We start from the raw sequence: 72,089 nt of genomic DNA, 5'->3' as shown, positions 1-72,089 counted from the left end.
AGTGAAAAGAAAGAAATGTTTAGTTACTTTGCCACCAGATGGCTTTAATTTGAAAAAAGAGGCGTGGCTAAAATTCCGGAGGTCGGAGGAAAGCAAGTCTCATGTGGGAACTTTACTTCCCACTGATTAGCAGAGGTTAAAGCACGTTAAATTGAGTTCTCTTTGAGTGTTGAAAGGGGTCATCTCGGAATGGAACAAAGTACAGGGAGTAGTTGTTTTGTAGTGGTTTAGTATTTTAAGTTTTTATGTAGAGTATTCAGTTGGGATTTTTAGTTAAAGCACTGGACACTTTGTTCTATTCAGCGATAGGTCTTTTGGGGGGAAATTAATATTAAAATGAAATTTCTATAATCTCTTTTTGGTTAAATAACGTGTAAGGATGCCTAAATTATGTAAAGATTTAATTGGATAATTTGAATGTTTCTTTATTATTGATTGTATTTATATTGGGGGTTTATACTCTTATAATCATTATTTATGTAGTCTCAAGCCCTTCAGGCATTTTGTTGTTAAATAAACCTCTATACTATCAAGCCTTAAATGTATAATTTATCTAAATCTACAATTTTACGGCTTAAGCCTTCCACTGCCATATCTTTATATTTCTGCTAGGTTAATAGAGCGACTTCAGTTGCAAGCCTTGTGTCCTAATGAAGGGCAATATTTCTTAGTGAATAATTGTAAAGGATGTACAATAAGAAGCTGGTCATATACGATATATTCTTTGACTCGTATTTGCCTAAAACCATACGAAGTAAGATTCATGCATACTTCAAGAACCTCTCGATATTATCCTCCAATGCATGCTGTATACCATTAGATTATACTTCGCCCCATGAGAGTGGAGCGACGCCGCACATAAGTGATAGAAGTGTAGAAAGCGAGTGAACGGAGCGAAACAGTATACGCTGCTGCAAATGGCTGGTAAATGTAGTCGCATTGTCCCTTTCATGCACTCACACTTCCCCTCTCCGCGTTCATTGGCCGAGTCACTACTTGCACGAAAACATGTTTTAATTCGCTTGCTCCAGAGACTCCTGGACAGAGGATAACTTAAAATAGGAACTAGCTCTCAATCACATGAGTAATAAATACCAAAAGATCACATGTGCCACATGTGCACTTTTTCTGAGGAGATTGACTAGAGGATTTGATATGCAGCTTTCGTGCTTAGCGAAATCTTCTTTACAAATCTCTAGTGGGCGCATAGCTATGACGTCAATGTCCTCCTCTTTTCATCGAAGCAAAAATAGAGTTCACAGTGTTTAATATTCGGAGTGGGTACATATCGGTCATCACAAGATAAAATGAATCAGCACTCTGATAGAGCACATTTCCCCTAGGGGGCGGAATGAGAATTTTTAAAATATTTGTGCTAAGAAATAACATAATTCATTTTTTAAAAATGTGATGTAAAAAATGTTGTAATTGACTGAAACAGGGCCTCATGTAAGGTCAAACTTGCGATTGGAGTCTGTTAGAAGCTCCATAAACTGAAAGTTTCTAACATATAAATGTACGTAGTAACGTGATATATAAGTCGCATTTTTAGGAAGAATAAACGAGGCGAATACGGAGGTGAAAGATAACAGTCTTTATATCTTTATATTGTAAGTCAATTAACCAAGTTACTACAGTAACATAATCGAACATGATACTGTAACTCTCATGTATACAACGACAAATTCCCCTGTGCGAGACGATCGTGCGGAGACTACACAAATAGCGAAATTAACGTTTAGTTTGCCAAAGGTCTGTCTTTCTTAATTGTAAATTACATCAGGGGTGCTATCCCCCCCCCAAGGCAGTGGACGCACCCCCCCAAAGTCGTTCATCGAAATCCCCCCCCCCAAACGAATTGTTCATCACAACCCCCTTCCCATAAACAGATATACTTTGGATAAGCACATAGTAATTGATTTTTGTTTGAATGTCGATAATTTGATTTTTTTAAAATTTTTCGGAAATTCGTAAGCTTTTCACAACGAAAACTGACAGTATTTTACAATTATCCAGTCAGTCGTAGCACAGGAACACATACAAGCGAAACAAATCGTGCCTGAAATGAAATCATCCAACACTGACTACAATAAAACACCAGACATTGTTTACAACTGGACGAGATGCCAACAATCGAAAGGGGCATGACATTCGAAACCTTTCATTTCAGTTGAAATTAAAAGAAAAAAAAAGAACAGCTCACTTTCATATTTGCTACAGGAAATAGTGTTCTTGTGGATGTTAAATCATGAAGTACATGCTGAACATCTGATAACCATAACTAAAAATAAATAACAAGTCAATCAAATGAAACGATCCCCCATTTTTGCGTGAAGATATGGTAACTAAACTATAAAATTATGTTCCCCCCAAAATTCCCATGACGCAAGCACGTCATGATTCTCCCTGTGGGTACCCATGAATTACAGAATTATAGTTTGAAACATAATTTGTTTTCGAATTGGTAAAATCTTCAGAATTTATTTCAAATTAAAGCAAGCAAATATAAGTAAAGAATAAGTACATGCACTGGCGGTTACAGGATTCGTGAACAAGGGGTACGATAAGCAAAACAGCGCGCCTACCTATACTAAATTTTTTCAAGCAATTTTATATGTAGTATCTGTATGACGATTTTTTTTGTTTAATAATACAGTATAATTAACGTAAGAACTTTTTGGAATATACAGCACTAGTAAAAAGGATCCCATATTATACAGGCATATATGCTTCTAACGAAACTATACTAATGTCCAAAATTAAAGTAACAAACGGAAATTATTTCCCGTGTGTCTCTTTGACCACATAATACGATCAGGTGATAGTAATACTTATGATGTCATAGACAACTGGTTTGAAATAGAAAATAATCTAACCTTCATGTGCCAGGATTCAGGGGTGCCCATCCCCCCAAGGCCAATGGTATATCCCCCCAAAATCACGTCATGCGTTTCCCCCAAATCATATCATTCGCGCCCTTAAACCATATCGTAATCCCCACAAAATATTTACTTACGACAGCGTGTCTACCGAAAGTAACTTTCTTCTTAGCTTTACCCAACATTATAATTGATCTGCCCCTCCTCCCTAAACAGGGGTGCCATCACTCAAAACCACCCCTAAAATCGTTCATCATAATCGAGAATATCGCGTGGATCCCACTGTAGGTTCAGTCCCGATCAGCCTTAGAGTGCATAAAGTGGACTTGAAACACCAAATCAATCAATCGAGAATATCGCTTGTCTTGTAATGCAGCTTCAGTATAAAAACTTCAGGGGTGTAAGGGGTGACCTTCCACGTAGTACACCCAAATGTCAACCTCACTTCCACGTTAGTGCACCCTGGATTGAAGACTAACGAGGCTCTGGCGACTGGCCCCATGGCCAGTATAATTTTGTTTGTATTGTCCTGTTTTTTGTCCTTGTGTGTGCTGAGTGCCCCTTTACAGCCTCAGCTTTTAACAGAAGTCAGAATATTTTAATTTTTTTTAGTTATGCAACGTTAGAGTTGCTATTTGTAATGGTAAGGGGCTGGCCCCCGTATAATGTGACGGGAGGAAAATGGCCTAAGTGCTGACGCTCCCAAAATTTTAAATTCAATTCAATTCAATATAAAAACTTCATATTCATCTCATTAAAGCGCCAAACACACATCGTAGCAGCAAATTATTGCGAGCGAAGCAAGCAAGAAAATTTTTACATCCATTTCTTTGCAGGCTTTGAAGAATATTAATTTAATGGGGTGTCAATAATTTCTTAAGATCCCGAGATATTTAATCTATTCCTTTTCCAGCTATTCCTTTGGCACATTCGGGGTCGAAGACGCTAAATACAGTCTCCAAAATGTAATGTACGAACTCTCCCTCCAGTACAGAAATCCCTTGACAATCTAAGATTCAACACTTTATCAAGAGCTCCCCCTTTAAATTTCATACTCAATTCTACCACCAAAATTTCCATGTCAATTTTAGACTTACTTTTAATATTCAAGAGTAGATATTGCCTCCTACAAAAAATATAATTTTCAGTCTCCACACCAGAATTTCCACAACAGTCTAAGACAATTGTAAAACAGAAGAATTGGATATCACCTTCAATGTAATGCTCAATCCCCTTCTAACTACAGTACTCGCCATAATCTAAGACCTAGAGTTGGATACTGTCCCCTCCAAATATTAATTCAGAATCCCCTCAGAACCCACGAGTCAATTAAGGCCTAATATATAGGGGTTCGATACCCCCCCCCCCCCCTTCGATAATGTCCTAAACACTTTCATTTCTTCATCTAATGGATTAAATATGGTGCATTTAAGGTGTAAAATTTTTACATATATTTTGGAAAAGACATAAATGTTGAATTTTATATTATTTGATGGGAAAAAATCCCCCCAAAAAATCTCCATGGCGCAAACTGCACCATAAAACCCCGCTGTGGACACCCCTGCCAGGATTTATCAACAAAAAAATCACGATAGCAACAGGTTAAACTTGCAAATTTATCAACCAAAAAAATCACACGAGAAAAGGATTTCTGTTTGTTGCTTTAATTTTGGACACTAGTGTATTAACATTTAATAATTAAATAATATAATTAATGCCTCTATATTGTTAATTTCTTTTGTATTTGTTATAATAGTACATGATACGAGGTATTACATACAATTTTTTTTTTTCAATATGTGCTCCGAAAGACGAAAGTTAACATATGATCGATCATTGATTTCTGTCCTCGTTTCCAAAATATTACCATCCACCTTGCACTCTAAGCAGACGAAATCTACCTTTCTCTTGTGACGCTGGTGCCGTAAGGTTTATTAAATTTTCCTCTATTTGTACTGAAATGTTTGTGCATGTTAAAAATACCAAGGTTAACAGTTGAGTTTACAAATGAAACCTACGAGGGCCGAACGATCTGAATCTATGGATGCAATGCAAAATATTAATATTTCTGCACAAGTTTTGTTCAACAAACAACAACAATAATTCCTCGAGTCGTGGTAGTTCTTATTTTTGATTTCACCAAAGTCAACTTCGAGAAACTTCTCTCTACGCTGGCTGTCGAAATTTGTATGCACAAACATGATCTAATGATTGACTTTACTGTTGAGTAAAAAACAGCTGTCGCTGCAGATCTGAAACACTTGGTCCTAGCTTCAGAAAACTGCGCAGAAATCAGACATTTAAATGCTAAATTTCAAGTCAAGGTCTCGATTTTTCTCACATAACACATATTATCACGGATCATTTGTGTCTGGTTAAACAAAACACAAAATGCATATACAATATCATTTATTAAACCTTAAGTTATTGAGAGACAAGCAACACACGTAACCTGTTGCCCCTGAGAAGAAAATTTAAAGAAATGCATAATATTTTTTTGCAAACATCTTACCCCATTAGCTACCGTGTTAACCCTGAAAATTAAGATTTTTGGTCCTAAGTATACATACCAACATAAAAAAAACAATTAAAAGCCAGAAAGCAGAAATCGGGAATTTCAGAGTTCCGAACAGTATAATTACATGTCTAACCCTAATATTTGGTTTTCTTTGGCGAACGATAAACGAGAATTTGTTTGTTGCTTTTAGAATCATTAAGACGACCGGAAGTATGAGAAATGGGTGAAACTATAGAATTAGGTACGACTTATTCACCCAAACTTGCCAAAAACGTACGATATGGTTAAGTTTTTTTCTTAGGGGCGAAATGTTACATGTTCTCATTGTCTCTCAGTAACTTAACTTCACGGACGATAGGTTGGTTAAATAACTCAAGTTTCGTTTTGTTTTTGTTAGCCGTACCTAATACTATACGTAGTTTTACCAAGAAATGTCCAATTCTTGAGGCAATATTTTTTTGCGATTTCAAAAGAAAAAGCCAGGAGAGAAGCCAAGACAAAAACAACACTAAACCTGACCTAACTAATGTTATCCAAAATTCAAGTGTCAAAGTCTCTAGTTTCGAAACTCGAATTGCACATTTTTTTTTCACTGTGATACTGTTCGGGAAAAGTGTACAAAAATGATTCGCTAGAAGTAGGCCGTTTTTCAATGATTTCAATAACATCTGATTTCGAACGTTTCAGAAAATTATTCATTAAAGTGGACTGACGCAAGGTAGCCTTTTCCCGTTCTCTCTGCCTTATCCTATTTTCTGCCCCTTCATGTCGGCCCGGGCGTCCGTGAAACAACAGGGGGTACGGCCATACCATTGTACCCCCCTGGAGTCGCCGGTGAGTACATGAATTTAAAGTTGCTTGCATTCGACTTGCCTGAATCACTACGTTATACCCAACTTAATCACACGAACACAAATGCAGTTGCTGTCTATTCTGACGTAGTGAAAAGATCCTGATACAGTAAAGGGCGCGAACAAAGTTTGGGGCAGGGCAGAATTAACGTATGGGCAACTGGGGCAATTGCCCTAAGGCCCGCACCAAAAGGAAGCTGTGAAGGGCCTCCACCAAAAAATATTTTAACCAGCTGGCTATGCTTGTGAAAAATTACATAAGAAGTTGTATTTTAGAAATAAAAAAACTTCAATATTGTCGTATGTCTACACTCTTCTGGATCCAATTGTTGCACAGCTCTCAGTCGATCTGTTTGTAGATATCTGAAGCTCAGTATACTTTATACCATGGATTGATGTGGTGTGGAAGTAAGGCACACTTTATCCAAATAATCACTTCTCAGATACGATTAAGATAATAACATCGTTTTGGAACTGAGTTTTTCTAGGGGAAAAAACTGTGAAGATACTAGCGCTCTCTCTCGGTGCATAAGTGAACTACGGGACACCTAACTTTAAGCAGCGCTTTTGTGAACCGCGCTAATATAAGCTAACGGACAGCGGAATGAGTTGATTGTTTCCTTTCGGCTAAATAAACTATAAGAGCTAGTACCATGATGTGCCCACTCTTTGAATCGAGTAGGGAAAGCAGCGGCTAATGCATGTCCTGCAGCTGCTCATTTCTTCGATTTTGTACAACGGCTTTGTGTTCTTCAGAGCATCACCTCATTGGTGTATATGTTAAGACAAGCAGAAGGGAAATACTAAAAGAGAAAAATGGTTGGTAAGAATGAAACACCAACGTTTGGAGTAATTGATAGTCAATCTATGTTCCCAAGAGTTTAAGTGAGACTCGGTGGGCCTATAGAGCAGATGCCACAAAAGCCATAATTCAAGGTTACGAAAAATTTAAGGAAGCTCTTGTCGAAATAGGCAATGACAAAGAAGAGAAGGGTATTGTAAGAAGTGAAGCGAATGAGCTCTCACGGCAGATGTCATCCCTGGAAATAGCATTGTTAGCCGTCTTCTGGAATGAATTTGAGATTTGATGCTGCGAGCAAAGCACTCCAGGATCCAAGGTGAGGTCTTCAGTCTGCCATTGACATTTTGAGATCTTTAAAGAAGTTTGTAGAATCAAAAAGAAATTCTTTTTCTGAATATAAGGAGATATCCAGAAGAAGAAGTGGCACAGAAGAGTACAATAAAGAACACTGACGTCAGCGGGTGAGAAACGTCCGACTGAATCCTCTTGACTATCAAAATGAACCTCAAATCCACCTCTCGCCTAGTGAACATTTCAGAGTGGAAAGTTTTCTACCAGTGATTGATCAAATCACCTCATCACTCGCAGACAGGATTTTACCCTCTGAATCTGTTACAAAGAGGTTCAGTATTCTAAATGAACTTGCAGTAGCAACTCCATCACAAATTACATCTGCAGCTCGCGAGCATCTACGAGGAGGATCTGGAACCCTCGCTAGAGAATGAACTGATACAGTTTGCACACCTAGTAAGCAGTAGCAATGTCAAACATTAGGAAGACATCCCAATGGAACCGTTTATGTATAATATTGTATGTAAGGACCCGTTTCGCAGTACATTTCCCAATGTCGAAATTCTATTTAGAATTTATTTGGTCTTAATGGTAATAAACTGCAGCGAAGAAAGATCTTTCTCAAAAATGAAATTAATGAAAAACAGACTTCGTGCTTCCATGGGACAGGATCGCTTATCCAATCTTTGTTTATTAAACATTGAACATGAACTTCTTCGTGAATTGGACATCGATGATATAGTAGATGAATTTTCGGCGAAAAAGGCAAGAAAAGTGTGTGTATACTATAAGGCTTTGGGAATTTTCTTGACTAAAGTGTAGTTACTACAATTTCCACAATGAACCTGTCGGTAATTGTCCAGTAGATGGACCGTGCATATATAGTGACATGTTTACTCTTAATTGTAAATAATATTATTTATAATAAATTATGTACGTAAGTACAGTCTACTGAGTTCTCTGTTTCCGTCTGAACCCCCTTAGTATTTACCATATATTGTAGTTACGGTGTTCACTCTTCATAATACACTGTAGACATTTAGACGCAGAATTTTACTGCTGCTATAGCGCTACAATTTTCGTCCTGTAACTTTATTTTACTGCGCTATTCTCCCTGCAAACCTATCTGCGATATGTTCGATTGTGAATGGCTACTGATTCTAAAATCAGGTCTACCATTTCAACTGCTGAAAATTGGTGGTTAACATATTGAGCTAATAAAGTTCGTAGTAAAAAATAATAAAAACAAAATGGGGGGCCCCACCAAACGTTTTGCCCAGGGGTCTCCACAAACATTGATACGACCCTGTTTGGGAGTAAGGGTTCATGCTACAGATTGTCGCGTGCAATGCCCGTCTGAGAACCGTCTCTTTTCTTCACCCACCCCTCTCTTTCCCTACGTGCCATTGCTCTCTCCTTCCCTGTACCTTCGAGTTGGATAGTTGTTTACGTGCAGTGATAATCTCCCGCCTGTATTGTTATCTGACCTTGAGTTTTATCGTGGCAAAGTTGTTGGTCCGTCTGAGAGACGTATGATACCAGTTACGGAACTTTTTCTATATACTAAACCTTGCGTTCGCATTTTTGTGTTTTCTGTGACTATTTTGGGTAAATATGGTATATCATGCCACGTGATTCTCCTGAATTCTTTGATATTAGAAAAACATACACTTTATGTGAACCAAAACTTAAAAGGAGAACAAAATACCCTTGCCTAAAGCGTAACAGGTCAATTTGCCTGCCATGCGCCAGAAAAATCTGTCAGGATTGCTTTGTGGAAATACCAAATAATTAAAATTGTACCTGCATTTGTTAAAAACAGTTTTCTGTTCTTCGCAGATTCTTGTGATATATGTATGTATACATTCTACGTTAATGAAAATGATAATTTTCACTACGAGTTTGCATGAAAAGAAAATGGTTATTAATATTACTTCCTAATAGGAAAAATTGTGCGCTCCAAAAAAACAACAGCATTTGATCTCCAAAATGTTAGTTTATAAATTCATATAGCCTAGATTATATATATATATTAAAAAATGCTGCATTTTATATGAGTTGTCTTCGAATTTGTATTATATATTTCTTGTCCTCATTTCTTTTGAATTGCTTTTTCTTTCAAGTACTTCAAAATATACGTAAAAAGGATATGAAACAAATAAATTACTTAAAATCAACGAAAATAAAATTTTACATAATGAAATATATTAGGTGTCTGTCAGACACCATGATACCAGTTTAGTTACATTATGAGATGATACCAGTTAAGGGTTAAGTACCCTATTAACCAAATTTTCTGTTGCTAATTTTAATTTCTTCGCTATTTATGTAGTGCATCTTGCAAAGGAAGTGTGTATTTTGGTCCGTGTTTATGCTACGTATTTTTATTCTTCTGAAAGGTATTGTGGTAGTTCTCAAATACCTGTCGACATAGTGTTCTTTACTAATTAACTTGTAACAATATACTGTGTCAGGTACAAGATAACTAACTCGTCCATTACAGTTTTAATCCAAGGAATGTAACCAACAAATTATGAAAAACAATTTAAAGATAGCTTTAGTAAACATGGTGTCATAATGTAACATATAAAAATGTCATTCTTCCTTGCAGTTTAATACATTAACACACACACAATATATTTTGGTTACCAAAAATGTGAGGAGGGGAAGAAGGGCAGTTTACATTTTCGCTTAGCATTAAAAGGCCATAGTGCGTGGGCTAAAATTGGCAAAAAGTGTGTGTGGGGTGGGGGTGGGAGGGGGTCTGCGCCCCTGCTATAATGTTTAACAGTTTTTTTGAGAGCTAGAATTACGGTTAACCTGCTTGAATGAAACACAATGCAGATTTGCTTTTCGGATTCAGTGCATAAAGAATTAAAATTGAATAGGTCTTCTAATGCTCGCGGACTCTTCCTCTCAAACAAGCCAATGAAAAATACAGTTTCCTAGGCTGCTCTTACACCACTCTTTTAATAAAGAAATCAGATCAATTCCTTGTGACATGTTTCTCGCCAATTTTCAAGGACGCTCGGTAACAGGAGCTATTTTTGAAGTTCAAAGCTTGACTTGTCAACATGGACTGAAGAACATTGATTACATTTCCACTAACTTCCATACGGTTGGTTACCAGTCGTAACTACTACTGAGATCAGTGTTAGAAGTGCGCAATACTTGTTTGTATGACATATAATTGATTATAAAAGTATTTATGTAGTCATTATTTAATTTCAACTCTAAATGAAAGTGAGGATCTCTGAATATCCATGGTTTGTCTTTCCTATTCGGAATAATGTAAAAATACTTATTTATATTCGGTACATAAGCAGAAAAACCTTAAACCTTCATGTAGTCGCCGTGGAAGTTTAGAAACATCTTCCATGTTTGAGAACAATTAATAATTAATTCCATTGGCCTTTACCTGTTAACTCAGGTGTTCGTTTTGGTTTGGCTTTCTAACCTGGTGGAGTGGATGAATCGATATTCAGCTAAAAATAGTAACAATTCAAGAAGTATTGGAGATTTCAGAAGTGTTTGTCGAAGTAGCCTATCATCAAGGTTGCACATGTTCAGAGCTCAAACATCGTTACAGACAGAACGTAATGCTAAAGAATCGATATCTGTGCCTCAATTTGAAGACACTATGTACGTAATTTGTTGAAGACGGTAAGCGGCGGCGCCAGGATTAATCAACAAGGGGTGCTGAAAGAAATTTAAGGGGTGCGATGCTGAAAATAAGGAAAACTATGAAACACGCATGCAGCCTTTCAAAACTGGGGAGAAAGGTGCCAAAACGGGTGGGAGGGGGGGGGGGGCAAGGACAGTTTACTTTCCCGTAGTAGATAAGGTTTAGCATAGTGCGGGGACAAGAAAGCAAAAACCGGGGGCAACTTCACCCCAAATTCCCGCTACTGATTTACAAAAATTACTGACTGAAATTAAATTGTATGTGTGAAATATAATAACTTTAGATTGACATTCATTTTCCAGGGAGGCTGCGCCCCCCCTTGCCCTCCCCCTGGACGCCCATGATGATATGTATTAAGTCTTATACTCCAAGAAAGTGGTCATTCAGGTAAACATTCAGATACACGTTGCAGTCTTATTGAATTTATATGTAGTGAAATACAAACTGAAATTATCCTTGTCGTTAACCCTTGAGTGGTACACTTAAAAAAGTTACATTACTGGTACACTTGGGTCCTGGGCACCCGTATTATTAAAAATTGGAAATTTTGACCTTAACCATTTTCTTTATTGCTCAAAAGTGTTCAGGTTCAATATAGATGCTTTCATGAGTTGCTACAAAAGAGATCACAGAGTGGTAATTTGCAAGGGTGGCAGTAGTTGTTTGTTTTCCTGTCCTTTCAGCTGGGGCACAATGCGCAACTTTTACGTTTGGATTTTTGAGTAGTTACTACAACATCTGGTGGTTCTTCTTGATCTGCTTCTCCAAGAATACGCAGCACTATACCACGGATATCCCTCTGCAGAGTTGGCACCGATTTCCTATGTTCCAGCAATGGTGATATCAGATGATATCTCACTTTCACTGTCATTTTCACCCTGTACGTAATTAGCGTCATCTTCAGAATCTTCCCTATTCAGGCTGTCTGCTATTTCATCATCGGTTAAATGTCTTCCTCCCGCCATATTGTTTGGAACAGAACGAAATATAACAAATGATCAATAATCCCTCATCCAGAAAAAAAAAGTTACATGAATGGTAAGCTTGCGTCCTGGGGACCCACTCCCCTGTAATGCACAAGCTTCCAAGCACTTTACGGAAAAACCTTTTCAGCACAACACTCACCACTGCCAGTCAAAAGACTACTGGAGATATGAAAGTAATCAGACCTGCCATCTGTGAGTAAACACGTCAACAAAATTCCATTGGATCCTGAGGACTCATGTGTACCACTCATGGGTTAAAAATACAATTTTTGAACCTTTTCAATGTAACCAATGGAGGTACCAAATACATAGTACATTGTATACATTCCCTCTGCCAGTTCAGGACAAAACGTGTAGTGCACAGCAACTTCGTCTTCGTTAAAATCCCTTCTGCCGCACTATCCCCAACAACGAACTGTAAAATTTCTTCGTCAACATTGGGCCTCTTTCTAATGGGTTTTGAAAAAGCCTGAAATGGCACGTTTACTAGACATGTTACGTGGAACAAATACACAGAACGTATTAACAAGATAACTACCCTTCACGTTACAACTCGCGTTTCGTTAAATGAAGCGCTCGGGTGTAAAACATGGTAAGTGCCATTTTGTTGATTTCTGAGTTCATTATGAAAAAATATTATTAGAAGCTATATTGTAGATAAATTGTTTTCGTGTTGGGTTTACCAATTTCACAAGGCTTCACTGAGTTTAATGCAAATTGTATGACATGGCAATTTCACTCGAAAATTAAAGGATGGCACATTTTACTTTGTAACTCCAAAATAACCAAAATGTCACTTACCATGTTTTACACCCGAGCCCTTCAAATAATTTCCCGAGCACGACTTGATCAGTGACTTGGTGACACCTTGCGAGCAGCTGAAACTTTTGCTCCAGAGTGAGGAAGAACAAATAGGCGGAAAATAAACCGTTTAATAACAATGCAAAAGAAAAAGAAAGAAAAACATAACTTACATTAATCTGTAGGCAATTTTCTAAAACCACAAACAGACCACTTGAAGAAACAAAGGAAGAAAATATTCATAACAACAATGCTCACGAAAGAAAACAAACGTCCGCTTAACTTCATAGAGGCTGCCGCCACATACAATAATAACGGTTTTACTTTAGTACCTAACATTCGACGCTCGATATGACGACATGACATGTCTAAGGGTTAGTGTTTTCAGTTGAACGTAGGGGGTGCTGAAGGCGGTGCGGAAGAAAATTAAGGGGTGAGCAAACACCCACTCGCGCCTCCCCCCCCGGCACCGCCCCTGAGACGGTAGTAAATTTAATGTACATATTTCAGGATAGTTACTTTTTAACTACACTAAATGCAGAACGCCTTTCATTCTCTAATAATGCTCGAACCGCAGAATAATGTAGGGGATTAACTTCTGAACTTTTAATTTTCCAATTTGTGAACTGATTCAAAAAATGTTATTATAATAGACTAATAATAATAGAAGTAATCATGTTATAGTTGAGGTTTATATGCAAAAGTGGCAGTCCATATTTTGAAACAAATGTTTGCTCGTTAAGTGGTGGACTTTCGATCTTGTCCACTAAGTTCCTGGTTTCGAGTCCTAGCCTTGTCTCTGTGAGTGTCCCTTCATTCACTATCATTTTAATGGCATCTTATCCTTACTCATCCTCATCGTCGCGATTAGCTAAAATTTGAAGAAAAGCGATGCTAATTAACAAAAATACAATACTTATTTTTAGATATATTTTCAAGATCGCCATGCTTTAAATTAAATTTACCACGTTAACAGTACAGTTAAGTTCAAAGATGTGTACTTAACTCGTCTACCATCAATTAAACCAGTTTGTGTGGCGCATTATGAAGCTAATGAATTGAAAGAAAGCCGCCCACCAGGGTGGATAAAAGTCATGATTTTGCATTTAAAGAATCATTTTTGATGATTTTTAAAAATTTAAACCGGATTTTTTAAATTTAATTATTTAAATCGATTTTTTAAAAAAACACGCTTAACATGGCTTGTGTGCTTTTTGGCACCATACATATTTTTTATAGAAAGGCTTTTTCTAGTAAACCGCCCTGTAAAATATTTTAGTTTTATTAAAGCAAATAAAATATTATACAACCTTGGTGACAATGAAGTTCGACCAGAAAGGAATACGTGATTAAATGCACAGAGGCATAGGCGGTGGAATGGGTGACCCGCAGAAGTGACGCATGTGTGTAAGAGGAGGCGTGTGAGCAGGCAAGAATCGTGATCCCAGCATGTTGCACCCAAGGTCACGTAAAGAACGAAAACGGGGAACTATACGCGTGACATTGAACTTCGACCAGGCACCAGACCCATACGGAAATTCCAGAGAGTGGCGCATTCGACGGAAGCATGACCTCAATTACACGATAAGGGAGTCCGCCGTATATAAGCGCGTGCTGTGCACCGAGGAACCGCAGTCATCATCACCATGGCCAGAGGCAAACCTAGTGACAACACCGTGAGGAGAAGAGTGGTGGAGTTGCAACGGGATGGACTCAGTGAACGGGAAATAGGGCGCCAACTGAACTTACCCAAGTCAACCGCCCACTGCATCATCAAACACCACCAAAATACGGGTACTACAGAGCCAGGTCAGGCCCCCGGTCGAAAACACCTGCTGAGCGTGCGTGACCTACGGATATTTAGGCGCTATATCCAGACCAACAATCATGTTTCTGTGGCCGAATTACGACTGTGGACTCGAGAACGCTTTCACATTGAAGTGTCAACCAGAACCATTCGCCGTTACCTACAGCGATGCGGTTACCGAGTGTACAAGGCGAAACGTAAACCCTTCCTTTCCATGTTGAACAAAGGCAATCGACTACGGTGGGCACGAATGTACCGGGGATGGACATTTCGGCAGTGGAACAGAGTTTTGTGGACGGACGAATCCATTTTGAATGTTGTGTACGGGAAAATACGGAAAACAGTCATTTGTCGGAAGGAGGAACAGAATGAAGCAAAATGTTATGCACGTTGGGTACAGAAACCTGCGTCAGTGATGGTATGGGGATGCATGATGGCATCTGGGGTTGGCCCACTACACGTCCGTGAGGGCATTGTGAATGCACACGCCTATACACGCATACTGGAGCGGCATCTTCCCACGGTGCGAAGGCACCTGTTCCACAGGCGGCGTCTCATCTTTCAACACGACAATGCCAGGCCTCATACAGCGCGGCTGACAAGAGAATGGTTGACTCGCCATCACGTGCGAACTCTGCCATGGCCACCATCGAGTCCCGACCTCTCGCCCATTGAGAATGTGTGGCGTGTTCTTAAGCGACGTGTGCAACAGAGGGGACCCACGACAGTGGCTGCTCTTATCGCCTGCCTGCAGGAGGAATGGCACCGCATCGATGTGGAATACCTTGAACGACTCGTCCGCAGCATGCCCCGACGCATTGCCACAGTTATTCGCCGACGGGGCGGCGTCACACCATGGTAAACAGGATCCCCTCTAACAGTGGTCGAACTTCAATGTCACGTGTAGATGGACGAAAATGTTTTATTTTGTGTGGACACCATACATTGCTGCGTTGCAGCGGAAATTTATGTTTTCCTTTGTTCCATGTAGCCTGCTGAATAAAATATGTTCAGCATATGCATGTGTTCTCCTTCTTTCACAACGCACTCCTATATTTGTGACTGGTCGAACTTCATTGTCACTAAGGTTGTATGTAAATATATATTTTTCTGTTTCTCATTCTGTATATATGAACCTACTATGGAGATGTTTGTTGGGTGTTAATGAAACTATAATAATTTCAGTAACTTTTCTTCCAGTGAAAATAAAACATTTTGGATGTACTCTATAATTGTAACTTAAAATATTTGTATAGTCTTTGTAGCTGAATTTTGGCAATTTTTTAAATGATAGTTTACAAAATATCAGCTGCCGTGTTTAGTTATAGTTCAATGATGACATTATTTTCGGTTTTTCATGATTAGTATTTTGTATATTTTTCTAAACAAAATTTTTGCTATTTTTGCCCATAAAATTATTGAAATTTAAATCAAGAGAAATTTAAGTGTGTTTACAGTTCGCATATTACATTTCCTTTCGTATGAGCTTCACAGCATCAGAACATATATTTTGTTTCCTTTCTTCATCTTTCTTACTAATAAACACCATTAAATGATTACAAGGTTAATGTACTTTCACAAAAAGTTATTCTGATATCTACAAAATCATTATGTACATTATTCTATAAATTATTTATTTAAAGTGATTTAAGTCAGTGATTCTTTTCAAAAACAAAATGGAACATAGATAGGGAAGAGTGGTGTTATAGCAGTGTTTTTTGTTTTGTATTTTTAAGATGTTTTGTAGAGTAGTTAGTTGGGTAATTTTGGTTAATTCACAGCACTCTTTCCTCTAACTCCTCTGCCAACATTGACTATTAAAAACAGGTCTTAAGTTAAAGGGAAGACACTTTAGTTTAAATAAACAAACTGGAAGTCTTAGAGAGTTTGAATTAATAGAACAGAAGTTTCAATATGTAAAGAGGTAATTGTGTCATTTAGTTTCTACATATTTTAGTTTATGGAAAAACTCAGTTACTGATTATCAATTGGGGTTTATATTTTTTATTAATACTATATCTGTTGTCTAAAGCCCGTCATGCAAAATGTAAAATAAACCTCATATTAATGTACCTGTTATGTATTATGTATTAGTAAAACCAACAATTTTACGGTTTGAAAATTTTAAATCTTACATTACTAGTCTTTCACTGCCTTAATTGAGTTAAATTTCTCTGCTTGGTTATTACACCGACTTTAGTTGTAATCCTTGTGTCCTTCTTTGAAGAGGAATATTTCTAAAGTTAAATATCAATACTAAAGGTCATACAATAATAAGCTGGTCATACAATAATAAGCTGGTCATACACTGCAACTAGAAAACAGTCCCGCATAAGCTCAGTGAATATGAAACAAAAGTGAATGAAAATACTCATGAGAAAATTCTCGGCCGCATATACATTTGGATCCAAGCGATGAATCCCTCAATCGGATCCAGAGTGGCCCACATAAAAGTAGACCGGCGTGGTAATACCGGATACCGGCCGAAAGAAAGGTAGGAAAGTGTAGGAAAATGTGAACACTGACTTACCTGCATGTTACATGAGTTACTGAAAGTGGCCCCTGTTAACGTCGAGACACTTCTGCGCACGTCGCAGCATATTGGCTGACACAGCCTGTAGCTCTTCACGGGTGATGCTCGGGATGGTGTTGGTAATGTTTTGCTGCAGTTAAGCTAGGGCATGAGGGTTATTTGCATACACCTTCTGCTTTAAGCATCCCCAGAGATAAAAATCACAGGAGTAGAAATACGGGGAACGAGGGGGCCACAACCCCTTGCTCACTGTGCGCTCTTCTGTAAACAGTTCATGCACCAACTCCAGGGATTCGTTCGAAGTGTGGCATGTGGCTCCATCTTGTTGGAAGTAGGAGTATAGTCTTTCTTCTGGTGTCAGTTCGTCGTAAAACGTTTTCAAGAAGCCACGATAAACTACACTATTCTCTGTTGATTCAAAGAACACTGGACCCACTATATGTGTTCCTGAAACTGCACACCAAACACCAATTTTTAGTCATGGAGGGGTGTCTTAGTGCTCAGCGTGCAGGATATGTGGATTCTCAGCAGACCAGTACATCATACTCAACTAAGACTTTAATTATAGAAATAGAGATGACTGTGTACGACAATATACACATTCGTAGGCAGGAAGAGTAACAACAGCATTATTTCGTAGGTGGTTTTGTTCCTGGGTACCGTCCGCACATATGCTTCCACTATCACAATTTTCTGCTGCAATGAAAACACCATCTTCTCGACGCGACTTGTTTACCAGAACTGCTAGGCATTTGACAGATCCATGAGCAACTAACAATGTTTATGAACAATTAAATTAAAACATGAATGAGTATGTGTATTGCTTGTGCACAGATTTATATGTCTACTTACATAACAGAGAGTTACACATACAATTATTAGCCCGTCTCTGGTATTACCCGGTCTGGCTACTTTTATGTGGGCCACCTGTATTTGAACATTGTTTCCGAGATTTGGATTGAATTTTGAAATAGAACCTGGGATAACAAACTGCACACTCGATATTGGCTATGCTAGAGGTGACGTTATCAGCACCACGCTCCTGGCATCTTATGCAGGGACAGACTGTAAAAAATTACCATTTGAGATCGCCCGTCTCGGGGATCGAATCGTATGCCTGTGAGACGGAATCCCGGCCTATCTCGAAAGTGAAATTGCCGACCTTTGTGGCGAAGTGATTAACGCAGCAAGTTAAAATGCCAGGGGTCCCAGGTTCGAATCCTCGTCTAGACATTGGTGCTGTTTGTACATCAATTTCATCAAATCACAACTCATCCTCATCTTAGCGATTAACCAGAAGTGACAGAAAAACAATGCTAAATAATAAAAAATCAAATCCAATGTGACATTTTTAGTTCTTTGTGCGCAATGACGAACTGGCGCCAAAGTTACTATAGTATTGGAATGTAATGTGGTGAAACGACAATGTTGCAAAATGCAGATATTCAACACCAGACACAGGAACAGTCTCTAGGTAACGTTATCTAAATTAAAGTGATTGTCGCTATGTCTCACAAAACTACTAGGGGACTCAGAATTGTTCTGCTTTCGCAAAATTGCACTTTACATTTCCAGCTTCACGAGAATATTATTTAGAAGCGTCCAGTGGTCCTCGTAAGTTATCGTCGGTTTGCCATAAATAATATAAATGTCAGCTTCAATCATCAGTATCGATTCACGATATTGACATAATATATCGATTTTAGACTTCCGGTTTTCTCCATAGCTGTTTCCTGTTCCTTATCGCATATTATGTGTATCTTTAATCCATTTTTAATCTGAGTAATCTGTAGATACTCCACAAAATGTGAAAGCAGAAGTGTATCTTAAATGCTGATCAATAATAAGCAATAAAGACAATATCTGAAAGTGATGTACGATATGAAATATGTTCACAGATATGCATGCATGCATAATATTTTGATGTTAAATTAATTTCTCTGAATTTTTAAACTTGATATCTATTAAACAATATAAAACAAATGCTTGCTTATTAAGTGGTGGACTTTCGATCTAGTCACCGAAGTTCCCGGGTTCGGGTCCCTGCCTGGACAATGGTATTCTTTGTGAGTGTCCTTTCATCAATTTCACCATTTCATCACTCATCCCCATCGTCGCGATTAGCCAAAAGTGACAGAAAGATGACGTTAAGAAACAAAATTTATATTCATTTAGATTTTCTGTTACGTTCATGGAAATTTATGATAGGCCATTGTAAGTCTAGAGAAAATGGTAAGTTATAGTGAATTATATCAGGAAAGCCTTTGTGCATAGTTAGTTGCAGCCAAAGAATGTTAGGAAGAAATTGATTGTGTAGCCACCCATAGTGGAATGTTTAGTTTGGACAGTTGATGTAAAAATGATGGAAAATAGCTATTGGCAAAACAAGTAACGTTACTTGAAGTATATTTTCAACAAATCTTCTTTAAACAATAAAATATTTAAAACCAATATTGCAATTAAAGAGGCATGTAGTGCAAACCGTAAGAAATATGTACGAAGTTCCCTGAGGTAAAATCAGAATTTCATTTGGTTGAACAAGGAGAGTGAACACTTGCAGTGATTTTTCCAGTTTCACCGTTTTTTTTGTTTTTTTTTGATAGTGTAGTATTAAGAATACATATTATTGGTAAGTTGGTAGTGGTATCGTGGAATTTGAAATTATTCTTACACAAATATTGAGGTTGAAATAATCTTTCGGATACAGTGACTGAAAAGACGTAAGTGCTGGACGAGTTGTTGAAGAATTGTGTTAATTGAAAACAGGATAAACATTCTGTAAATATTTATGTATGGAATGCTTTACATTATTTGTAGATACCAGTAACACATTTTCTTGTGCTTAAGCGGTACTAATTTGTTCCAGATTACAGCGATGAACAAAATTCAAACATTATCATCACAAATGATGTTTTATATGTTACATAAGATTATGCTTCTGCAGTCAAACGGTTACACGTTGACGTTCTTGCAGAAGAAAGGAAAACGCCAATTTTTTTTAGATTGCAGTATGAGGATCTCGAAGCTTGTTCTAGAGAATTATCAAGAATTTTCAATTTAGAGAGAGAGAATTTAAGGGTAAATTTGATTCCCAAATAATGATAAGTATGACCGTTGTTAAATTTATACTAACATCGCCTCTACGTAAATTAGAAAGGCTTTAAATTTGCAAAATAACCCAATTCTTTATGGTTAAATATATTGCACGAACATTAAATCTAAAGTTGTAATTTTATTTTGCATAGAACCGGTTTGGGGACAATCAGATTTCAATTTCTTGCTTGCAATATATACTTTATTTTCTTTAATATATCAAATACACCCACACAAAATAACACAGGAAAGCGTACATAAATATTTATACATACATATCAAGAAGACAAGCCAAGAACTGTAATTCTAGTAAGACAATGTGTGTTGATATTTTTACTAGTGCAAATTGAAAGCTAGTTTCATTTTCAGATGAAATACAATAATCGATTGCTTTTTGCAATGGCAATAATGTAAACTTATTTCCTTGGATATGAATTTAATTTGAATTGGTATTTTCAGATGCCGATCGACATTGGTGTTACCCAGTAGTGCTGCTTAGATGTTTCATTCACCGTCCATGTACTGCTGAAGGTAAGTACCAGATATTTCATTTATGGAAATTCCAGTGAATGTTTTGTCTACATTTTTCTCATTGTGTTAATAAGTAGAAGATAACGCTTGGTTCAAACCATGCACACCGTGTAAAGCTCTTTTAGAAATTGACCATAATCAGTTCAAAATGTTTTTCGTGCATACTGACAGCAATGGATTCAATCGCGTCAAGTTAGGGATTAGCTGAATTTTTCGGCTTGAGGGTGAAAGGGTTGTGCTGGCTTGTTGTTGCTTTGTAAGTTGGATGAACCGAAGCTGCCTGCTACGTTGGATGAACCAAAGCTGTTTGGTACGTTGGTTGAACCAAAGCTGTTGGGTACGTTGGATGAACCGAAGTTACCCCCTGAGCGTCCGTAAGTAGGGGTGGCTGGGGTCGGGTAGTGTCCTGTTTGCTCATAGTTCACCTGCGCCTGGTATCCTCCCACCTGGTCAACGGTGTATGTCACCCTCTGGAGGCGACCGTCTGGCAACAAGGCGAAGTAGGTTCCTCTTGCATTGTCACCATCGCGGTTCTCGGTGTGGCCGAAGTTGGTTCCAGTCTGGTCATCGTTTACTTCATAAGAGAACTCGTAGCGAGCTGGCTCCTGCAATGAAATAAACTAACTGTAATATCATTGAGGTACAGAGAACTTCAAACTTGCTCGATTTAGCTTCCTAATTTACTAAGTTTCCATTCCTGTCTTAAATCATAGCCAAAGCTTTGATTAAGATATCTCGGAATTTCGACCATGTGAGTTCTGGAAATATTTCCGGAACACACTTGCTCCATATCGATAGGAAATCTGTTCTCCAGTCGAGAATAATCAATTTTAACTCGGCTTCGTATTGGACACAGTGGTCAAACACAACGTCATCGTCATTTGCTTCAAATTCTGTACCCTCCGCTGTCCCGTGCCTGTAACGTTGTTTTGAGTGCAAGGTACATCCTTCTCGAATGTGTCGATTTTAATTTCATCGGACACATTTTAAGCTTCCCAACTATGTATTATCGCCATGTTAGGAGACGATGACAGTATTTTATCAATTATTTTTTAGCTTTTTGAGAAGAGCGGGTCTTTTCCACTTTTACTGAGGAAGTTTTAATGCCTGCCTACCATGTTTGCATTGTGTATGTTCTGTGCAGGTCCCTTTACTTTACAACGTTAAACTTTTATACAACTTTAAGGTAAAGATTTTGAGATAAGGGTTTTTCCCCTCGTATACTTTGAAGGGTGCAAAAATGAACAAAGGTGTCGACACACCAGAAAACTTTAACTCATTCATATATTTTATTCGTAATATCTAGCAAGACATAATTTAATCTATAGCCTATTTTACATTATCCTGTAACTTTTCCTCAGATACAGAAACAATACACATTAATATGCCCAATATACAGTACAATATTATTGTATCTTCCTCGAAACTCTATGAAAATAGCCAGAAACTAAGATGGCTTTTATCATTCACATGAGTTATGAGGCTTCTCTGATGACGTAGTGACAACGCTGTCGCCTTGTAATCGAGGAGTCATGGGTTCGATCCCAGATGGATAGACTAATTGCGAATGGACCAACAGTTTAAAGTGAGATCCGAAACATTATGTTCCTCCAGCCTGTATCGAACACAGAACTCCTTGATTAAAAAGATGACCACGTCCCCATTGCGCCATCTGGGAGGCCCGTATCTCAAACCTTACCTAGCTCTCTAGCGGTTGGAAGTATTGCATGAATACATTGCTTCCAAAATGTATGCATTCATTTTACACATAATTTTCCTAATTTGTCTATCTCTTAAATGCAAAAATATCTTCACTGAGTTATTTCTAAACAAAAATGTCTCTCTTTATAAGCCAAGTGTCTGTACAATGTTTCGAACTTTGGTATCCGATTTGCATTGCTTGCAGAAATAACACTACTTCCGAATGGTAGTTGCCACTACTTGCACACATTTCCTGTGGCTGAATATTAAAATAGAAGTCCTTTGTTCACAGTTCTATTATTATCATTAAAAGGAAACATTGGAAGATGAGAGAAGAAGGTTTAACTGAAAATGTACTGTTTAAAGTGTAGTGGAACAATTATAATGCAATGGAGACTCGGGAAAGAAAATCTTGCTCCAAAAAGTCTTGATCAAATCCCTCGATAAACTTTAAATATGTGTATATCTATCTATAAGAGTGTTATATCCGTTTAAGAAACTTCTACTGTATTTACCAGGCAGACTTCGGTTTTTCACTGATTTTCATGTGAATTCTGAGGTACTTCTGCGAACACATACTGTACATGCAGCACCTACCATTCGTTTCTGCTAGGTTTCATCCTACCATTCGTAACCAACGGTGGATATACGAGGTGTTACACTTACATCCCCGTAACAGCGCCAACAAAGGACTACGGAGACCCTGCAGTGAATTGTCTTACCTCTTGATTGAGTCCTGGTCTTCCATAGCTAGGAGATGGTGATGGGAAGTTGAGTCTAGGTGCTGTCTGGTGCTGCTGGCCAATAAGAGCCAGGGTTTTCGACCCAGCGGTTGGTGTTGCAAAAGTTGGAGTCCTGAATGCTGGAGGAGGCTCTGCAAAGGCCACGCCCAAAACAATTGCGAAGATTATGCTCTGGGAACAAAAAATACAATACGAGTAAGTTGGCGGCGTCCATTGTGGCTTTTGATTTTAATTTGACACTAAACTGTGTATTGTGTTGTCTCGTGTGGTGTGAATGGGGCAGGCAAGCCCGTGCTGATGTACCGATTCCAAAATTTTCGGACCAAGTTCCAAAATATACATAATAGTGTAAATACGCAAATGTTTTGCGATTTGCAATGGGAATGAAGCTACTTTGTTATTGTGATTGTTCGAGGAATCCTTAGTACACAAACTCGCTTAAGACGAACACTCGGTTAACATGAACAAAATGTTGGTCCCGGCAGGGATGTTATATCTTATAGAAAGTTCTATCGGTTAACGCGAATTTCGGTTACCACGAATTACGAACTGTTTTTTAGTCTGTAGCGTCATTAGATCTCATTTAACACGAACTTTCAAGCTTTTCCTCTGTCATTCCTCTGCTAGGTATGCAAGAAATCGCTCAACAATCTCTATCATCTTGTCAACAATCAACTTATACAGTATTACAACAAACAGATTCAGATCAACAATGTGTTCAAATGTGTTTTTCTATTCTTTAAAACATAGCCAGTACGAGTAACATCAAGATAAAAACTTGGGTGCAATTGCTCGACAATCGCGATCATCGCGTCAACAATGAGCTTATACGCATTTATCCAACAAATTTAGTTGTGTGTGTCACAAATCGACCGCTAGTTGAAGCTATGGGTACAGTTGGCCGTGAAGTTACCAGGCATTTGTGTTCCCGCCTGCGACAGCGCAATATACAGGAATTCTTCACCAGAAAATTATCTGCGAGTACTTTTCTTAAACGTTAATTACCGTAGTACTGTAGTAGTGTTTTCTATGATGACATACATAATACGTATTGTAAATGGTTAATGTGTAGAAAGAACTGTATTGCAACAATAAAATTTGAGTCCCCGGTTAGCACGAATTTATTTAACACGAACTCTTGATTTTTCGGTCCCTTGGGATTCGTGTTAACGAGGGTTTACTGTATATTAAATAACCCATTCCTTAACAAAGTTGTTCAACTCCAAACGCATTTACTTCGTTGTCAAACGAAAGTCATTGTTCTTAATAATGCAAGTCAAAATGACGTCGAAAGTTAGGGTTAACCAAATAAATGTTTTAAATGTAAAGAACCCTCGATAAAATTTTAAAATTCTTTATTTTGTGTGTCTTGTATTGTGTTAACGTCAACTCTTTACGACCTCCGAAAATAATACACTGCAAATCATATATGTACTTACACCAGTTTTTTTTCTTTTTAAATTATAAATAATCAACTGTATTGTATTGGAAAGACTAATCTTTTTTAAAGCTTGAGATATGAAAACAAACAATTTTGTTTCGAGATTTTCAATACAGCTTAGCTTTTGAGAGAAACAATGCATAGTATCCAATTCAGATTGATCCTTAAAAAGGAATATATGGAAAGAACTAATGGTAAGATATTATCGTTCACTTACCTTCATCTTTGTATTCTTGGTCTTCTCTGATCTCGTAAGTCTGCCATAGAACTGTTCTGTTACTCTTTATATAGCTGAACTTTCACTACCCTCCTTCTTTCCCCCCAGAAGAATTCTAGGAATCAGGGCAGATGAGTAACTTTGGTTGTTTTGAATTGAATCGACTGCTCCTCGTAGGGTTTGCCTCCTTGATCATGTCCCGTTGTCATGCTGCACACGAACTCGGATTTTACAACATAGCAGGGTGTGTTTTGAGTGAGAGGGTGTCTGCGGTGCGACAACTTTCTCGATGATTCTGCCCCACAATTGTGGATTCTGCCGTGAATATCATTCTTTCGGGGAGGTCGTACATAAATTCTTATGGCTTCATTGCATCTATCGATTGAGATTTTCTTTTCTTTGTCTAGCGACTTATCAATATGCTTCTCCAAACGAAGTTCTCCACGGAAAAACAAGATGTTTAATAGGGCAGAAATCACGTCGGGAATTTCATGTTAACTTCCAAACGGATATCCAATCGTTTTGATATTTTGGGGTTGGCCAAGACACTGGCGTACGCGTAATTGTTTTTCGGGAGGGCCTACATCCATAAAGGCTGCGACGCAATAATATATATATCCATATCTTGAACTTTGCACACTCAATCTGGCAATCGGGGGTGATTTTAAGGGGTTTTGCATCTACCACTCTAGTTTTCCCGAGTTCTTCACTGCTTTCATTTCAAAATGTTGAGTTCACTTTATTCACAGTTAGGCTAATCGGGACCGGACATACAGATTGAAGTGGGATCCGAACCACTATGTTCCTCAACCGGGTATCAAACCCGGGGCCCCTTGATTACAAGGCGACAACGTTATCACTACACCATCGGAGAGGCACATAAAAATGTTGATTTTCTCAAAATTTCGGAGGGGGCTGTAACCCCATCAGCATCTCCTTTGCGTACACCACTGGATCAAGATGTAACAAGTAATTCGGATGTTGATACGTGCAATAGTAGTTGAGTCGATCCACTTTCCCATGGATCAATTCATTTCATTTCTTATTTACAATGGAGGTTTTCTTATAGGTTTCTTATGAGTAGAAATAATAAAATGTGAAGTGGTAAAATATATATGTGTATTAAGAATATTGGCAAATAGAATACCGTAGTCACATACATACTGAAAAAAGAGCAAAAATATGCATAGATAACTCATACATCATATAAAATTTTAAAATTGAATTACAAAACTTCTACAAAATTTGTACCGAACTTTGCATGCACAATATTATACACACACTTATATCCACATTCAAGCAATGTACAAAGAATGCAAAGATATCTGATATTCCACAGAGTAACCTTGAGTGAAAAGCCATTTTTTAAAATTTTTCAATACTATGTAGTAAGTTATGTAAAAAAAGTATTTAAAAAATGACCGGAAGTAGCCCAGAGACGAAGTAGATGTGTAACATATTCCATAAATCAAGATTATAATGAACATATTATAATTGACTAAGTAATATCTCTTATTAGTAAAGTTGAAATGTAATGGAAAAATACACCAACATATGAGGTGTTCACACACTTACACACACGACATATGCTGCAAACATTTCTATTTGGGAAGGTTCCTAAGTGAATAGTAGACGCTTCATTTTCGGTTGTTGCTATTATGTACGGTATAACCAAGTTAAATTGCGTTACTAAACATGTGAGTGACACAGTGCTTTCAGTATTTGAACATTTTTTTGATTTGATTAATTGTAAATACTGTTCGTTTCGAACAGAAGTGCAATTCAAGCTGTCTTGGTTATTTCAAATAGGTTTTTTTTTTTTAAAAAAATCACATTACTAATTAGTTTTTCAGTTTTTGTACCCATTGAAATTCATATTTTTTTATTCTCATCTACCCAATTTTAATAAAAATTTATAAAAGTTAACTAACTAACTAACTCTCTAGCATTCTTAAACCCGAAGGTTCATGGCTGCAGCAACACAGGCCTTCCATCTTTCCCTATCTTGAGCAAGATCTATATACTTTTTTCCACCCCTACCGATTTCCTTTAGGTCCATCTCAGCGTTGTCCCTCCATCTTCGTCTTGGCCTTCCTACAGGTCTCTTACCTTCAGGTCTCCCAACAAGAATCCTGTAAACTCCTCTTTCCTCTCCCATTCGTGCCACATGGCCTGCCCACCTAAGTCTTCTTGATTTAATTATTCTAATAATATCTGGACCTGAATGCAAATTATGTAGTTCTAAATTATGTAACCTTCTCCATTCACCTGTCTCCTCATCCCTTTTAGGTCAAAAGATTTTCCCAAGGATCTTATTTTCAAATACTCTCAATTTATGTTCCTCTTTCAATGTAAGGGACCAAGTTTCACACCCATATGATACTACAGGTAAAATTGATGTTTTGTATATTTTAACTTTTAGTTTCTTAGATATTAAACGAGAAGGCAAAAGTTTATGAAGAGAGAAGTAACATGCATTTCCTAAATTAAGCCTACTTTTTATTTCCTCTTTAATAAAATTTTCATTTGTTAATATTACTCCTAAGTATTTGAATTTGGAAACTGGTTCAAACGAGTTGTTATCAATAATAGATTTTGATTATTACCTAACACTTGGTTTCAGCCTGTAAGCATATATTTAGTTTTCTCTTTGTTAACTTCCAAACCTATCTCTTTAGCAGTTTTGAAAAATATTTTAGCATTATTCTTAATTGTATCGTATTTATATCATCCCCTAATAAGTCTAAATCATCTGCATTTGCTAACAACTGAGTCATACCATTTAATTTTAGTCCTTCTTTAGTTTCTTTTACCTTCATTTTAACCATAAAAGTTAATGATTTTTTAAAAGTATTTCTGACGAAGGCAGAGGAAAGGAAGGCACAGATACTGGACACGCTAGAAATATAACTTCGAACGCACTATAATACAATGTAAATAAACTTATGTATAATCTTGATATACACAGCACAAAAATTGAAACACTATGTTTCTGATATTTCATGGAATTATTTTAAATAAGCCCTATTTGTAGAATGTGTCCTGCTATGACTGCTCGGTAGATTAGGGTGTTGAGTGGTCAGCTCAACATATCACCGTAGATTCCGGGTTCGAGACTTGGCTTGAAAATGGTTATTCTGTTGTTTTCGATCACTAATTTAAACTACTCCTCTTCGTCGTGACATATGTGCAAAAGTGGTGGAGGAAGAATAATATTCCAGTTCATTTGTAGGTAGGTATCTTTGCATGTTAATTGGTAAGAAGTAGAAACATGCTCACAATTATGATTCGAAGTCGATGATTTCTTTCTTCTAATTTATTAATTTTTGCATAAGAACCAAATGAATTAGTCCAAAAATTTATACGCAAATTAATTGTGTGTGAGTAATTAAACATTAAATAATATCAAAATAATAATTATAGAAACAAGCTATATTGTTACAAGTTATATAGGCAGCTTTTGAAGTGGAAAAAATTAGCTGGAGGGATGTTTGTTCGAGCGTTGGTGATAGCTGCGGGTACGATCTTATGATTTAACGCAGTGGCGACGATTAGGCTTTGAATTGCTATGCACAAACAATGCAATATCATTTACAAAATGCACTGTATAACTGCTTCTTTATGATTTTGTAAAATTCGTTCCATTGTTATAACTGTAATATTCTTCAAACTAGAAGTAAATGTCTGAGGAAGGGAGCGTGTGTTATCCCGAAACATAAGAGCAAGAATTGAGCTTGTATGCTTGTAAGAACCGTAAACAGCAAAAGAAAATAATTATACATTGCAATTCTTGCTCTCTGCGTCCAGACTTATTTTTCTGACGTCATTGCGACATTTAAGCAAGGAAAAACATCCCATATGAATTTCCATTATCATGTTTAGCAAGGCAAATATATCCATAACACCGTAAGCGCAGTTCCATCTTTAATGCGTACCAGCGTTACACTGTACGCTGTGATTTACATTCACCTTGACCTACCTTCGCCGCACCGTATTTCGAATGCGTAACGCATCTGGATGGGACGATGACGTTATTTATAATAGCCTAGCGGATCTTCAACCAAAAAGCGATTTGAATTCCGCCTCCCTTCCATGATCTTGACGAACAACTTTCGTTGTTTCACAAACAGTGCCTTCGGATGTAATCTATTACGCTCTTCAGACAACAATGCACACCTTACCTCCCCGGAGACTGTTTGTGACCTATATTTCAGGAGTTCCAGCATTTGCACATACGAACAAAGGCATTTGGAATTTCTCAGCGAGAATCCGAGAATGTGAGTACAATGAACGATGGTAGGTAGAATCATGAATAGGGAATTAGGTGGCAATGGTTCAAACGACCGAGGATATCAGTGGGTATTGTGAGACTAGAAGTTCACATACCTGGAAATGTTCCTGTTTCTTGCCGATGTGAATATATGAGCGGTATCAACTTTTTAATGTAGTAGACACTCTCATACAATATAAGACCGTCCCTTTAAATCATCCTTCATCAATTTAAGAAAAATCAAATACTACCTCTTACCGCCTGACTCTCACGCGGGAGACCCGGGTTCGATTCCCGGGATGGGTGATCTAAGGTCGGCATTTTTCCAGTCTTGTCTCCGTATAAAGCGGCTCTGGGGCTCACCCAGCCTCAAATCAATGGTTACCTGGGGGTAACCCTGGGGATAAAGGAGCCTGGAACGTGGTGCTGATCACATCTCCTCCAAAGCGACCGAGATAGAGAATATGTGGCCTTACCCCTACATCTCCTACATTTACCTTCATGGCACGATGGCACGGGGAACTTTACCTTTACCTTACCCCTTACAAATGAGTTGATTGCTCCTTAACCTCACACCCACTAAAGCATTATTTTACATTTTGTGTTTTTAATGACAGAAATTAATAAAACCTTGACCTCCTCCCTTAAAGTTAAAATATATTGGACGCGGACCATCTCAAGGGATTTGATTGATTTTGTTTATTTTTTCTTCGCTTTTATGCTACTTTCGACAAATCGCGAAGATGAGGATGAGTGATAATATGGCGAAATTGATTAAGAAAACCCATACCCAAGGCCGTCCGGGATTCGAATCCAGGACCCCTGACGTCGTAGCGCATCGTGCTAACCGCTCCGCCACTGAGGTAAGCACCTTATGGGGACTGTGGAATTTTCTACCTACGCATGCGTAAAATGATCCTCCAATGAAGATGTGGTGTGTGCTAGATGATCCTGGAACCACTTAATAAGTGAATATCTTAGATACAATATATTTACATTACTTGAAAGTTCCCATCCGTATGAAACAAGAAACCGTAGGTTGGTTTCCTCCATTGGTGGAAGAAACCTTCCGGCTACTTCCGGTTTTCTCACGTGCATGTACTCGTAATGCATACGTAGGCTAAATATTTTGCAGAACAGTGCAGTCAATAATTCTCTCTCTCTCTCTCTCTCTCTCTCTGCACGTCCGTGTCTGACGAAGTAAGAAACCACAATTTTTCACACACAAAATGCACAAGTACTAATTCAAAGGGCGATAGCTGTAAAATAATCGTGCTCTTCATATCTATTTCATTCCAGACCAGGATATTAATTTACAGGAGAAAGACAGTTCCTGGACACGTACGTTACTTTCACTTTAATTTTGGCTCCTGCACAACTCTGGGTATTGTCTCGTACATGTGATCAATAATAAGTGGCTTCTCGAGAAATACACAAGTCTTAGGGTATTCCTCAGTTCCAGTAATATGGTCGAAGGTTCGTGTGGACTTTGTAATTCAAGAATAGCTTCCTCCATTGTCGATTTCCCTTGGGAGGAAGATAGCGCATGACTCTACAAGTCAAACAATAACTTACAGATAGATTGCAGTGGCACGAATATTTATATATATATATATATATACACACACATTAGTGTTCTAAAGGTTAGTTACTGAATTGCTATAGGACTTGGAGAACATGGCAGTTCTAAGAACAAATACGAAGGGTGATCAATTTTCTGTTTCCACAATTTTCTTTTCGATGTGACTTTCCATTGACAGCTTCATCAGCATTGTTGGTTAATTGGGCTAATTGTTGTGTCAGTTCATAAGGGTTCGACCAAATTTGTAGTAACATTCTCTCCCCACTCGCTCTTTCTCTCTCTCTCTCTCTCTGCCTCGCTCTTAAAACCGCCAACTGTTGAGTAATGTTTGCTTAACGTAAACAATTGCTGACGCAAAACTTCGCTGGAGAAGCAATTATCTGAGTAAGATTAATGCCAAACAAGAGGACATATATTGCCACAAATCGATATGAGAGGCTTGTAGGCGTATTCATTTTATAGTCACCAAATAGCTGTATTTTTGGTTTTCATCTGCTTTAGATATCACAAAGCCTTTTTCTTTTGTAATGTAAGTGACACATATTCTTACTATGGATCTTCATAGACTTGTCTAATAACGATAAAGAAAAATATTAATGGACTTCATAATGTAATTTCATATAACTATTATAGAAGTTAAGAAGCCTTTGATGCATTTTATATTATAATGAGATATGCTCAAGAAACTTACTGTAGCGGATGAATTTGGATAGAGATAATTAAACAACCATCAGTAGCAGAGAATATTTTTCATACTCCAGTCTATTCTTACTAAACTATGAGAACAAAGGTTTTGGCATGGATATATATAATAATAATCCTGTGCGTTACAGCCCATGAAGGGCCTTGGCTTACCTACCGACTGCCGGTCTCCCTACCACGCTTTCCTTCGTCACCTCTAAGCGTAGACATCTTCAACCAGGATTGGAATAGTCGGGGGGTCAGCCCGACGTATCCGTTATAGTAGGTCTGCGTGACCGGATTACGCTTACTCATTCGAAATTTCCCGAGACTGAACCCGGGATCGAATCCATGCCTTCCCGCAGTCGCCATCCAAAAGCAAGATGCCTTAGACCGCACTGCCACGGAGGAGGACGGATATATATATATATATATATATATATATATATATATATAATAGGCCTATATATCAAACAAGCCTTAAAATATAATATTAAATGTATTGCCATAATTTTGAATAATGAGAGAACTTTAAAAAAATATTTTCGTCGTGACAATTGATATGAATCTTCAACTTTGTGGGTTTATATAATTTTATTACACAAGCATATCTTCACTGCAGTTCCAGTTCATATATTGATTAAACCATTTGAGATTATCAATGTCGATACAATCGCAAAATGAAAAAATAATACATGAAAACTTTTAGTTTTCACTTATTAATATATATTAGTTTATCATTCTCAACAAGATCGTATTTTCTCTAATAATTATATTTAACATTATACTATTCGTTAATTAAAAAAAGAAGATATATACTCATGACATAAATTAATTTTTATTTCAATTACGGAGAAATATATATCACATTATAAAATCACATTTATTTTTTACAAATATAACAGGGTGCTCAGAAAAATACTGATAATTTATTATGGTCAGAGATTATTCTTTCTGAGAACGTTATCACTGGGTGTTGGTTATTGGAAAATAGTAGTAGCTTGTTTTTGCAGACGTTTAACCACAATGATTTTTTTTCATTTGCCACCGCAAAAGGTTCTTGAAGGATTTACGAGACCAGTCTACTTTTTAAAGATGCGAATCAATGGTGCACGAATCAAAGGCGATCCATAAATGGGCACTGGAGCTGGTGGAGCTGGAATGGGCTCTGCATCCTGGAATTGAACCTCCGCCACATATCCGTTCTCTCCTGCGCGGTAGCTGACTCTCTGGAGTTGTCCATTGGGCAAGAGGACGTAGTACACACCCGTGGCAGCTCCGCGGGTACGAGTTTCCCGGTGGCCAAAAGTCGACCCAGAGTCAGGTTCGTTAACGTCATATTGGAACTCGTAGTTGGCACCCTGCGAAAACAGCATTAAGAGTATAATAATTCTTGAAGCGTTCCTGGCGGCGAATTATGAAGAGTTTTCCCGGAACATCAACCAGGTGATTCCCGGATAGGCTTCCGAGAGTTAACGTCCTTCTCATCTTCACCTCAATCCGTGAAGATGAGAGTGACATTAGCTCTCGGAAGCTCTGAAGCTTATCCGGAAATCACCTTGTTGATATCCCGAGAAAAGCTCTTTATCATTAAGTCCATTTCTACAATTACTGTAACGCTAAGATTTTTGATGAAGTCTAGTTGGATTTGGATATCCTATACTTGCCAAATTTCGAAGAGTTGTGCGGGCAAAGATGATATTCCGTATGAATTTATAAGGTGATTTTATGTAAGTACTGAAAATTATTTTGAATGCGCGCTTGAATCCAGGCAAAAATATGTATTTGTACAAACGAATCCGTCAGACAATTTCATAGAAACAACAACTTACTAAGCACAAAATCTCTGATAACGCATATTATTCCAGTCTGCGATCTAATATCACCAATAGTATCCGTGTACCGAAAATGTAAATTGCAAGATATTGATCAAAATTCGTTTCATCTCCAGCAAGTAAAATTTGGAATCAGCGTGCTGTAAACTGCAGAATGGAGAGAAATTTGTCCAACATTAAACAGAAAATTAAGATACTAACCGATGAATACTCACATCGTCGTCCTTCACTTACGTTATTGCCCCTCTCCCATATGCATGCGAAACTATTTACATACTTTTTCTTGTTGTGCTTTTAGAATTATATACAATTGTAATTATATAGTATGACTATGTATAGCTTAGCACGTTAATGTGTGTAGAGCAAAGATCAGTTTTACATAGAGAATCAGTAGAGAGTAAATTGCAATCTTAACTGTGACCCTACTGCAAAACTAATAATAACCAATATATATATATATATATATATATATATATATATATATATATATATATATATATATATATATATATTACATTGCAACCCTGGCTTCAGAAAACAGTCTAAATTGAGACATAACCCTCCTTAGGCTCCATTCTACTTGTAAGTGCATACAAACATTCTAGAATATTCCTAGACAAAGAACTTAAGAATTTATGCTAAGAGTTGTGTCGTGTGTGATGTGTTGTCACACTCTAGAAAGGTTTACGAGATCCTGGAGAATGACATACGAATTGTTGCTTTTGAATATTAACGCACACTCTATTCTGGGAATGCAATGATGAGTGTGGAAGAACATAGTCATCTGTGATATTAAGGTAATTTACTCGTACAAACTGTTTTTAAACATTCTTTTCATTTATAGAGATCCTACCAGTAATGTATGGAATTTGTGGTGAATTGAAATACACATGTAGACACATGGACGTATATGTTGATCTTGATTTATTTTCTTTAGCGTCGCTTTCGTGCCACTTTAGGCTAATCGCAACTATGAGGATGAGTGATGATATGATGAAATTGAAGGGACACTCGCAAAGAACAACCATATTCAGGACGGGATTGTAACCCGGGACTCCTGGCGTCGTTGCGCGCTGTGCAAGCCACTCCGCCACTTGACCGTATATAAGGGGAGGGTTTAACTGGTCCAAATTCGTCCGTTTGGTTTAGTAAACATTTCGCATACTAATTGCATATTAATAGTATAGTATAATCAAAGAAATATCTCAAAATTGGTCAGAGCACTACATTTGTTGACATCACTGTGAATTGGTAAGATGGACTAAACTACATTTTAATATGGAGACGATGAGTATGTTTACTTACGTTTCAATTTCACAGCGTCTTACACCTTACGATCCATATTTGAGACCGCATTACCACAGAAAAATTACGGTTAAACGTGTACTACAGGCAGTGATGTGCGTTTACGCGTAAACAACGGTAGTCTACATTCTACACGTAGACTATTTTATACACGTAGATGACGTAATCTATGTAAACAACATGGTGAAAGGTGATAAACTTAGCAAAGGGCGCCGTGGAAGTAGAACAAAATTATACTGCGTTTCAGTTGCTGATGTGTGAGGAGAACTTTTCATACGCTCCCTTCCAAATTCGAACAATTTCTCACCTAGGAAAAGAACCTAACAAAGGAAATATTCTAGTGTTTTATGGGGAAAAGACTAATTTTGCCTCACGACTGTCATTTTTTTTTGCATACTATTTATCATCTTCCATAGTTGATGATAGAAGGGAAGATAAATTTTGTTGTAAATGGGATTCTTTTCAGTTTGTTAGGAACCAATATAATTAAAAATGTCACTTTTCTTTCATTAAGGCCTTGATAATTAATTTTAATGCACTTTAGATTGTCTACGTAGTCTATGTAAACTACAACCCAATGTAATCTACGCGTAGATTACGTGTAGACAACGCATGTAGACGTAAACTTATAGTGTACGGCACATGGCTTCGAGCGAATATCGCTCATTTTGACTGTTCTCAATTCAAAGCTCTCAATTCCGTACGCTATTTAGCGTTGTTCGTGTGAACTAATTGGCAATCAAGCGAAATCCTCTCGCTGCAGCACTCTAATACACACCATGTGCAGACACGATATAAAATTTAATGCAAAATTCTGATTCATATTTTCACTTGCTGTATATTCCTCACATTCATCATATTTTAGATATCATAATTTTGGTGCTTATCTAAGGCTTAAAATCTTAATATCATACTTGAGCTCAAGTTTCAAGGCTGCATAATTCAAGTAATTCCGAAGAATGGTTGGATTGAGAGCGACCTTTATCTAATTTCTATTCAAGCACATCAAAGAAGATATAAATAAACTTCGTACCTCAGCATCTGGGTCAGCTTCTGTTGTAGGTTCCTCGGTTGTGGTTGTAGCATCTGTTGTTGTGGTAGATGCTTCAGTTGTTGTGCTGGTGGGTTCCTCTGTGGTTGTTGGAGGCCCGTACTCTTGATCCGGAGCGGGGTAATGGTAGCCCTCGCTCTGACTTTGTCTGGCGGGTAGGAGGAATGCTTTAGCCGGGCGCCACCCGGATGGTGCGTACGGTGCAGCCGGTGCCTGGTAGTTGCTACGGAACCGCTGAGGACTAGCAACTGCAATTGCTAGCAGCACAGACAAAATCACCAAAACCTGTAATGAAGAAATTAATATTGACTAATAGAGGTTATGCTATATATATCTTCGATTTCGATTGGACTATATTAATGTAACACTTTCTGTTGGTGTGCCTAAATACACCATGTGGGAGAGAATTCAAGCCGGAAAGGATGGCGTACATCTATCATAGAGCTCATTACTGCCTTTTGATCCGTTTCAAGCAAGAAAAACTTATGTTCGGCGGGACCTACATCCACATTGAGATGGTACAATTTAATCGGTTGCTTTAAATTCATCCAATAACCGAAAACAAATGCCAATAGTAACTCTCAACAACTTTTCAGGAGAAATAATGCATGGTACGAATACATTCACTTGTCTCAAGCGTCAAGAGTGGCTATAGTTCAATCAAAATAGTATTTTCTGACCAGATACAATGTGTTTATTTTGAATTTTTGTTTGAAGTCCACTTTGAGCACACATAGGCTAATCGGTTCCGGACTTACAGTTTAAAATTGGATTACAAGACGGCGATGTTATCATTATGCTATCAAGCAGACCATGCATTTATTCATGATGTTATTTATTAGTGAATGGTATTATAATACTCGTATACATGTAGTTTATAAGTAGGGTTTGTTGGATTAGATACCATTGACTCTTACATTCTAAATATAGTCCGTTCGAGTCTTGTAAAGATGGATCATACAGAATTTCTAGGACGCTACTGGTATTCTTAATATATTATGCTCTATTTGCATAGTTCTTTACCCTGGTTTAGTTTTTTTAGTGGTGGCTAGGAGAGATACAGCTAATAGACAGTTTGAAACCAGATTTTCAGCAGCATGTCTGTGGTGAATGGAAAAAATATTCAGTGCACCGCCTCCAAAATATCATTCTTTGCACTCATAAATTTTAACACCATTTATATCACCATTAAGCCTTCTTTCCATGGTATGAAAAACTCAATATTCTGACCAAGGCAGAAATTTATTTTATTTTAAAACATAAACTAAACATAAAGTTTCAACCTTCTAGCAAGGTCTTCTTCAGACTCTGTACCAAGTACAAATGAAACAAGGTACAAAAACAGGAAGATATATATACACAAAAATCACTCCCCTCCAGACACAAGATTATTAGAAACATTATCTGGAACATTCCAGCAGGTGGCCGGCCTTCCCTTGTCAACTGTACTTTCACCTGACAGGCGATTTAGCTAAACATTTCCTTTCATCTGGAAAGTGGTTGGACTCTTTATCTCATTCTCTTTTTCCTTTCTTTCTTCATTCCTCTTTCGCTCTTGTCCTTTCCACTCTTTCTAACACCTTCTTCCATTATTTGTTTATCTTGAGTCCCCCATTCCAGTTCATTGTGTCTTCTTCTCCTTTCTTCTCTATTTCCTTGGCCTCCATCCATTCATAAATTTGTCTGTTATGAAGTCCAAGTGCAATGAAAAAAGTGGTAGCACATTTGATTTGCCATTTCTACCATCGCTACCGACATGCTTGATTTGATTTATTTTGATTTTTATAATTTATCGTCGCTTTTCTGCCACTTTTGGCTAATCACGACGATGAGGATGAGTGATGAATGATGATATGGATGAAAGGAAACCCACAAAAATACTCATGTCCAGCCCAGGATTCGGAAGCCGAAACCCCTGGTGTAGTAGCGCGCTGTGCTAACCACTGCGCTACGGAGGATGGCACTACGGATATGCTGCAGAACACCTAGCTTCAAGCTAAACATCAGCCAGAAACTCTGTGACGCAAAAGGAGCACAAGTTAATGTGTACTGATTTTTCCAATAAATGTGGCAGTTTACTGGTACTTACATGTATACACATAACCCTTTATGTAGATTAACAATAGTGTAGGGATGCGAGCTATTGTTAGTTACAACGTTTTGATTATTGTTGTGCAGGCATATCAACAATATGTTTCAAGAATCACCATAGTTTTGGCTTGTATGTTGGATTTTACAAATTCATGCCGGTATCATTCTCCTTGAATTGTGTACGTAGCCGTGAGTATATATGCAATATGTGATGTGGTTGTATTTCACATAGTGGTCTCGCATATTATTTTGTTTTTAAAAGTTTGGATTGTAGCAATGCATTTTCTTTAAAAGTTTTTTTTTTAATTGTAGCAATGCATTTTCTTTTGAAACTTGTATTTAGCGCTAGTGACTCTTGTCATTGTACAACTGTTGCATTTTCACTATTTCACCCCTCGTTTTAGCTCCTGATTGTAAAGGAAAACTTGCTAACTTTTAAACTGAACTATATTTAAAATTTGTAACATTGTATTTAGTTTTCATAGAATATGCATGTCTGGTTACCAATGAAACATTTGTTCAATTTATTTAATTTTTTTTAAAAAATAAATTATTTCTGAAGATGGATTTCGATTTTATAGGAAGAATTCGAATATTAAAGACCATTCACCCTAAATTACTAATAGGCTTTCGTGGCACGAAAGAGCATATTCTTCTTGAAATTAAATTGCTCGTAGAAATTCTACAAGCGAATCCGAGATAATGTGTATCGATTCTGCCAAATAAATGTGGTTTGTGGCATTGGTGTGGCAAACAATGTATAGAGATTGATGAAAGAGGGACCATAAAAGATATATAAATGCAGAAAAAATGAAGTCGCTGGATCTCATACAAAAACAAAATCCCCTTTCCAAACAAGTTCAGAAAGTTTTCCGTTCAATAGATAAGGAGTAATATAAATATTCGTATACGACTTTCCGACAATAAAAACTCCTTAAGTAGTTAAAACAGATTGAATTTGAAACCCGTTGTAAAAAACTTCAACGTTTCTACTTCCAGTCGGGGAACAGTCGTAAAAGGATACGTTCTGGAGAAAATTTCAATGTTACAGAACTAGAAACTCTGAGCCTAGAAAGGTTTTCGAGGTTGTAAGAAACATGAAACTACTTATTTGTTCAGGATTTCCTTTTAGGTATTAGGTACATCAACTGATGCGACAAAACAGAGTTCACATATATCTTGGATATTACATTTTCAAAAATGCACAGTATAGTATTCTGATAGACATTTATTTGCACTAAAAGTTTATTACTTCTCTTCGATATGTTCTAGATCTCTGTGCAGTGGAACTGAACATTACCGACGTGACGATTACAAACGAACTTGTAAGTTGTGTAAGTTAATGGTCAAAAAGTTAGTTGACAGAGAAAGGGTTTAGTAATGTCTTTAAAAGTTCTAGAAAGAAATAAAATAACAGAAGTGTAAATCTAAGACTAACTTTAAATGCCCCTGACAGTAATTTGCTCTTCCTTGCTCTAATACATAAGACATTCTATTTTATTGAGAGGGTCTTTATCAGCTAGATGCACTAACATTCTTTCCATATAAGTTTTGGTGGAGTAAAATCTGATAGAATATTCCTGATAGACTGTTCTTGGGAGATAATTTCCAAGTTGTAAAAGGTCTCAAACAAAATTTTATAAAAAAAATTGTAGATTTGTGGAAAAATGCAACCAACTTGACATATTTTGCTTTCATTGTTACTTAGTTCATTGTGTTCGTTACTTTCTTTTAGTCGTGCTAGTTCCCATTGGCAAAAGACACTTGCACTGAAAACGACTGTATTTTGGGAATACTTTTGGGAATATTCTTCACTATTTGTGCTATTATTGATTTTTAATGCTATTGTAAAGTTGGGCGTTTTTTTAAGTGTGGAGGACAAAGTCAAAGGAGAACAAATTGCAGATTGTGTAACAGAAATATCCATGTCGTTCTGCATGGAATATACATTATGCCGGTTGAAGAGGAAATAAGATGGAATAAAAAGCTGGTGAGAATAATCATTTCCGTCACTTTCTCAATGTTCTGTAGATTCTTTAGATTCTGGCAACTATAGAAAAGTGCTTACTTTTTTATCGAAACCTTATACTTCTTATGTACTTCCTTTTTTTCATTTAAAATTTCAGAATTAAGGACCCCAATCAACTTATTTACTTAAGTCGTACAGTTTGATGTTCCGTGTTCTTTCAAGAAAATGCTTTGAAACATTCTATTGAAAACATGAGACTAATTGACGAGTTTGACGTTGCATGTACCGACTAGTCAAACCCGAGGGCGATTGATTACCAGGTAGTATCATTCATCACAAGGATATTGAGACTACTTTCGAGTATGCAGCATTACAAAATATAAACTTACTTTGTTCTCAGATAGGCTATCTGGTCTGGACCTACAGTTTAACGTGGGACCCGAGCCAGTGTGAAATGAAAAATACTTCGAGTGACGATCAAATCCTAGTGTGAAATATGCTTGCAGTGATGATCTAACCCTGGACCTCTGGATTACACTACTTACAAAAAAACTTATCCAACTCTAAATTCATCCATTGAATCATTATTCGCAGAGGGCGAGCTGGTTTCTTTCAATACTACTGTTTACAAGAAACTTGACTAATTTCTAAATCCATTCATTGGAAAGTAAGGGCCATTTTTCACACAAAACAAGCTAGATATCTGAAAACAATATAATAAACCTTACTTTCTCAACTTTCCTTTTAAATGAAAAATACAATATGCAAATAAAATGTAATATTTACCAAAAGATCGTCTTACCTTCATCATTGGTTATCCGTTTCACAGATGATGAATGCACACCGACTGACGATGCTGTCACATCTAAGACGGTTTATATACAGTAGTTACTTGGGATTCGAAACCACAACTTTGAAGGACGACTCATTGTCCACTGCCAAGTACGTGTCGGACATAGACAAGTTCGTTCGGCAGTATTCCAGTCAAACGGCTGTCTGGCATTTCAACACCCTTTACGAAACGGGGCTCGAATAGGTATTGGCAGACAACACCGTCACATAACACTTTCATTGTTCTCTGAATTTGGAAGTTGGGTACACGTCATGGAGGATGTCCTCAACAATGCAACGAGTTGACATTGTGCATGCGACCTTGTCACAATACATGTTCTCAGTTCCATAAACGAAATGGGTGTGAAGTGCTGTTAGAAAATTAAATCATTATTGAACTTCTAAGAATCTAAACCAGTTTTGTGATCAAAATTTAAATGAAAATGGAATTGCAGATTCAGAGACAGGGTCGTTTGGTAGATGAAGCAGCATACTTTAATAAATGTACAAAATAATATAAAACAATTTTATAATTAATGCCACTGATGGTGGCTTAACGTCACGACCCAGCTCCACCGTCATCCATGCTACATTTATGCATTTTGTTATCAATCTCTGTCGATTTTCCAAGACATTTGAGAGTTGCATGAAGTTAATGACTCATATCCCTTACATATTTCATGGATCTTAGTAGATTGAGCTAATTTTGCTGCAATTCTTCCAAATATTATTGCAATCTCAAAGCTGTGGACTAAAGTTCAGACCCACAATAGTCTTGCATGTAACCCTTGAAATGTTGAACACATTATTTAATTCACTAACCCATGCTTCCCCGATGGCGCAGTGGTAGCGTCGTCGCCTTCTAATCAAGGAGGTCCAGGGTTCGATACCCGGTGGAGGCACATAGTGGTTCGGATACCACTTTAAACTGTAGGTCCAGTCCCGATTAACCTTACTGTGCATAAAGTGAACTTTAAATAATAATCCTGAAGCGAAATATTTCGATGTAAATTATCAGTAGCATGTTTTTCTCTTCTGGACAGATACCTACCTAACATTTGTTGTTGTACGCTTAGAACATTTCATGCAGTTAGCTACTATTTAATATTTCATGCTTTTTCCATCCAAATAATGCAAGAAATGTTGATAAATTGTACAGAAATGGGGGAAATGAGGATTAATAGCAAAATTTATGCTCTGCTGACTACATGCTCACACACAAAATTTTCGTCAGAGGCGACTATCCGTCGTCGCCTTGTAATCAAGGGGTTTCGGGTTCGATAAAATGGACTTAAAACCCAAATTCAAATTCAGATAACACTTTCAACTGTGCAGCCATGGTTACTTGAGCTTCGCACATTTAGCTACACAACGTTACTTGCAAAACACTTGTAACGTGTAAAGGGCAGTGAGACATAGTCATGGGATACCGAAATTGTTCTCTCAAAGTTGGTAATCACCACGCAGGAACCGGTGGCATCAAGTTGAGCATATTTCTTAGTTCTGAAGCGTCTGGCGAAAGTTCCACGAGGAAAGTTTCGGAAATTTGTTGGCAGACCGGAAGGAGAGTTCAGTGAATGGTTACGGCCGCAAGAGTTAGAGGCAGTTAGTTATTCTAATGGTGGCAGCAAAGTGGAATATGACAAGAAGGAGAGCGAGTGAGTGCAACTTCTGCTTATCTAAGTAGCTCTTGTATTTCACATGGTGTCACGGTATTCACTCAGTTAACGTTTACCTGGTTTATAGTTCAACAGAGGTTGGTATGTATGCTCCCAAGGCAAAGTAGGAAGCGATTTACGGAGAAATACGTGCTACGTCGCATATGGATTGGTGGTGTTAACGCTATTGCTTATAGGCGGAATTGAGCAGAATCCAGGCCCACGTAACAACGTTGATGTCCAGAGCGAACTTTTCGAACTGAAGCAGGTTATGCTCCAGGTAAAAAGCTCGAATGAAGCTATTATGTGCGAAGTGAAGCAACTATCGGTCACTGTGAGCAGACTGGTAGGAAGAATGGAAAAAATCGAGGCCGAAACAGACCAACTCAAGTTAGATGTAAGTGAAGTGCAGTCTTATGTTCGATCTCTGGAGGATCATATAGATGACCTTGAGAACAGGTCACGGCGGCAGAACCTTGTTTTTCATGGTGTTCCGGAAAAAGAACGCGAAACGTGGGATGAATCAGCAAACGCGGTGCGAGACTTAATAACAAACAGACTCCATCTCTCCTTACCGTCGGACTCCATCCAAAGAGCCCATCGTACAGGGAGAGCGCACTCAGGAAAACCCCGGCCCATCGTGTGTAAGTTTCTGCGGGATACAACCAAGGAGGAAGTTCTAAAACATAGCAACAAACTCAAAGGCACCAACGTTTATATCGAACAGGACTACTCCTTTGCTGTTCGTCAACAGAGGCAGCGACTGAAGAAGCATCTCTTCGAAGCCAGGCAACAAGGATGCAAAGCCCATCTCACGTACAAGTACCTCAATGTAAACGGTAAAAAGTATTCCATATGGGACCTGGAAGACAACCAGAGCGATTATGTAGGAGTTCCTGAGACACAAATTTCTTCGGACGCTTCGTTTTCCAAGAACCAGGCTCTCCCCTCCCCCCTCAACATTGGAAATCTGACAACATCGGAGGAAGCAAGAGCGACAGCGTCCACACTTCCGTCTGCAAACCAGTGCAAGCAACAGGCTCCCCCCTCCACTAATCACCCACCTGTGACAAGAAAGGAAGAGGACAATGGCCATCTTCGACAAATAGGTCAAGATTCCACCTCTCCTCTAGTTCAAAGGTACCCCAGGCGCCAAGGCAACAACCTACAGAGAATTTGAAGGGAGGAACGCGGACTCGGGAAATGTAAACAAGCAAGTGCATGTGCCAGTTTGGACCAGATATCTGAAAGTGGTCACTTTCATCTTGGGCTTGGAAATCCCCACCCCCTCCCAAATCCCACCCCTCCCCCAAGTGACGTGGTAGCAGTGACAGCAACGGAGGAAGAATGTCAGCCCGGGGGCAACTCCCACAAACATAAACACGTAAGTTCTCAGACTAAAATATTTAGCATAGTGTACCAAAATGTTCGCGGGTTGCGTACCAAAATGCAAGTGTTCTCTCAGAACATATTATCTAACAATTACAGCATCGTAGCAATTACAGAGACTTGGCTTAATGAAAACCATCTAAGCACGGAACTTTTTGATGATCGCTATAACGTGTTCCGATCTGACAGGAACCCGACTGACTCTGGGAAAAATCTGGGCGGGGGTGCTCTTCTGGCAATTCATAACAAATACGCAGCGACGCTCGTAGGCAAATTTAACGACGACCCTAACGTCGACTCATTGCTTGTGAAAATTGTAATTCATGGACTGCCTACCTTATACATCTGTATTGTTTACTTTACTCCATGCTGTAATGACATGTCTTACAACTTATTTTATAATTTTCTTGAAAGGCATTGTAGACCCGCACATAACATTCTCCTCATAGGGGATTTCAACATCCCTTGCATAACAAGCAACGAATACAACCTCGTTAACGCCACTCCTGTATGTCGCGAATTATACAATCAAATGTGCTTTTTTCAATTACGCAGCGTAAATAACATTCAAAATAGTAACGGCAAAACTCTCGATCTTGTGCTAAGTAACGTTTTTGGCATGCAGTTGACACGAGAAACTCAGCCACTCGTGCCTGAGGATAAGCATCATCCTTGTCTCGTAATCGAAATAAAGCACAGAAAAAGGACACAGAGTAACCATCCACCAAACAACCTCTCGTACAATTTCAAAAAAGCTGACTTTAACAAACTATACAACAAACTATCGGTCGTTAACTGGGATACACTAAAACTCTGTGATAACGTAAACGAAATGACAGATATGTTTTACAACATAATATACGAAGCATTTGACGCGTGCATCCCCTTAAGACGCCTAACCCCTCCTAAATATCCATGCTGGTTTACCGCCAATATAATTAAAAAAATAAAAGCAAAGGCTCACCACCACCAAAAATGGAAGCAAAACGTAGGTAACCCAGTTCACCATGCCAACAAATTTAAAGAACTCAGAAATGCAATCAAAAAAGAAATATCAGCCGCCCATAATAATTACTTGTTCGACATCGAAAGCAATATTCAAAGTGACCCGTCACTTTTCTGGTCATACATAAATCGCAACAGGCAAAACAAACAGTTTCCAGTTTCTTCGAACAATGAACCCATATTAAACCTGAATACCGTCGTTGATGAATTTGCGAAATACTTTCAATCTGTGTATGCAAACAATACGGCAAAGTATAACCTCGAGATCATGGCGGGGCACAAAGAGTGCAAAACGCTAGATTCACTCAACATTCAGATGATCAGTATGTCTGAAATTGAAGCAGCTGTAAAAAAATTAAAGCCAAAGAAGTCGGCAGGGCCAGACAAAATCCCACCCTACATCTTCAAAGGATGTGTAGACATTTTAAAAATTCCACTCTTTATTATCTTCAATGCGATATTATCTTCTATGCAGTTTCCCGAACGGTGGAAAGTTACTGCTGTATGTCCAGTACCGAAATCCTCGGAGAACAGAAACATACAAAACCATCGTCCTATAGCTCTTTTATCTGCCCCTGCTAAAATATTTGAGCAAATCTTATATTGCCACATATATAACCATGTCAGAGAAACTTTTTCTGAATACCAGCATGGCTTTCTGCCCAACTGCTCAATAGAAACAAACCTTGGCGAGAAACTGCATTATATAAGCACGGTGCTAGATGATGGGGGGCAGGTGGATGTAATATACACTGATTTTTCCAAAGCCTTTGACACTGTAAATCATGATGTACTACTAAGTAAATTGGGCACTTTCAACTTTTCCCTTCCCCTCAGGAAACTTATGGCGTCATATTTAATGAATAGAAAACAATATATTTCGTATAAAGGCCACACATCCAGCGAATTTCTAGTACGTTCCGGAGTACCTCAAGGGTCGAACATAGGACCTCTTCTCTTTCTTCTATTAATCAACGATTTACCAGAGCATTTGATTAATTCTAGAAAACTGTTATTTGCAGACGACCTGAAATTCTTTCAAAGAATAAAAAATATTGAAGACTGTGTCTGTCTACAACAAGACATAAATAGGTTGAGTGCGTGGTGCTTGTGCAACGGTCTTTCTCTTAATGCAGCAAAATGCTATTCTGTTACTTACTCTAAACAAAAAACGATCTTAAATTTTCAATATAAACTTAATAATACCAATCTAAAAAAATCTGAAACAGCAAAGGACCTAGGAATATATTTTGACTCTAAGCTAACTTTCACTCACCATATTAACAAAGTAATAGGCAACGCTTACAAACTTATCGGGTTCATTATTAGAATGGGCAGAGACTTTCGAGACACCCAAACACTTAAGGTATTATATTACTCATTAGTGCGTTCAAAACTTGAATTCGGGTCTGTTGTATGGAACACTGACAGTATAGTACAGACTACAAAAATAGAGCGAGTACAATCAAAGATGTTACGTTATATGAAGTATAAACTTGAAGGTACTTATCCCAAATTTGATTCGTACAGTAATCTAATAGAGGAGCTCCGAATGCACAGGCTTGACGATCGAAGGACAGTGCGCGACCTGCTGCTGCTCTGGAAAATATATAATGGAAAACTTCGCTCTCCTCTTTGGATCTCACAATTTAAATTACGCGTTCCTAACAATAAGACGCGACCCAATCATCAAACCTTTTTTGTGAATAGAGCGCGAACAAACATTGTCAAGAAATCCCCTATCTGGAGAATGAGTATTCTCTACAATGCCTTGGAAAAGCGTAACAAAAATATTGATTTGTTCTCTATGCCATATATACAATTTAAAAACTGTGTAATGAAAACAATATCAAATAACAGTCACTGAAGCATGTATAAAAACCTGTATCTCTGAACTCTCTAACTGGGCACCAGCCTGTTGAGTTCATTATTGAAAAATAAAATAAATAAATAAATAAATTAGTAGGGGCTGATTAGGGATGCTGTGGGCGTAAGTTTTTCTATTACCTATGCACTGTTTCATGAGAAATATGTAATCCTTTGCAAGTATGAATATGCAACTTTGGCACCATGTACGGCAATGCCCTCTTTATACTCTTTACCAGAAGTAAGCATTTCCTGGTAAATGTTTTTTAATAAGTAAAAACTTAATTTGCTCGATTAACCAATACGTTCTCTTCTCGTTGGCAATATGTATCATCTCCTTAGCATATTTTATTAGGGACAAAGGAATTTATTAAGCAATAGTGTATCTTTGTGATAAATGGCATTGCTACCTCCTTTATATTGATACGTTGATATCCCCACAACCCATTTACCTTATTCTGAAAAAAAATGTCATCTTGTATTGTATACCAAATAAGAATACAAATTAGAAATTTTGGGATGGTGGTTCTGTAAGGAACAATATTACAATATACAGATATTTTGTTTCGAGTTGGTAAGTTTTATTTTTTTATCGAAGGGTTAATTATTTCCTTGGACAATAATATGTGAATCGATTTTAGGTCAACTATGTGCTCATATTTTGTTTGAAATGTAAATATATCCAAGGTAGATTTTAATTGCTAAGGAAAGTTTTTTATATATGGGTTTTTCTTATGGCGTTACGCAATGGTACGCCGTACCACCTCTTATTTTCAGGTGAGAAAAAGTAACATCATTGTATTTTAATGAAATGAATGTTTATGTGTGTGCGTGCGTGTGCATGGATGCGCTATCATTTATGAACATACCACAATATTTTGAGTAGTTCTTGTGATCAAGGAATAACAAAGCAACATGAAGAGTACAGGAAACTTTCTTCCCGTAAAAAAACACTGTGTATACATACGTATATATAGTTTACGTAATATTTTGCTTGTCACTTTTGGCTTATCACGAAGATGAGGATGAGTGGTGAATTGATGAAATAAGAAAAGGCACCCAAAATCCACCACTTAACGCACTCTACCTCAGAACAAGCACGTGATGCATTGAAATAATACTTGTTAACGGTAACGCGTCTGACTACCATGCTAAAGGTCCCGGGTTCGATCCCCGGCCGGTTCAAATCCGGGAACTTTTTCTAACGTTGGAAGCGGCCCCGGCGTCCACCCAGCGTCGAATAACATGGGTACCCGGGGGAAACCCTGGGGGGTAAAGGCGGGCAGGGGCGTGGTGCTGATCACATCACCCCCATTCACGACCGGATCAAGAAAGTGTGGGGCGTTACCCTCACACCCCCTATATGCCTTCATGGCGTGGTGCTAAGCACAGGGGAACACTTTACCATTTTTTTACTAAAAGAGAAACACATTGCACCAAATGTATTAATAATTTGAAATACATTATGATACATACATATAGGTACCGTCCTCTATACACATAAAACATTTGTAAATCATAACCTAATTCTTCAGTAGAGTGAGGGCCTCCGCGATGCCGTAGTGGTAACTTCGTCGCCTTGTAATCAAGGGGTCCCGGGTTCGATACCCGGTGGAGGCACATGGCACAGTGGTTCGAATTCCATTTTAAACTGTGGGTCCAGTCTCGATTAGCCTTTCTGTGCATAAAGTGGACTCAAAACAACAACTCAATCAATTCACTAGAGTGAACCCCTGAGATTTTATCGAACACTGCACTACACACCAACAGTGGAAAAATATTACGTAGCATAGGTTTTGTCGTAGCGTTTGTAATTGTGTGTACGTAATTCCGGGTGTCTGTTAACTTCCTTTTCCTGCAGAATGAAAACTAAATTACATGTGTCTTCCCTGTGTCAGGAAAACTGACAACTGTGAAAGTTTGGTAGCGTTGTGCTAGTTCGGGAGTCCTCGAGTGATGGTGCTAGCGGGCTCAATAAAAAGAAATGATATCCCCGAAGGAAAAAGCTACGTGTGTCTTGTGGCTTGCGGAGTTAAAATCTGTAACATATGTGCAGCGAAAGCTTACAACAGTGCATTACCGAGTTGCTACATCTAACACTGATATCCTCACTCTCTGTGAGGAAGCTTTTAGTATATTCTGACTTTTTAATGTCTTGTGTGTGTCTTGCGCAGGCCTTGCACTATTTTTCCAAAGGGGCTTTTTACACCCCTTCTTTTAACTTTTTTAAGTCAGAATTTTAGGTAAGGGGTTATTTCCCCGTATGTAACTGTTGAAGGGTGCAAAATGACCTAAAGTGCCGACGCACCCAACACTTCTAACTCAATCGATCAATCGTTCGTGTAACACCGGACATTCTGCAGCGTACAAGAATGTTGCTGGACTATTGTTTCGATATCCTACGAGCAAGGAACGGTACGCATGTGGAGCCATACTGACTGGCTAACTTGTGTTGCGCAAAACCTTTACTTGTGGTCAGCGGCGGCGTCAGGATTAATCATCTAGGGGTGATGAGGGGGTGCGGAAAGAAATTTAGGGGGTGCGATGCTTAAAGTAAGGAAAACATTAAAAATACGCATGCAAACTTTCAGAACTGGGGGAGCAAAGTGCCAAAACTGGGGAGGGGTGGGGGCAGGAGAGTTTGCTTTACTTTGGTAGAAAATGTTTAGCATAGTGCGGAGGCAAAAATACAAGTAGCAAAAAGCGGGGGCAAATGCACCCCTAATCTACGCCACTGATTAACATAAATTACTCACTGAAATGAAATTATATGTGTGAAGTACGAGTATATAACTTTTGATTGACATTCATTTTCCAGGGAGTCTGTGCCCCCCTTGCCCTCCCCCTGGACGTCCATGATGATGTGCATTAAGTCTTCTACTCCAAGAAAGTGGTCATACAGTATAAACATTCAGATACACGTTGCAGTCTTATTGAACTATGTACTGAAATACAAAATGAAATTATCCTTGCCTTTAAAAACACAATGTTTGAACTTTTCAATGTAATCAATAGAGGTAATACAAAATGCATGGTACATTGTACCTTCCGGCTGGCACTTCAGGACAAAACGCGAAGTCCACAGCAACTTCGCCTTCGTTAAAATCCCTTCTGCCGCACTATCACCAACAACGAACTGTAAAATTTATTGGTGAACACTGGGCTTCTTCCTAGCAGTTTTTGATAAAGCCTAAAATGGTAAGTTTATACTAAGCCTCGCGCCAAGCTAACTTTGCAGCAGGTTTTATGTATCAATCCGCGCGAGAACTGAGCTCAGAATCTTGCGTGCCAGTCTTGCTTCAACCGCCGAGCTGCTTACATCGCAGACACTGAAAAAAAAAAAAAAAATACGCAGTGTTGCCAACCGCACAACACATCAAAACCCGCAAAACCCTAATGCATGTCAAGCGGAATGTATTTTTGCTTCTTTTTGTCTCCTGAAACATGAAATTTTTAAAGTTCTTTCTGCGCATAGATTATGTAATAAATGTGTCATACTTAATATAAATCGCGAAATATCTTCGAAACATGAGAGCATGCGTGCATATTTAGAGCAAGAAAAAACAAAGGAGTAAACAACGATAGACCCGTCATGACAAATTATTGTTTTTGGTTTAGATATAAATAAATTTATGGAAAACTTGGTTGCTTCGTTTGCAATACATCCGTTACTATAAGACACACACACACTTCAAATTCCACCACCAAAAAAAGCATGATTTGTTATTGGTGATGTATACAATGAGGTCCATTGTCTACTACTATTACTCTGTTTGGTTTCAAATTCTGAATCACTTCATTAAACCAGGATTCAAATCTTGGTCTGTCAATTTCTTGCTAATAATCACCATTCCCTTTTTTTGAACGGAACAGTAAACATGCGCCTTCAACAAAGCCTTCTTTGCCGCCAGTGGGTGAAATAATAAGCCTCCCCCTTTCTCGTCGGTTTCTTCAGCCCTGGCGGTGGTTTTGCACGGTGGTATCCTTCCACGCTTGATTCAATGTACACCCCCCCCCCCCCGAAGTGACGCATGTCTCGTCCAAATAATAAACATGTTTCTTCTCACGGGAAATCTCTTTTAATACCGCGGAGATTATTTTGTCGTCAAGCAACAAACAATTGTTTCCTCTTCCTAAACTCAAACCGCGAATCAATCAAAACCCGTGAGACTGTTCGTGCATTGACGGCAAATCACCTCACGACCTGTTTTATTTTGATCTTGTTGCCGTAAGGAGGAATATGCTTTTAAAACAACTTGATTGACTTTGAAGAGCTTTTCCTTTCGGATGATGTCCAAAATTGCACTCGGGTAAAATCACGAGCTGAACAGGAGACCTCGATTCAGCCATTCTCGCCGCTGTATAGCACGATTATGAATCACGATAAACATAAGGTTAAAATAGTGGAATTTGCAACACTGGTATTACGGATTCCACGCGCTCTGCAACGTATTCAGTCTAGCTCGACTCGCTCTTGATCTTCAGCGATTCTTCAGAGCAATACAAACTCCAGTTGGCGAATCTGCGGATCCAAGTTCGTCTGCACAGTGATTGCAACCGATAAAATCCATACCTGTTAATGGATATATTATTGTGTCTGTATTTTACAAATTAAATAACTGTTTTCTTGCAAGTATGCAGTTGTGTCGAAATAGAACCCTTCTCAGCGGAACTATATTCTTGCGCGCACGTTTGTATCTACATATGCGAAAACCTGCTGCAAAGTTAACTTGACGCACAGCTTAGACATGTTACGTGGAACAAATACGTACATAGAACGTATTAACAAGAAAACTACCCTTCACGTTACAACTCGAATTAAATAGTTTCCCGAGCACGACTTGGTGATACCTTGAAAGCAGCTGAAATTTTTGCTTCAGCGTGAGGAAGAACAAGCAGGCGGAAAAATAAACCAAGCTATAGGTAATTATCGAAAACCACAAACATACTACTTGAAGAAACAAGTAAGAAAAATTCATAACAACAATGCTAACGATAGTAAAAAAAGGTCGGCTGATATTTTTTAAAGTATGTATTCGTACATCGGCATCTCTTTCAGTGCTTGCTTGTCGCATACAATAATAACGGTCTTACTTCAGTACCTAACAGTCTGTGCTCAATATGACGACATGACATAATATGATACTCTAAGGGATATGTTTTCAGTTGAACCTAGGGGGTGCTGAAGGGGGTGCGGAAGAAAATTAAGGGCTGCGCAAGCACCCCTCGCGCCCCCCTGGCGCCGCCCCTGCTTGTGGCACATGTTTGAGGCATAAACGTTCTTTGTTGTAATCGTTGTTTCATTTTGCAAGCAACCTGAAAGTGTATACTTCATTTGTGGACACCTTGTATGTGTAATGAGGTTCATTTGAACCCCTCATTCGCCACTGACCTGTGCACACTTTCATCTCAGGTCAAGAAGACCGAAAGGGTTACATAACAAAGCCTTTCCTCAGCCCATTCTTCTCTTCTTCACAGAGATCACGTAATGATGAACCTTGACCGTAAGATGCTACTGAGCTCAATTGTTGGACTTCGTGCTTGGAGTGCGAATTGTTGTCACGTACTGTGCCGCTATATTTACATTTTGTCTCCGTAATACAAGTGACTGTGTTAAGAGATTCTCAAGGGACACCTCACCCGTAGCAGAGTAGGCAATAGGCCTGAATAGCCCTATCCTAACACTGCAATTCTAGAAATGGCTTTCCGGGCTACCCACATGGACGTCCGCAGGATTCTTTCCAGGGAGGGGCAAGGAAGGTATTTTTTTCCAGGGGGGCAAACAAGGCACATTCTCTCCAAAAATAGTGTTGTTCCCTAAAAAAACATTGCTGAAATTTGAATGTATGGTGTTCGTGCAATAATAAACACATATTATTGTGGCTAAAATGAAATTACGCGTATGTGTGAAATACATAATTTTTGGTTGACTTTCATTTTCCGGGGGGCGGGGCACGGCCCCCTTGCCCCCCCTTCCGGACGCCCATGACCTACCCAGATGACGTAGTGGTAACGTCGTCGCTTCCTAACCGAGGGATATACGGTGGAGGCACATGGTTGCTCGGATTCCAGTTTAAACTGTAGGTTCAGTCCCGATTAGCCTATCTGTGCATAAAACATTTTTATCTAAATGTTACATCTACGTCCATGCGATACTTGACATTGGAGCCAAATATGAAAGAGCTCATTTCAAAAGTACTTTTTATGAGAATAAAGATCTCTTGCGTTTTGCAGATTAACGAAGCTCTAGCGTCTGGACTCTATCCAGTATAATTCTCTGTGCGGCTTGTGTTGGGTGTGTTGTCCATGTGAGTTTGTGATTATTCCTTAATCCTCATCGATGAGCCAAAATTGTCGGAGAATTAAAATAAAATAATCAATCTCAGTCGGGAAACTGCTCTCTCTGAATATGAGTCAGTCGGGAAACGGTTCTGTCGGAATGCGAGTCACTCGAGAAACTGTTCAATCGGGATGAGAGTCAAACTGTACTATCCGGATGTGAGTCAGTCGGGAAACTGTTCTACCCGATGTGAGTAAGTCGGGAAACTGTTCTGTCCGAATGTGTCAGTAAGAAAACTGCTTTATCCGAATGTGAGTCAGTCGGGAAACTGGTCTATCCGAATGTGAGTCAGTCGGGAAACTGTTCTATCCGGATACGAGTGAGTCGGGAAACTGCTCTATCAGGATACGAGTGAGTCGGGAAACTGCTCTATTAGGATACGAGTCAGTCGGGAAACTGTTTTATCCGGATAGTCGGGAAACTGCTCTATCCGGAAACAAGCCAGTGGGGAAACTGCTCTATCCGGTTACTAGTCAGTCGGAAAACTGCTCTATCCGGTTACTAGTCAGTCGAGAAACTGCTCTATTCGGATACGAGTGAGTCGGGAAACTGCTCTATCAGGATACGAGTGAGTCGGGAAACTGCTCTATCCGGATACGAGTGAGTCGGGAAACTGCTCTCTTAGGATACGAGTGAGTCGGGAAACTGCTCTATCCGGATACGAGTGAGTCGGCAAACTACTCTATCCGGATACGAGTGAGTCGGGAAACTGCTCTATCCGGTTACTAGTCAGTCGAGAAACTGCTCTATCCGGATTCGAGTGAGTCGGGAAACTGCTCTATCAGGATACGAGTGAGTTGGGAAACTGCTCTATCTGGATACGAGTGAGTCGGGAAACTGCTCTATCCGGATACGAGTGATTCGGAAAATTGCTCTATCCGGATGCGAGAGTCAGTCGGGAAACTGCTGTATCCGGATGCGAGAGTCAGTCGGGAAACTGCTGTATCCGGATACGAGAGTCAGTCGGGAAACTGCTCTATCCGGATACGAGAGTCAGTCGGGAAACTGCTCTAACCGGATACGAGAGTCAGTCGGGAAATTGCGCTACCCGGATACGAGTCAGTCGGAAAACTGTTCTATCCGGATACGAGTCAGTTGGGAAAGTGCTCTATCTATACACACGTAAATGTATTCGGTCTAGTGTGTCAATTGTGTCCGTGTATCAAATGTCTAATCTGAATTTTAGTCACTTGTGCAGCTCTTTCATTCGAATATCACTTAGGACTACTCTGGAAACGTATCAGAGCTATTCTCTCAGGGAACATTGTCAGTATATAAATTACTCTTGACAACTGTTTTATGCAAATATTACTCATAACTGCTTTATTCAGATAAGAATTATTCTAATTTCTCTCTCTGTTTATTAATTATTCTTATGACATAGTTTTTTTTGTTCAAGATATTTTGCCTATCTACTTATTTGAATTATACAGGGTTAGCCTAAATTAAATTAACAGTTTAAACGCTTTATAAATTGAAATTTGTTTGTTACATCAGAAAGCATTTAGTACTGTTGTATAGAGAAAGTCTTCAAGTGTAAGTCCTCCTCCTTTTGTTTGTCTTCGTGACAATCTACGATTGGAGCAAGAAATTTGAGGAAACTGCTTGTCTGTGCAAGGGGAAAAGTCTTGGAAGAGGAGAACTGGACTATTGCATTGATATCTGTCGTGTTACAAATGGGTCACACATAGAGCACTTGTAACTTACCAATATAAACTTCAAGACGTACTCTTCAAACCATATAAGTATTGCAGCCCTATCATCAAAACTCTTCTTCCTGTAAAACTTTGAAAGTGTCGTTTCTTTTAGGCTAACCCATTATTACACGAATATCTGTAATCTAGCTTTTACAGTTGTTGAAAGTTCGGAAACAAGCAAATGTGAGTGGAAACTCTTTAGTGGGATATGACTAATGAAGGTCCGAAGCTATGACCTTACAATCCTCATGGTGTCGTCAAATAGTGTGTCAGATTGAAGAAAGGCCCCTCAAGGTACAAGGACAGAGCAAGAGGTTCACGAACAGTGCATCAGGTTGTTGCCGAGAACATCATTCTGCTCCTGTCCATTGTCTTGGACATGTTAGAAGCCGCTCGGGTCGTGCCAACACACTGAAGGACCCCCACGGGGTTCTTCATACTCCTTGACTTGCAACACGTTACAGCACACTAACCTCGTTACGCGCAGCGCTTCTTTGCGAAGATGAAAACCTGCTCGAATCTTCCAGATGGTCACGTCTTCAGTTGCCCAACGTCCATTTGCAAGACATCAGTCTTCTGCGCATTCTTGGATTCCGTTAACTATAAAGAAGGGTAACAGTGTATGACTCTTAAGCCCGATCACACGGAACTGGATTTCCAGTAGGAATGTCCTAGTTGGCGCTGGACTGGCTACCCATTTGCTTGTTTTCGCCTCACACGATACTTATCACCGTAGTTGTCGATAGACTTTCGTTCCCATAAGACATTGCGCAGAGCAGACAATCTGTAAAGATGGACGAGCAATTTGAAGAATATTGTAGGAGAATTACTACTTTGTGCTTTTATTAAAAATTAAAAAGAAAAGTATGGACTAGAAATTGGCTCGAAAAAAATATGGCAAACAATGCGTACCGAACAAGCTTTTTAATGAACTCGGCTATTCATTCATGAGATTCGCAAGATTCATTAAAAAAACAACACATATAATAGACTTGTAATAATAAAGATTTTAATCAACCAACACTTGGAAACCGTAGACAAAAAACTCTCCTTTGGAAACTCACAGATTATCTTCACATGTCCAAACTTTGCTCTGATTGGCTGTTCCACAGAATGCAGTCGGGGAAAGCCAGTAGCAATTAGAACATGTTCTATTCCTCAAAACCAGTCAAGCAGCCAGGCAGCCATCACTTCCCGGTCAGGTAGCCAGTTTAGCGCCAACTAACTGGATATCCAGTTCCGAGTGATTCGGCCTTTAGCTTGATTGCGAGTCAGAAAGATTGCAAGAACTCGGGAAGGTGCTAAACTTTGAGATGCGTATATTCCCTAAGCTTCCTCAATAACGTACGAGGAAACGTAGTTGCAACGTTGCAGCCCCGTGTTCGATGCACGGTGGAGGCACATAGTGGTCAGTGCTTTGGATACCTTTTTAAAACTATAGGTTCAGTCTTGATTAGCCTATCTGTGCATAAATTCCAGTTAAAATCAAACTCAAGCACGCATTCCGAGATGTAGTCACGGACAATATGTTTCATAATTCTCATAGATACAAGTTGTTCTACATCATCAAATTGTTAAACCCACATTTGTCTAATTCAACCACTTTCGCAATATGAAAGTTATGATAAATCGAAAGCTATGTATTCTAACAGCTTATCGGGAACTCTAAAGACAGTGTTCAAGTACAAGATCATATATCTGATACATAATGGCAATTCCAAAGTTGGCAAACTGATTTCTTAGGAGTTGGCAACCTGATTTCTTAGGAGTTGGCAACCTGATTTCTTAGGAGTTGGCAACCTGAATTCTTTGGAGTTGGCAACCTGATTTCTTAGAAGTTGGAATCCTTAATTTTTATAAGTTTGCAACCTGACTACCGTTGCAAACGCTGAGTCTAAGACCTGTATAGTGTTGCCCACGAGACGAGACTTTGGCCTGTCTCGTCTCGTGGAAATGCTGTGAAATGCTGTCTCGTCTCGAAAATATTCGTTTGTCTCGGGACACATGATCAATCTCGTCTCGTCTCGAATTTTTAAAAGCCTGTCCCGTCTTATCCCGTGGGCAGCACTAGACCTGGACTAGCTCAATATACAACCTGGTCTTAGGCTATGGAGGAAGGGAGATGACTCGGCTCATTCTTTACGTCTTCAAGGAAGCCACGTTGCCATCCAGACGGGAGTCAGGTTGCAAACTTATAAAAATTAAGGATTCAAACTTCTAAGAAATCAGGTTGCCAACTCCTAAGAAATCAGGTTGCCAACTCCTAAGAAATCAGGTTGCCAACTCCTAAGAATTCAGGTTACCAACTTTGGAATTGCCATTATGTTCTTTTTGAAATCAGGTTAATTCACAGTTTCTAATCGATTTTCTTGAGTATTTTACTTTCTAGGCTTCAGGCTTCGCAGATAGCCTAGGTAGCATGTAATATGCTTTGAATACTGCCTGAAGAAGATTATAGAATAATTACACTCTCATTCACCAGAACCTTGTTATTCTTCAATTTTATCAGCTTGTAGTCCACTCTGACATTCTAGTAATGTTACTCGGCAACATTCCCAGACTCGCTCCTATGTTTAGCAAGACATCAACAATTACCAGGTTTCCATGATCTACTTACGACAACTTCTACCACTCAGATCATCATGTTCGGGGATTTAGATCTTACTTTCTTACAAACCAAGTGGCAGTAGTGTAAACCAGTTTTTACTTTACTATCAAACGTCCATGTACTTTTATATAAATTAGTTTTCATGTTAGTATCAATCTGTACCCCTCACGACAGCAATAAACATTTTACAACAGCTCTACAATGTAATGTAATGTGTGGTATTTGCAATTTACATACTCGGTTCGGTGTTTTTAAGTTTCACTTATTTACGGTCTTTACGGTCTTTGTGAGAAAGACTCTCAGTGATAAATCATAAGCAACAAAATCTAAAAGTTATAAAATTTGATACAGGAAAGTTTGCTGATGAAAGAACTAAGAAAGATTACCAAATTAAACTGTCAAATAGATTTGAGGTTTTGCAGGATTTAAATGATGATGAAAATATAAATGAAACAGACGTAAATAAGAATTGGGAGCACATACGTAATGCAATAGAATCAGCAGCTAAAGAAACTATAGGATACCATAAACCAAGAAAAAGTAAGCCATGGTTTGATAATGAATGTCATAATCTAATAGAAATAAGAAATCAGGCTAGACTTAGGTGGTTAAATAACTCGGATGATACAAATCTAAGCAATTATAATAGAATAAAGCGAGAAGTTAACCGCACGTTTAGAAGTAAAAAAGGAGATTACTTGAAAAGCAAAATTAACGAAATTGAAACAAACAGCAAAAATAAAAATATCAGAGATTTATATAAAGGTGTAAATGAATTTAGAAAGGGGTGGCAACCTAAAGTAAACTTGATAAAAGATAAAGACGGTGATTTTCTAGCTGACCCAAGAGATATTCTAAATAGATGGAAGAACTACTTTAATGACCTTTTAAATGTCCATGTAGGAGATAAATCAGAAGTAAATGAAGTCCACACAGCAGAACCTTTAGTTCCAGAACCTAACTTGACTGAAGTTAAAGATGCTATTAAAAGGCTTAAGAATAACAAAGCACCTGGCATTGATTTAATACCAGCTGAGTTAATTAAATATGGTGGAAATTCATTAATATGTCAAATTCAAAAATTAATTTGTTTAATATGGAATAAAGAAGAAATCCCTAAACAGTGGAAAGAATCCATAATTGTTCCTGTGTTTAAAAAAGGTGATAAAATGAACTGCAATAATTACCGTGGAATTTCTCTACTCTCAACAACATACAAAATATTGTCTAACATTCTTTTAACAAGACTAACCCCATATGCTAATGAAATTATAGGTGATTATCAATGTGGATTTAAACGTAACAGATCAACTACAGATCAAATTTTTCACATCAGACAGATACTTGAAAAAAAGTGGGAATATAATCAAAATGTCCATCAGCTATTCATTGATTTCAAAAAAGCATATGATTCGGTCAAAAGAGATAAATTATATAATATATTAGTAGAGTTTGGAATACCTAAGAAGCTTGTTAGTATGATAAAAATATGCACCAGTGAAACAGAAAGTAAAATTCGTGTGGGTAATAATATGTGTGACAAATTTATAATTCATGATGGGTTAAAACAAGGAGATGCATTATCTCCTTTGCTCTTTAATTTTGCCTTAGAATATGCTGTTCGGAAGGTAAAAGAAACTAAAGAAGGACTAAAATTAAATGGTGTGTCTCAGTTGTTAGCATATGCAGATGATGTAGACTTACTGGGGGATGATATAAATACGATTAAGAATAATGCTAAAATATTTTTCAAAACTGCTAAAGAGATAGGTTTGGAAGTTAACAAAGAGAAAACTAAATATATGCTTACAGGCCGAAACCAAGTGTTAGGTAATAATCAAAATCTAATTATTGATAAGAACTCGTTTGAACCAGTTTCCAAATTCAAATACTTAGGAGTAATATTAACAAATGAAAATTATATTAAAGAGGAAATAAAAAGTAGGCTTAATTCAGGAAATGCATGTTACTTCTCTCTTCATAAACTTTTGTCTTCTCGTTTAATATCTAAGAAACTAAAAGTTAAAATATACAAAACAGTAATTTTGCCTGTAGTATTATACGGGTGTGAAACTTGGTCCCTTACATTAAAAGAGGAACATAAATTGAGAGTATTTGAAAATAAGATTCTTAGGAAAATATTTGGACCTAAAAGGGATGAGGAGACAGGTGAGTGGAGAAGGTTACATAATTTAGAACTACATAATTTGTATTCATGTCCAGATATTATTAGAATAATTAAATCAAGAAGACTTAGGTGGGCAGGCCATGTGGCACGAATGGGAGAGGAAAGAGGAGTTTACAGGATTCTTGTTGGGAAACCAGATGGTAAGAGACCTGTAGGAAGGCCAAGACGAAGATGGAGGGACAACGTTGAGATGGACCTAAAGGAAATCGGTAGGGATGGAAAAGAGTATATAGATCTTGCTCAAGATAGGGACAGATGGAAGGCCTGTGTTGCTGCAGCCATGAACCTTCGGGTTTAAGAAGGCTAGAGAGTTAGTTAGTTAGTTTACGGTGAAAATTCTGTAGAATGATATAACTTGCTATTAGTAGATTTACGGTGTCGTCACCTTTAACTTGGAGAAATTTTGTTCAGAGAAGAACCGGACTTACCGACTCAAAATATATATATCGCCAATCACTCCCTGAGTTATTTACAAATGTCGACATAAAAATATTAGCAATAATTACTTAGATACACATCATTTTTCTTCAAGAGCTAAGACGACTGCTCCACTTGCTTACCAAGAGTGACAATTTTGAAGAAATTCTTGTCAAGAGACGGAATATTATTTACAAACCCCATGTTAATGATAACTTTGGAGCGGTGGCGTAGCAAGGGGTGGGCGAAGTGGGCGGCCGCCCGGGGTCTCGCGCCTGAACCTCGCCTCCCATGGGGTTGATACGAAAAATGTATTAAATAGAAGTGTGGAAAAAAAAGATGGGAATGCTAATTATTGTAGGCAATATGATTAAAACATATTGTTTTTATCTGGCTTTAAATTATAAACGTCATGATACGTCAAATCAGGGTCGTAACATAGCCTACAGGCGGGCGGACTCTAAGCCTAAGGGACCCCCCAAAAAGTAAAAATTAGTGATATTTCTCATGTGAAACATTTACGCAAAAATTCACGATAACTTGCTTCAACATTTTTACCCATTTATTTTTTTCTCGAATAAAAAGCACTTTGTCTTGTTTTTTCTTCTTTCTCTTCCCCTTGCACTCCCGCTTTTCATATGCTAACAATAAATTTAAATGCTTGCATTGTTTTTAACTCAAGGAGGCAATGGATAGACGAGAAGGTCTAAATATGGGCGAAGGTTTAAATATGGGTTTTGGAGTTATCAGCGCTCCCGGGTGCTGCAGCCTGGCAGAGGCTATATGAAATGGTTATGTGTCAAGGACAAAGGTTGCGGCCCCAATTCGCAAGAGAAAGTGGTGGTTAGTTTCGGCCTTGGACGCTGTTATAGAATTGCTTTTCATCTGCTTTGTATAGGTTCTGATTTTAGCGGTACATAAAACAAATGTGGGCTTTTAAAATGCCATGATTTGTTTGTGAAATATGTACCACAGAGAGCGAAAATAAATTGAAGAAGAAAAATAGCGTGATGGTCTAAATATGGGCTATGGCATGTCTAATGCTGAGATCACATTTTCAACAAATATTTGGATGTTTTTCCCATTACGCGTGATTTTCAAAACAGATTATTCATAAATATGAATTTTATAATGTTTTAGCGATAAATGACTGTTTATTTTAAAAAAAAATTAATTGCTTTTTAAAAAAATTATTTGCTTTTTGTAATATTGCCACTAGTAGCCTATATTTAGACCACAATTTTGAAAAACATCATTTTACCATTTTTGGAAATTGCTCTTTTTTTAAAAAAAAGAATTGACACCTATACTTTTAGAGCATGCTATTACATTTAAGTATATATTTCATAGATATGCATTTTAAAAGTAGGTGCTTGATACATTAATTTTTTCCTCCGAAAATGACAAAATAAAAAGGGGGCCCATATTTAGACCTTTTCCTCTAATATTAGCAGTTCTTCCTTCCTTCCTACAGTTTCAGATTTCAGCCCCGGAAAACAAGGAATTACATTTTTAGGGTGAGTAAAATTATTAAATATAATTTTGGTGTAGTAATTTGTTATTGTTTAAATAAGATAATTTGCTGACGTATCCCTGAAGATTTTGTTCCGATTCACATTGAGATTTCATATTTAAAGAGCAGGTGGGTGGCTCGCATTCTAATCTCGCACAGGGCCTCCAGAATATGTTGCTATGCCACTGCTTTGGAGTTTCATCTAAGAAAACATTTTGTGCAGCAGGCTATCCAGTAGAATATAGCACCTTGATGTCTCTTCAAGAAGTGCAAGAGCGAAAGCGAGAACAGGTTGTACTTTCCATAAATGCGGCGCGTACCTGACACATTATTTAGATCCTGTTGAATAAAGATGAGTCTCCTATTAGCATATATGGCAAGAACCACGGGTTTCATCAGAGGTTTTTAAACGGGAATGAAGGAGGTAGGCTTCATTGGAATGTGCAATATGCTAATCTCACTGTCTGATGTCTGTCGATTCGTAACATGATAGGAATGAAATCAGAAGAACGTGCATATGAGCGTGCTTGCACAATGTGGAAAAGAAGTGGGGGTATGCATATGCAAAAGAAGTTGAAGTGCCATATTGGTTTGCAAGTATACAATTTCAATTGTCTCCACATTTTTACTTAAGACATGTTGAAATGGCACTCAGAGCACCCACTCTAATTTAACATGTAAAGACGTTTTATCATTTTTATATGATTAATACATTATTAGTTATTTAATATTTTGTTAGTTTCAAGAAGTAGAACTACGAAATGTAGTACAGTAGGATGCATAAGTATTACCAAGCAAACTGTGGATGACCATGTTTATTCACTCTTTTTGCGTAATGAGATCGTCGGGAATTGAAACAAGATGCAAAACAAGCAGCTGACAATCTTGCGCGAGTATACATAAAAATCCAATACTTAAATAAACGTACAATGCAAGAGAAAAGTTAATAATATAGCCATGGACAATTAGCAGGACAATACTTTTGCATCCCACTGTACATGTAGTTTGCTGTATGAGAAATAGGCAGTATATCAATAATAATATCAATAAATCAGTAATAAACAGTTTGATAATCTCAACAAATCTCTTTGAAGTACAGGCTGTGTGGATGACAATAAAATGTTATTTCATTAAAAATATTCCTTATGCAATCTACATGAATATAAACCCTTCAAGTGCAAACTAATTGTGGGAACACGGAAATGGTCCCTCGCTAGGGAATGAATTGTGACCCGAATGATTTCAAAGCGACTGCGTAAAACATTTGTCATGATGGGTGTAATGCTAGTTACATCGTAATCCGAGCTGCTCAAAGAAGTATTTACCAGGCGCACGATGATTTTTGAGGTAGCCCCTTATGAAGAAACCTAGTGGTATAGTCTGTCGAACTAGAAGGCCGGATTCTGTTCGAATGCGCATGCGACTGCGCAGCTTGGACAGTTACGAGGAGAGACTGAAGTTTCGACTTAATAGTGTGGTAAAAAGCGTGTACACCTAAATCTTTATTACTTCAAGAGCACCTGGTGTCTCAGGAAGTTTTTATTCCGCTTTATGCACGGACAGACTAACCGGGACTGGGGCTGCCGTTAAAGTGAGGTCCGAACCACTATGCTCTGTCCGGGGATCTCTGGAGCGAGCGAACGAAAACAAGTCTCTGCGCAAGACCAGTGAACACGTGATAGAGGGAACGGGATTGCGTGGAGGTGAGGGAGATCGACTGCAGTTACCAGTCTTCGCACAGCATGTACTGCTTCGATCCCCCCATTTGCTTTCCCATTCTCTGCTGTTATGCTCTGCTCCAGAGCTTCCCGGGATATAGTATATGTGCCTCCAGCGTGTATCGAACAGCTGGTCTCTCTTGATACAAGAATTTTTCTATCTCTATAGCTCATGATCCAGCCTCTCATGAGCGCGTAGGTGACAGAATTGTGGTGATGCTCACATCACCTTCACAATGGCTCAGGTCAAGAATGTGTGGATCTCTACCTCCGCATCCCCTACGTGTCTTCACGGAACGGTGCAATTCACAGGTGACTCCCGTTGAATAGTGGTTAGAGCTACGACGCCAGAGTTTCCGGGTTCGAATCCCTGCATGGGCGTGTGTAAATGTCCCTTTATCAATTTCATGATACCATCATTCATCCTCATCTTCGCGATTAGCCAAAAATGACAGAAAAGCGAAGTAAAAGGGGATAAGAGTACTCTTTCTAGATATGAAACTGTGCACAAATAGAAATACTAGACTCTCTCCTGGCTAAGAGAAAAGGAAAATAAGTCTGCCCAAGTAGCGACGCGAGACGGCTCCGCCAATGAACACGTAAGAGGGAACGGGATTGCGTGGAGGGGGAACGACTGCAGTTAGCAGCCTTCGCAGCAGCGTGTACTGCCTCGCTCTGCCCACTCGATTTCCCCCCTTCTCTGCCGCTATGCTCGGTCTTGCTCCAGAGATAACCGAGACACAGTATGTACATAGTGTGTTTTTAATTTCTTCTTCAATGTTGCTTTCATTAAGCTTACAAATTAAGAAAAAACTGATACATTTTAAATAGGATTTTCTAGTGGTAAGCAAATGTGCTCGAAATCATTATTCCGCTCGCAACTCATTAATAAATTAATAAGATAATATATTGCATCATTAACGGAGGCTGGTCCCTCCTACCAAACACATCTGAGGAAATACCCGCAGGCTTTATTAAAGAAGCTCACAGCAAACGTGCTAGGTGGCGGATGAGGTGCGTGCAATTTAGCCTTCATTATCGATAAAAGTGGGCGGAATGAGGCAGCCAGGGTTATTAAGCGCCTGGACCCCTCCTCCTATTGAGCTCCTCGCTGAAGCGTGAGTTGGCAAATGGTCAGGAACTGACCTTTTGACACCAACCTCGCTCTGCTCAGATGCACGGCGCTGCCTGGCAAAACAAATAGCCCTATTCCGCCCAACGCTCTCCTCTACTGGTGCACCTGATGGAAGATGAGGATTGATGACGTCATTGCCAGGATATTTTTTTTACAGCTATGCTATTAGATTTTCATTAGCTTTACTGAAATGGGTTTTTGATCGCGAGTGAGAATGTATTTCTTCCTATCGAATAAAGTAGAGGTTGGCGTTCAGTTTGCTCAAAATTCTATGCCGTGCTCCATACATACTCTGTAGTACACCAAGGTTGTGTCATCGGCATCACGCTCTGGTCGCCTTTATTCTCTAGAGGTGTGGATTGGCTCTTGTGATTGCCTCCTGAACGTGAAAAGGTGTGTAGCATTCCAGAAAGTAAACTGATAGTTTCATTGATTGATTGATTGTTTTAAGGCCACTTTATGCACAGACAGGCTAATCGGGACTGGACCTACAGTTTAAAGTGGGATACGATCCACTGTGCCGTGTGCCTCTTGATTACGTTACTACGTCATCGAGGAGGCCTTAATAGTATAATTTGTAATCAATCCTTTTTGCGATATGAAGCTAACCAGTGTTGTAAACGAACCCCTCCCGAGTTTTGCAGCCACACTATTCTATGGGACTAGTTAGGATATAATTATTTTCAACAAGACTGTATACAACGTACCAGGTGTCTGTGTAACAACGCCACACATAGCGGTAGAGAGTGGGCGGGAGCAAACCAGGGTGCGCTGCTGCAAACGACTCGTAGCTGCAGTTGCGTTGCCCCCTCTATGCAATCCCTTTTTCGTCTCACCCGTTAATTAGTCAAGCCCTCTCGCATCATTACTTGCTTGCTTGCTTGATTAATTTATTTTACTTCACGTTTCTGCAACTTTTGGCTAATTGCGAAGAGGGGATAAATGGTAAAAAGATGTAAACATATGTAGACAGCACGCAACACAAGTCCTATAGAGAACTATACTGGACATGGGTACAGACGCCAGAGCCTCGTTAGTTTGCAAAATGCAGTATGGATTTTTCTACGAGGAAGTGACTTGTTTTCGTTCGCTTGCTCCACCGGGATAAAGCATAACAATGTGTTGATTAAGTGGCTGAGCGAATACGTTTATTTGCACCATTAAGTTAATCGCTACGAGCAAATTAACACTGACGCTTTGTAATCAAGTGGCCCTGCATTCTAGTCTCGGTAGAGGCACAATTCTTTGGTTCGAATTTCACTTTGAACTAACGTACAGTCCCGATCTATCCATCTGAGCATACATCATCCGTGGCCTTCAGTGACTGTATCACCTAAGTATTCGACTGAACTTATTGAGCAATACAAATAGTCCAGATGGTTATCAGCAACCTGCACCTTCTCGCCATGTCAGGTAAAAATTGATCGTACATAAATATGTATTAACATAGAAATACTCATTGAATATAATTTAGCAGGACCCTGTGGCCGAGTTGTTTTACACATCGCGCTTCGACGCCAAGGGTCCCGGGTTCGAATCCCGCTCGGGCTTGGTTGTTTGTGAATGTCCATTCATCAATTTCATCACTTCATCACTCATCCCCATCTTCGCAAATTAACCAAGAGGCATAAAACTCGAAGTAAAATAAACTAAATGAATCAATCAATGAATATAATTTAAACTGTGGCAGAGACTGTCTTGTAATTAATTATAAAGAGTCAGTTATTCACTACATTTGAAACGAACAAAATCATTTCACAACGAAAGTGTCATTTGTGTATAAAGATTAAGAGAAAATACCATTAAATGAATTTCAAAACCTAAGTTAATTCGTAAATGGCATTATTCTACGAATTGTAGCTTTCCTGGCGACGTGATTCGAACAAGTGTTCTCGGGTTACCAGTCAGGTTGAGACCTAACTCTTGTTCTTGGCATATTTTCTACCTACGTTAGACAATAAAGCGTAAAAACAATAATATATCGTTCTCCACTTATTCATGGTTTTTGTATCAATTCTTGAGCTTCATGTTCATGAAGAGATGGACAATTTGCCTCCATTATATTTGCCGTTGACTGCAACCTGGAGGCAACCCTGGGAGTGGGGTAAAGACGGCTGGAGTTCGGTGCTGAACACACCATCTCCTCAAACGTCGAGATTGTTAATGTTTGGAGCCCTACCTTCACGTCCGTGCATATGCCTTCACGGAAAGTTGCAAATGTTCAGGGAGTAGCGTTACCTATTTACCTTTTACATGAAAGGGTTGTATAATTCAAGATTGAGAAAGAAGTCACTGACACCCTTGCCATGTCTCCGCTTTTGACATTCCTAGACCCGCTGCAGCATGTAGGGAGTTAATTTTGTGACCACTAAGTTTTCTGTTCTTAAGAGAAGCTACCACCCTTCTAGGGCTGACCCGATACCACCTTGAACCGATACCGATGCTGATACTCTTACCGATTCCCACCGATTCCGATACCGATCCTCTTATCGATTCCTACCGATACCGATACTCTTACCGATTCCCACCGATACCGATACTCTTACCGATGCCCACCGATTCCGATCCTCTTACCGATTCCTACCGATGCCGTTACTCTTACCGATTCCTACCGATACCGATACTCTTACCGATTTCCACCGATACCGATACTCTTACCGATTCCCACCGATACCGATACTCTTACCGATGCCCACCGATTCCGATCCTCTTATCGATTCCTACCGATGCCGTTACTCTTACCGATTCCCATCGATACCGATACTCTTACCGATTCCTACCGATACCTTTACTCTTACCGATTCCTACCGATGCCGTTACTCTTACCGATTCCTACCGATGCCGTTACTCTTACCGATTCCTACCGATACCGATACTCTTACCGATTCCCACCGATACCGATACTCTTACCGATTCCCACCGATACCGATACTCTTACCGATGCCCACCGATTCCGATCCTCTTATCGATTCCTACCGATGCCGTTACTCTTACCAATTCCCATCGATGCCGTTACTCTTACCAATTCCCATCGATGCCGATACTCTTACCGATTCCCACTGATACCGATACTCTTACCGATGCCCACCGATTCCGATCCTCTTATCGATTCCTACCGATGCCGTTACTCTTACCAATTCCCATCGATGCCGTTACTCTTACCGATTCCTACCGATGCCGTTACTCTTACCGATTCCTACCGATACCGATACTCTTACCGATTCCCACCGATACCGATACTCTTACCGATTCCCACCGATACCGATACTCTTACCCATTCCCACCGATACCGATACTCTTACCGATGCCCACCGATTCCGATCCTCTTATCGATTCCCACCGATGCCGTTACTCTTACCAATTCCCATCGATACCGATACTCTTACCGATTCCTACCGATGCCGTTACTCTTACCGATTCCCACCGATTCCGATCCTCTTATCGATTGCTACCGATGCCGTTACTGTTACCAATTCCCACCGATACCGATACTCTTACCGATGCCCACCAATTCCGATCCTCTTATCGATTCCTACCGATGCCGTACTCTTACCAATTCCCATCGATACCGATACTCTTACCGATTCCCACCGATACCGATACTCTTACCGATGCCCACCGATTCCGATTTTCTTATCGATTCCTACCGATGCCGTAACTCTTAACAATTCCCATCGATACCGATACTCTTACCGATTCCCACCGATACCGATACTCTTACCGATGCCCACCGATTCCGATTTTCTTATCGATTCCTACCGATGCCGTTACTCTTACCAATTCCCATCGATACCGATACTCTTACCGATGCCCACCGATTTCGATCCTCTTATCGATTCCTACCGATGCCGTTACTCTTACCAATTCCCATCGATACCGATACTCTTACCGATTCCCACCGATACCGATACTCTTACCGATGCCCACCGATTCCGATTTTCTTATCGATTCCTACCGATGCTGTTACTCTTACCAATTCCCATCGATACCGATACTCTTACCGATGCCCACCGATTCCGATTTTCTTATCGATTCCTACCGATGCCGTAACTCTTACCAATTCCCATCGATACCGATACTCTTACCGATTCCCACCGATACCGATACTCTTACCGATGCCCACCGATTCCGATTTTCTTATCGATTCCTACCGATGCCGTTACTCTTACCAATTCCCATCGATACCGATACTCTTACCGATGCCCACCGATTCCGATCCTCTTATCGATTCCTACCGATGCCGTTACTCTTACCAATTCCCATCGATACCGATACTCTTACCGATTCCCACCGATACCGATACTCTTACCGATGCCCACCGATTCCGATTTTCTTATCGATTCCTACCGATGCCGTTACTCTTACCAATTCCCATCGATACCGAGACTCTTACCGATGCGCACCGATTCCGATCCTCTTATCGATTCCTACCGATGCCGTTACTCTTACCAATTCCCATCGATACCGATACTCTTACCGATGCCCACCGATTCCGATTTTCTTATCGATTCCTACCGATGCCGTAACTCTTACCAATTCCCATCGATACCGATACTCTTACCGATTCCTACCGATACCGATACTCTTACCGATTCCCACCGATACCGATACTCTTACCGATTCCTACCGATACCGATACTCTTACCGATGCCCACCGATTCCGATCCTCTTATCGATTCCTACCGATGCCGTTACTCTTACCAATTCCCATCGATACCGATACTCTTACCGATTCCTACCGATGCCGTTACTCTTACCGATTCCTACCGATACCCATACTCTTACCGATTCCCACCGATACCGATACTCTTACCGATTCCTACCGATACCCATACTCTTACCGATTCCCACCGATACCGATACTCTTACCGATTCCTACCGATACCGATACTCTTACCGATGCCCACCGATTCCGATCCTCTTATCGATTCCTACCGATGCCGTACTCTTACCAATTCCCATCGATACCGATACTCTTACAGATTCCCACCGATACCGATACTCTTACCGATTCCCACCGATACCGATACTCTTACCGATTCCCACCGATTCCGATCCTCTTATAGATTCCTACCGATGCCGTTACTCTTACCGATTCCCACCGATACCGATACTCTTACCGATTCCTACCGATACCTTTACTCTTACCGATTCCTATCGATACCGATACTCTTACCGATGCCCACCGATTCCGATCATCTTATCGATTCCTACCGATGCCGTTACTCTTACCAATTCCCATCGATGCCGATACCCTTACCGATTCCCACCGATACCGATACTCTTACCGATGCCCACCGATTCCGATTTTCTTATCGATTCCTACCGATGCCGTTACTCTTACCAATTCCCACCGATACCGATACTCTTACCGATGCCCACCGATTCCGATTTTCTTATCGATTCCTACCGATGCCGTTACTCTTACCAATTCCCATCGATACCGATACTCTTACCGATGCCCACCGATTCCGATCCTCTTATTGATTCCTACCGATGCCGTTACTCTTACCAATTCCCATCGATACCGATACTCTTACCGATTCCCACCGATACCGATACTCTTACCGATGCCCACCGATTCCGATTTTCTTATCGATTCCTACCGATGCCGTTACTCTTACCAATTCCCACCGATACCGATACTCTTACCAATTCCTACCGATACCGATACTCTTACCGATGCCCACCGATTCCGATCCTCATATCGATTCCTACCGATGCCGTTACTCTTACCAATTCCCATCGATACCGATACTCTTACCGATTCCTACCGATGCCGTTACTCTTACCGATTCCTACCGATACCGATACTCTTACCGATTACCACCGATACCGATACTCTTACCGATTCCTACCGATACCGATACTCTTACCGATGCCCACCGATTCCGATCCTCTTATCGATTCCTACCGATGCCGTACTCTTACCAATTCCCATCGATACCGATACTTTTACAGATTCCCACCGATACCGATACTCTTACCGATTCCTACCGATACCGATACTCTTACCGATTCCTACCGATACCGATACTGTTACCGATTCCCACCGATACCGATACTCTTACCGATGCCCACCGATTCCGATCCTCTTATCGATTCCTACCGATGCCGTTACTCTTACCGATTCCCATCGATACCGATACTCTTACCGATTCCTACCGATACCTTTACTCTTACCGATTCCCATCGATACCGATACTCTTACCGATGCCCACCGATTCCGATCCTCTTATCGATTCCTACCGATGCCGTTACTCTTACCAATTCCCATCGATACCGATACCCTTACCAATTCCCACCGATACCGATACTCTTACCGATGCCCACCGATTCCGATTTTCTTATCGATTCCTACCGATGCCGTTACTCTTACCAATTCCCATCGATACCGATGCCCACCGATTCCGATCCTCTTATCGATTCCTACCGATGGCGTTACTCTTACCAATTCCCGTCGATACCGATACTCTTACCGATTCCCACCGATACCGATACTCTTACCGATTCCCACCGATACCGATACTCTTACCGATGCCCACCGATTCCGATTTTCTTATCGATTCCTACCGATGCCTTAACTCTTACCAATTCCCATCGATACCGATACTCTTACCGATTCCTACCGATACCGATACTCTTACCGATTCCCACCGATACCGATACTCTTACCGATTCCTACCGATACCGATACTCTTACCGATGCCCACCGATTCCGTTTTTCTTATCGATTCCTACCGATGCCGTTACTCTTACCATTTCCCATCGATACCGATGTCCACCGATTCCGATCCTCTTATCGATTCCTACCGATGCCGTTACTCTTACCAATTCCCATCGATACCGATACTCTTACCGATTCCCACCGATACCGATACTCTTACCGATGCCCACCGATTCCGATTTTCTTATCGATTCCTACCGATGCCGTTACTGTTACAAATTCCCATTGATACCGATACTCTTACCGATGCCCACCGATTCCGATTTTCTTATCGATTCCTACCGATGCCGTTACTCTTACCAATTCCCATCGATACCGATACTCTTACCGATTCCTACCGATGCAGTTACTCTTACCGATTCCTACCGATACCGATACTCTTACCGATTCCCACCGATACCGATACTCTTACCGATTCCTACCGATACCGATACTCTTACCGATGCCCACCGATTCCGATCCTCTTATCGATTCCTACCGATGCCGTACTCTTACCAATTCCCACCGATACCGATACTCTTACCCATTCGCACCGATAACGACACTCTTACCCATTCGCACCGATAACGACACTCTTACCCATTCGCACCGATACTGATAATGATACTCTTACCGATTCGCACCGATACCGATACTTGAAAATTAGAATAATTAGAGTTTGTTCAAAATTTTGACCAATATTGGCGTGTAAATATTCTTCTTCTATTACATGCATCAATATACCACGAAATTTGCTTTAGAATATTCAAGAATCACATGAGAATGTTGAAACACATATTATGTAATCACAAAGTACAGTTTTTTGTGTGTAAAATCGGTGCAAAGTAACAATAAACTTTGTGTATCGTGCGGCATTTTTGCGGACCCCGTGAAAAACCAAAATGTCGGGAAAGGATCTATCGGCTGTTATCGGTAGATGAATTCCAACCGATACTTCCCGATATCGATACCACTGAGCGGCCGATACCGATACATCGGCATCGGAATCGGCTCAGCCCTAGTGTCTTCGGGTATCATCTTGATTGCAATTCGAGAACGTAATCGACAGATATTGTACGATAATATTTTTATTTGGCTAATCTACAATTGAAAGCAGAAGAAATGCTGCGAAAAAATTGAAATTTACTTTAAAGAATGGATGTATTCTAACACCTACAGTTTTACATTACATGTTATTAAAATTACTGATGGTAAGGACATTAGGACAGGAAAACATTAAATGAGCGGCTCGGGAGAAAAACTGCAGTTGATAACCGACACTCCGTTCGAAATTGAGTTAACATCGGATGCTAGACAGTCTCCAGTTGCTGTACAATAATAGTGAATGAAGCTCC

The 72,089-nt window shown here is 39.1% G+C and overlaps 2 protein-coding genes across 2 annotated transcripts; both read right to left on the bottom strand.

Annotated features, from left to right (window-relative positions):
* Positions 1–20,654: 20,654 nt before the first annotated feature.
* Positions 20,655–24,885, bottom strand: LOC145978753 (uncharacterized). Its single transcript, XM_083111563.1, has 3 exons — positions 24,880–24,885; positions 23,201–23,392; positions 20,655–21,382 (listed from the first exon to the last, which is right to left on the bottom strand). Exons 1-3 carry the CDS (start codon positions 24,883–24,885, stop codon positions 20,978–20,980), a joined length of 603 nt encoding a protein of 200 aa, XP_082967689.1. The 3' UTR covers positions 20,655–20,977.
* A 7,390-nt stretch (positions 24,886–32,275) lies between these two features.
* On the bottom strand, positions 32,276–40,564 carry LOC145978604 (uncharacterized). Its single transcript, XM_083111324.1, has 3 exons — positions 40,466–40,564; positions 35,586–35,888; positions 32,276–32,773 (listed from the first exon to the last, which is right to left on the bottom strand). Exons 1-3 carry the CDS (start codon positions 40,472–40,474, stop codon positions 32,495–32,497), a joined length of 591 nt encoding a protein of 196 aa, XP_082967450.1. The 5' UTR covers positions 40,475–40,564; the 3' UTR covers positions 32,276–32,494.
* Between the last annotated feature and the right edge of the window lie 31,525 nt (positions 40,565–72,089).

The sequence above is a fragment of the Lepisma saccharinum genome, chromosome 25, assembly GCF_977018435.1.
Source record: "Lepisma saccharinum chromosome 25, izLepSacc3.1, whole genome shotgun sequence".
Classification (NCBI taxonomy): domain Eukaryota; kingdom Metazoa; phylum Arthropoda; class Insecta; order Zygentoma; family Lepismatidae; genus Lepisma; species Lepisma saccharinum.
This window is presented reverse-complemented; position numbering and strand designations above follow the sequence as displayed.

What these genes read in the sequence shown, in the direction of transcription:
- LOC145978753 (XM_083111563.1), bottom strand. An exon ending in GACCAGGACTCAATCAAGAG is followed by an intron (nt 21,383 to 23,200) that starts GTAAGACAATTC and finishes ATTTCATTGCAG; the next exon opens with GAGCCAGCTCGCTACGAGTT.
- LOC145978604 (XM_083111324.1), bottom strand. An exon ending in AAGCTGACCCAGATGCTGAG is followed by an intron (nt 32,774 to 35,585) that starts GTACGAAGTTTA and finishes CTGTTTTCGCAG; the next exon opens with GGTGCCAACTACGAGTTCCA.